This window comes from Gadus macrocephalus, chromosome 16, assembly GCF_031168955.1.
Source record: "Gadus macrocephalus chromosome 16, ASM3116895v1".
NCBI lineage: Eukaryota > Metazoa > Chordata > Actinopteri > Gadiformes > Gadidae > Gadus > Gadus macrocephalus.
The window spans coordinates 9914598-9983626 of record NC_082397.1 but is presented as its reverse complement, the minus strand read 5'-3'; the positions used below and the strand labels follow the sequence as shown (position 1 = coordinate 9983626).

The 69029-nt window shown below is 40.5% G+C and overlaps 11 protein-coding genes and 2 pseudogenes across 14 annotated transcripts; 4 read left to right on the top strand and 9 right to left on the bottom strand.

Moving 5' to 3' along the window:
• Positions 1-9940: 9940 nt before the first annotated feature.
• On the bottom strand, positions 9941-13473 carry LOC132475162 (extracellular calcium-sensing receptor-like). Its single transcript, XM_060076167.1, has 9 exons — positions 13463-13473; positions 13069-13363; positions 12853-12939; positions 12476-12745; positions 12092-12304; positions 11693-11965; positions 11341-11568; positions 11127-11250; positions 9941-11037 (listed from the first exon to the last, which is right to left on the bottom strand). Exons 1-9 carry the CDS (start codon positions 13471-13473, stop codon positions 10124-10126), a joined length of 2415 nt encoding a protein of 804 aa, XP_059932150.1. The 3' UTR covers positions 9941-10123.
• Positions 13474-18058: 4585 nt separating this feature from the next.
• LOC132475161 (extracellular calcium-sensing receptor-like) lies at positions 18059-19193 on the bottom strand. Its single transcript, XM_060076166.1, has one exon. The coding sequence runs from the start codon at positions 19191-19193 to the stop codon at positions 18093-18095; it is 1101 nt and encodes a 366-aa protein (XP_059932149.1). The 3' UTR covers positions 18059-18092.
• An 8225-nt stretch (positions 19194-27418) lies between these two features.
• Positions 27419-31174, bottom strand: LOC132474857 (extracellular calcium-sensing receptor-like). 4 transcript variants are annotated; one of them, XM_060075744.1, is made up of 9 exons: positions 30894-31174; positions 30493-30787; positions 30273-30359; positions 29872-30141; positions 29557-29757; positions 29077-29358; positions 28752-28979; positions 28539-28662; positions 27419-28461 (listed from the first exon to the last, which is right to left on the bottom strand). In XM_060075744.1, exons 1-9 carry the CDS (start codon positions 31127-31129, stop codon positions 27548-27550), a joined length of 2637 nt encoding a protein of 878 aa, XP_059931727.1. In that variant the 5' UTR covers positions 31130-31174; the 3' UTR covers positions 27419-27547. The 4 variants fall into 4 exon arrangements, with proteins under 4 accessions (XP_059931727.1, XP_059931728.1, XP_059931729.1 ...); XM_060075745.1 differs by having other exon boundaries at positions 30493-30948; XM_060075747.1 differs by having other exon boundaries at positions 28371-28662.
• A 2270-nt stretch (positions 31175-33444) lies between these two features.
• On the top strand, positions 33445-35460 carry LOC132475160 (extracellular calcium-sensing receptor-like; annotated as a pseudogene).
• A 73-nt stretch (positions 35461-35533) lies between these two features.
• On the top strand, positions 35534-36650 carry LOC132474691 (extracellular calcium-sensing receptor-like). The gene is made up of 2 exons (XM_060075523.1): positions 35534-35655; positions 35738-36650. The coding sequence occupies exon 2, from the start codon at positions 35827-35829 to the stop codon at positions 36634-36636; it is 810 nt and encodes a 269-aa protein (XP_059931506.1). The 5' UTR covers positions 35534-35655; positions 35738-35826; the 3' UTR covers positions 36637-36650.
• A 1303-nt stretch (positions 36651-37953) lies between these two features.
• On the bottom strand, positions 37954-39039 carry LOC132475159 (extracellular calcium-sensing receptor-like). Its single transcript, XM_060076164.1, has 2 exons — positions 38961-39039; positions 37954-38872 (listed from the first exon to the last, which is right to left on the bottom strand). Exons 1-2 carry the CDS (start codon positions 39037-39039, stop codon positions 37959-37961), a joined length of 993 nt encoding a protein of 330 aa, XP_059932147.1. The 3' UTR covers positions 37954-37958.
• Positions 39040-40286: 1247 nt separating this feature from the next.
• Positions 40287-41325, bottom strand: LOC132475157 (vomeronasal type-2 receptor 1-like). The gene is made up of 3 exons (XM_060076163.1): positions 40919-41325; positions 40675-40761; positions 40287-40565 (listed from the first exon to the last, which is right to left on the bottom strand). Exons 1-3 carry the CDS (start codon positions 41177-41179, stop codon positions 40287-40289), a joined length of 627 nt encoding a protein of 208 aa, XP_059932146.1. The 5' UTR covers positions 41180-41325.
• A 1687-nt stretch (positions 41326-43012) lies between these two features.
• On the top strand, positions 43013-44353 carry LOC132474765 (vomeronasal type-2 receptor 1-like). The gene is made up of 2 exons (XM_060075629.1): positions 43013-43916; positions 44011-44353. The coding sequence occupies exons 1-2, from the start codon at positions 43602-43604 to the stop codon at positions 44311-44313; spliced, it is 618 nt and encodes a 205-aa protein (XP_059931612.1). The 5' UTR covers positions 43013-43601; the 3' UTR covers positions 44314-44353.
• Positions 44354-45467: 1114 nt separating this feature from the next.
• On the top strand, positions 45468-46932 carry LOC132475156 (vomeronasal type-2 receptor 26-like; annotated as a pseudogene).
• Positions 46933-48196: 1264 nt separating this feature from the next.
• On the bottom strand, positions 48197-51740 carry LOC132474764 (extracellular calcium-sensing receptor-like). Its single transcript, XM_060075628.1, has 9 exons — positions 51596-51740; positions 51206-51500; positions 50955-51041; positions 50581-50850; positions 50265-50474; positions 49887-50164; positions 49517-49724; positions 49301-49424; positions 48197-49209 (listed from the first exon to the last, which is right to left on the bottom strand). Exons 1-9 carry the CDS (start codon positions 51700-51702, stop codon positions 48299-48301), a joined length of 2490 nt encoding a protein of 829 aa, XP_059931611.1. The 5' UTR covers positions 51703-51740; the 3' UTR covers positions 48197-48298.
• Positions 51741-54602: 2862 nt separating this feature from the next.
• LOC132475151 (extracellular calcium-sensing receptor-like) lies at positions 54603-58047 on the bottom strand. The gene is made up of 8 exons (XM_060076147.1): positions 57575-58047; positions 57324-57410; positions 56895-57164; positions 56565-56777; positions 56198-56464; positions 55823-56050; positions 55607-55730; positions 54603-55516 (listed from the first exon to the last, which is right to left on the bottom strand). The coding sequence occupies exons 1-8, from the start codon at positions 57833-57835 to the stop codon at positions 54603-54605; spliced, it is 2364 nt and encodes a 787-aa protein (XP_059932130.1). The 5' UTR covers positions 57836-58047.
• Positions 58048-60469: 2422 nt separating this feature from the next.
• On the bottom strand, positions 60470-62438 carry LOC132474984 (extracellular calcium-sensing receptor-like). Its single transcript, XM_060075929.1, is given in 3 exon segments — positions 60470-61245; positions 61247-62020; positions 62117-62438. Coding segments are annotated over 2 exon segments (834 nt in total). The 5' UTR covers positions 61720-62020; positions 62117-62438; the 3' UTR covers positions 60470-60884.
• Positions 62439-66607: 4169 nt separating this feature from the next.
• On the bottom strand, positions 66608-67932 carry LOC132475053 (extracellular calcium-sensing receptor-like). The gene has a single exon (XM_060076019.1). It carries the CDS (start codon positions 67648-67650, stop codon positions 66811-66813), a length of 840 nt encoding a protein of 279 aa, XP_059932002.1. The 5' UTR covers positions 67651-67932; the 3' UTR covers positions 66608-66810.
• Between the last annotated feature and the right edge of the window lie 1097 nt (positions 67933-69029).

The window sequence follows — 69029 nt, the reverse complement described above, 5'->3', positions numbered from 1 at the left end:
ATGAGCGCTAAAATAATTCAGGGGGTAAGGAAAGCGCTCTACCTGAAAGGCATCATTTGGAATAGTTCTAAAGAACAGCCTTCTGTTACTCGGACAGGAACATAGGGCAAAATAACTCACCTGTCCAACGTAAAGACAGAAATAATGCTTATGATCCATCTGCCTGAAATTAATTAAAATTGATTTGCTTGTCCATTGACATGATTACATATCATGAGTGTGACGCCCTGGCTTGAGCACTAGGCCTATTCCTCCCTCTACCTGTAGGGTATAGGGATATTGTTGTATATTGTTGTTTGTGTCTGGTACTGTTCCCTTTGGCCTGCAGGAGGAGCTAGAGTGTTCCTGTCCTAATGAGGGAATTGGAGCCAGCCGTGTTCATAGGCGGTGTCCTGTGGCCCCATTCTCTCTCTCTGATGGACGCGGTTTGAGGGCTGGATGCAGCGGATCGCAATGTCTTTTCTGCGTTGTGCATTGCACGTTACCTTCTATGTTGAGTTATGGAAATACCTGTAAATAAATACAGATTATTGTAATTTACGTTACCCGACGGTGTATCCATTATTTTCCTTGTTTAAGGCTCATGTTGGCTGTGATAGCGACGTGCGGTGTATTAGGCTAGACTACTTTGATTTCCACGGCCTGTTGTGACGTGAGGTGAGTAGGTCTAGTGCTAACTGGCGAGGGTTTTTGTGAGTGGAGCTGTAGTAGTGGGCGTGGTTTGAGTCTGCTGTATACTCGCCTGGTTGTTTGGGGAGATCTACGCTGTCTCAAGTGGTAACGTTAATTTAGGCACGTTGGGGAGTTTTAGTTCTCGACTCAACTGTCCAATCAGTTTTGTTTTGTGGGGTGAAATCGTGGTTTTCATAGTTGGGCGGCTAGTTACAAGAGCAAACGCTGTCCCCATTTAGAGCGCCTCCGCGCTGGGCAAACGCGCACCGGACCATCTGCCCGATTCGCGTCGGTAAATGAAGTCGGGCTATTTAATCTGGCCGACTCGAACACCGACATGGGCGGTACACACCTACGGGATTACAGCCGACGCCGTACGTTCCGTGCTTGCACGAGATGTAATGTCTCCAAAACAACAGATGGCGCTAATCACAAAACCATCCAGGTGGCGGGTAGTAGCTCTACATCTCTCCCTAACGACCTCAACTCCTTTTTCACCAGGTTTGAGACTGACAACTCCACCCAACTGGCAGATACATTAACAACACTGAAACCTGGTGACTGCACACTCACCTTTAAAACAGAGGAGGTGGTCAGAGCCCTCAGGAAGACCAGGGAGAACAGCTCTCCTGGCCCAGACAACATCAGTGGCCGCGTCCTGAGGTTCTGTGCTGAGCAGCTGGGGGGAGTGTTCCAAACCCTGTTTCAGAGATCCATGGACACTAGCACAGTCCCCCAGCTGTGGAAACACTCTATAGTCATCCCCATCCCGAAGAAAACCACCATCAACACTCTGAACGACCTCAGGCCTGTGGCCCTCACTTCCCTGGTGATGAAGGCCATGGAGAGGGTTGTTAAAAAACACATCCTCACTGTAACCGACACCCTGATGGACTCACTACAGTATGCTTACCGCGCAGGCAGAGGTGTGGACGACGTAAAAGCATTCATCATTGACACTGTACACAAACATCTGGAGCGGCCCAACACATCAGCCAGACTCTTGTTTATAGACTTCTCTGCATTCAATACACTACAGCCCCACATCCTGGCGAACAAACTCACCTCCTACTTCCATCTAGACGACCAGCTCATCCGGTGGATAATGGACTTTCTAACCGACAGGTCACAGAGAGTCCGGGTCAACAACACCTTCTCCGACCTCCGACACACCTCGACGGGCTCCCCTCAGGGCTGTGTGCTCTCACCTCTGCTCTTCATCCTCTATACAGATGACTGCAGATCCACACAGCCTCAGTGTCACCTGGTGAAGTACGCAGACGACACAGTTCTCCTGTCCCTGCTCTCAGGTCCTTCACAGCAGCATGGATCAGCTCTCCAGGAGTTTGTGGAGTGGTGCGACAGCTCATGCCTTGAGATGAACGTGAGTAAAACCAAAGAGATGGTGGTGACCTTTTCTAAGAGGCAGAGAGAGCTGGCCGCAGCATCCATCATCTCAATCCACGGGAGGCCGGTGGAGCTGGTGGAGGAATATAAATACCTGGGCACCATCTTCGACAGCCAGTTGAAATTCTCCTCCAACACTGAAGAGATCCTTAGGAAGTGTCATCAGCGGAAGTATCTCTTAAGGAAACTAAATTCCTTTGGAGTCAGCAAAAACATACTGCTTACTTTCTATTACTCCTTCATTGAAAGCATCTGTACATTTTCTATAACTTGCTGGTTCCACTCCATCACCCTCCAGAACAGAAACCGCCTCGAGAGTACGGCCAGAGTTTGCTCTAAAATAATTGGACTTTCAATAAGAACTCTCTCCTCCTTCCACGACCAGCAAACACTCCGGTTAGCCAAAAGAATTATGCAGGACCCCTCACACGCTCTACACCCCGCCTTTGAGTGGCTCCCCTCAGGGCGCCGACTACGCTGCCTCGGCTGTAGGACACAGAGGAGAAAAACAACCTTTGTTCCCAAGGCTGTTCACCTCCTCAACTCCTCCTAAACCCCCCACCCGGGCTTGTGCCCTCCCCACATGGACTGGTGAAGCTGTGTTTGTTTTTGTTTGGACATGGCCCTGTCCTTTGTAATGCTGTTGCTATGTGCCCTCAATTGCCCCCTGGGGACAAAAAAAGTTTTTTTGAATTTGAATTGAATCTGTATTGTGGGCCAAAAAACACGAAAACCGGAAGTAGCAGGTCCTCTCTAGACCAAAACACAGAGCAGCGACGGTCTATCCTCCACCATGGCGATGAATTGTTGCTCAAGCTCTTCGATCCACATTATTCAATCCAAGGTCAACAATCAAAACGATGCCAAACAATGTGTTGAGAGAGTGTGTCGACATCTTCTTCAATTACACTGTTTATCTGGTATGTTTACCATCCTCACTTCCGGGCTTCACTGATTCGCTAGTCAAGCAGCTAGCCCTCCACCAATCAGAATGGTAAAAGAATGACCGACTCGAATGGCCGATCACACATGTTAAGTCGGCTGAAATGAACGCCGAAGTGGCCGATTTGAGCGACCATACCAAATAGATTCATGTTGCAGATTTTCGGACCGGTGGTCACCGCTGCATCGACTTTGGTCGGGATGGCTGGCATCTGACGGTATTGTTCGGTGTGCATTTCTTTTGTTCACTAATCCCCGGTTCTTGAGCTCCGTCAGAAGATAGGTGAGTTTAGGCGGGGGGTAAATGGTTAGGGGGACACTTTGTAATTGGTTTTCCCTACTATGCTAGCCCGGAACCGCCGTCGATGTTCCTCCGGGTAGAGGCCCAGCCGGTCTCGGATGGCCCTGGTGATGGAGTCGTAGTCTTGCTGGGCCCGGCCGGCAGACTGTGGGCCGCGAGCTGCGCCTCTCCTGTTAGGAGTGGCAGGAGACGGTGCGCCCACTCCGGGCGAGGCCACCCTGAGACCTCGGCCACCCCCTGGAAAGTCTCGATAAAGGCTTCCGCGTCGTCTGCCTCGCCCATCTTCGGGACGTGTATGTGCGCTGCGGGTCCCGCCCCTCGGGGTCCTTCGCCGCGTCCGCCGGAGGCGAGGAGCTCCCGGAGCATGGCCCGATCGGCGGCCAAGGATTGGGCCAGGTCCGAGAGCACCTCGTTCTGCGCCTGGTGGAGCTGGCCTTGTCTCTCCGCCATCTGGGCCAGGTGCCCGAGTACGTTTCCCAATGGGGACTGGTCCATTTTTCCTGCTCTCTAGCCCCACGTTGGGCTCCACTGTAGCAGGTTCCAAATGAGTGCGCGCAGGCAGAGTTGTCAACCCTCAGAGGGAGATCGTTTTAATGTCTTTTAAAGCCGAACAAAATCGCTTAAACTATAAACAATGTTCTCTCAGAGGATCACTTGGGTCCGTTCTGGATCTCTCTGGTCCGTTTTCTCCCGGATTCCTTTCTCCTCACTACAACACAAAGCAGGCACATAATTACAAACACGATTGGCCTGAGTGCTCACACCTGCTCGCACTCAGGTCCAATCCCCCCAGCCAATCCGGTGCGCTCCCAACCTGCCCATACTCCCCCTGCAGGCCAGACGTCGCATGTCCCCTCACAATCTGATTTCTTTTTCGTTCACATTTGGTTATGGTAGGCCGGTTATGAGCGCATTGGATGCGTTTTGGGATGCTCCATCTGAGAGTTAATAGAAGTTACAGAACGTTTTTCTATTGAGATTACACTGCCTAAAACTGCCAGGAAGGACCGTTTGGAGTTTAAAGGCAAAAGAGGTGTTGCCCTTTTTTTGTTCTCCGATTGTTGATCCGGTTATGGAGCAGTCGCCCAGTCAAAAATCTGATGTTACAGCGTCCGCTATGGCTTACAGTGTGCTAACTTTTGAAGAGCAAAAAAATATTTTGCAAATGCAACTTCAGCAGAAGAGATTTGACGCGGTGGAAGGGGAACAGGAACGTTTGTTGGAGCAGGAAAGAATACGGTTGGAACGTCTTCGACTGGACCTGATGGCAGAGGGGAAGTACGGAAATTCCAAGCAGCCATCGGGCCTAGCAAGTATGGTTAAGTTTCTCCCGAAGTTCAATAAGCAACGTTTTTTTTCCCAATTTCAAAGTGTCACTAGTGATCTGGGGTGGACTGGTGAGGACCAAGTTTTATTGTTACAGACTGCCTTATACGGGAAATCCCAAGAAGCTTCTGTCGCTCTGTCCACTACCGATCGGAAAGATTATAGAACTGTTAAGGAAGCAGTGCTGAAAGCATACAAGCTTGTCCCTGAGGCTTACCGACAGCGTTTTCAGAATCATCGAAAGTCGGATAAACAAACATATGCTGAGGCAGCCAGGGAACAGTCCAGTTTGTTCCACCGTTGGCTCGCAGCTGAGGCTGTTGATTTCGATTCGTTGTGCAATTTAATGATTGTGGAGCAGATTACATCTTGCCCGAAAAGGTGGCTACCTATGTAAACGAACATAAGGTAAAAACTGTTAAGGAAGCCAGTTCTCTTGGCGATGGTTATATTTTAACACACAAGAGTAACCTGCATGAATTCTCGCCGCGCAAAGATTATTATCGGCGAGAACAGCAACCAACTTTCCAGCAGCGCTCTAGTCATGTTAACACAGGACCTCACGTGAGGTTTAAGTTCGGGTCTGGGGGAAAAAATAAGGAGGGTCATTTTGACATTTGCCGTGAGTGCCATAAGCCAGGGCACTTCAGACGTAATTGTCCTGATTTGGCCCGTAAACAGCCTACGGTCAGCACGAGAGAGGTTGGTTGTGTGTCCTCTGTGAGTTTTGCTCACGTGAAAAGTGCTAATGCAGATACGGGCGAACTGTTACATTCCGGGTGTTCTACTGTAGCAGGTGAAGGCGAAAGCTTGTGTGTGTGGTGCCTAGGACTATTCCTGACGCTGATTACGCGCCGTTTGTTAGTGACTCACGTAGAGTGCCAGTCAAAATATTGTGCGACACTGGAGCGTCAGAGAGTTTCATCCGTCAGGCTGTGCTCCCATTTTCATAAGCATCAGACACTGATAGTGCGGTCTTGATTCGAGGAATTGGGTTACATTCGTTTTCTGTACCTTTGCATAGGATCGAGCTGAATTCCGGTTTTGTAAACGGCGAAGTGACTATCGCTGTTCGTCCTTCGCTGCCTGTGGATTGCATTGAATTAGATTTTGGGCAATAATTTGGGACATGATTCTGTTTTTCCTTTTCAATCTCCGCCACCACCTGTGGTCAGTAGGCCCACAGGAGTGGAACTGTCAACTGAGTCTGACAAGTGTTTTGAGTTCCAAGTTCCAAGAGGTGTTCACTGCCTGCATGGTGACTCGTGCTAGGGCTCGTGCGCAGGTAGAGGGTTCATCAGGTGTTCCTGTGACGTTGTCCAAATTGTTTATTCCAGAGTTACCAGCGCCGTTATCTGTGGGTAAGGTTATTGAGGCTCAGAAAGATGAAACCTCTTTGAAAAAGTATTTTTCAATGGTTGTGGATAATCAGGGTGTGGAGCATGATTATTTTGTGGGATGCTGCTTCGCAGTTGGTTGCCTTTTGCAGGTACTGAGGTGACCGGTCAAGTGATGCAGGTGGTAATGCCTGAGAAATATCATGATCTGGTATTGAAGGCCACTCATGGGGAAAACATCCGGACATTTTTGTGTAAAGAAAACGTATAACCATGTGTTGCAGCATTTTTACTGGCGTTGCATCAAACGTGATGTTGCAGGATTTGTCAAATCATGTCATGTTTGCCAGGTCGCAGGGAAGCCCAATGAGACAATTAAACCTGCACCTTTGAAGCCAATCCAATCTGTTGGTACTCCTTTTGAGCACCTGATTATTGACTGCGTTGGACCCCTGCCAAAGTCAAAGTCTGGTATGGAGTATATGGTCACGGTAATGTGCCAGGCTACCCGGTATCCTGCAGCATATGCAGCGAGGTCGATTAACACAAAGGCTGCAGTGAAGTCGTTGACTCAGTTATTTTCCATTTTTGGCATGCCGGATGTGATCCAGAGCGACCGTGGTTAAAATTTACATCTAAGACCTTTGCTGAGGTGTTGAAACAATTACGCATTACGCACACTCAGCAGCGCGTACCATGCGCAAAGCCAGGGGGCGCTGGAACGTTTTCATGCCACCTTGAAGTCTTTGTTGCATGCCTATTCTATTGAGTTAAAGTGAGATTGGGAGGAGGGCTTACCATGGCTCTTGCTGGCGGCATGTGCAGTCGTGCAGGAAAGAACTGGGTTTAGTCCTAATGACCTCGTCTTTGGCCACAAGGTGCGGACACCTCTGTCTGTCTTGGGCAGTGAGTTGGGCAGTACAGAACCACCAGAGAGCTTGGCCGACCACGTTTAAGGTTTTCGTTGCAGAATGTTCCTTGCATGGAAGATGGCTAGCGAAAATCTGGGTCGTGCTCAAAAGAAAATGAAGACACTTTATGACCGTAAGACAGTCGTAAGGGCTTTTAGCCCAGGTGATGAAGTTCTTGCCTTGCTGCCAATACGAGGTTCACCTTTTGAGGCCAAGTACTTGGGCCCGTACACTGTCAACCGCCAGGTCTCAGATACAAATTATGTTGCGTCAACTCCGGAAAGAAGACGCAAAACACAGCTTTACCATGTCAACCTGCTCAAGCCTTATTTCTCTTCGTCTTTACAGGGGAAGGGGGCAGTGCTGAAACCAGTAGGGTTTGCAGCGGGGCTGGCCACACCCGAAATATCTCAGGTGGCAACTGAGGATGGCGTGTGTGGGTCGGATGATGCAGTGTTGCACGCTCGGCTAGATAAGAGTGTAATGCTAGCTGGTTTGGATAGTCTTCTCGGCCATTTGGACGTTGAACAACTGGGACAACTGAAAAGATAATTTTTGAGTTTTCATCTTTATTTTCTGACACGCCGACCTGTACCAGCGTGATCGACCACGATATAGTGGTGGGAGATGCGAAACCGATTCCGGCCGGGAAAATGTAGTGGCTGACGCCTTTTCTCGCGCCACGGATGGATTGGAATGAGGGTGAATGTCTGTCTGTCTCATGTCTTGTTCTGCTTAAGGTGTGCCGTGTATCCAAGTGCCGGGTATGCAAGAGAGTGGAGGCGGTAATAGGGTTGTGAGTAAGACTGTGTAGGCTGTTTGACTTTTGGCCTATATGTCTGTGTACAAAACTATGTTTTTTGGGGTTTATGTGTGCAAGTATAAAATAAGTTGTGGTGATTGGGATTTAGAAATGTTTTCCAAGAAGCCCAGGATATGGTCTCCTGTCTTATGGGGGGGAGTGATGTGACAATTCCTCCCTCTCCCTGTAGGGTATAGGGATATTGTTGTATATTGTTGTTTGGGTCTGGTACTGTTCCCTTTGGCCTGCAGGAGGAGCTAGAGTGTTACTGTCCTAATGAGGGAATTGGAGCCAGCCGTGTTCATGGCTGCCGGGGTGTGTGTCTCCCTATGTGCAACGCCTTCGAGCCAAGGCGTTTGTGACAATTGAAAGTAAAGGCAATTATCTACCAGAAGCCTTCTCTCATTGGAAAATGTGTGACAACTTACCATTGGTACTCTCTACAAGCTTACTATGCTAGAAATCGCGATAGTACGTGTTGAGAAAGTTTCTCCCACCATTCCTAGCACAGGAGGATTCCCGTAACTGCTCATTTATTTGAAACGGCTCTCCTCTGCCACTGGTCATAGTCAGAGCTGCACGTAATAAGATCTCTAGGTTGCCACAGATATTATAAAGATTGAATCTTAAAGATACATTAGGAAGCAGTTTGGAGTTTCTGTTAATTTCAATAACAGCAAAGGCCATAGTCTGGGCCCGTCTGAACGCTTCAGCAGCAAAGCTTAGAAAAATAAAAACTGTCTATAAACAACAATTGTATGTTACACATACAATTTTTAACAGTTAAAATGCCTTCAACACTCCTCAATATACTCACCCATAACAGTTTGGATCTTTTGTCTCTGAAGTAAAATATAGTTCAGAAGAATTTGTGTTAAAGTTCATATTAAAGATCCCTCCTAGAATAACATCCCCAAATTTATGCATTACATTCAGATTAAATTGTCTCTGGGATGTACATGAGAAGGGACCTGTTGAAGACGTATGGGAAGAGGAAGAGAACAGAAACAAACCAACACATACAAGCAAGTGTGATTCTTTATGAGATCTCATGACTGCCCTCTATTCAGAACCAACATTTCTCAAACACAACTTTATAAATGCTTTGCCAATTATTTATTTTTTCATTGTTCAGCCTATCAAAACTAGGCAGACAACTGGGGGAAGGAACTGGATTGCATTACGATAAGAACAGCATGAATGACAATAATATACATAATTATATTACAATTCTCAACATCAAAAGGACATATTAATTAACTATAATTAGCTGCAATGTCTGTGGTGATATGGAGCACTGAATCTAGACTTGCTTTGTACTGTTCTTTTAAATTGAACACAATTTTTCTTTTGCGTTTTTCACACAACATTAAAATAACATTTCATTGAAGTCTGTAACAATGCATTTCCGTTCTGCCCTATAGCGACATTCATTTGAGGTTGATTTTTTTATGCCGCTCGCCAGCGGATATATACGTTTAACTAATCATATTCAGCTTTCTTTGTCATAGTCACGACATTTCTTAACAGTGTTCTTGCTGCATCATATTGGTGAACTTCAATCATAGACCTATAATTATCACTATCTGTTATATGCATTGACTTCATCTCGATAGCAGTCAGTGCTATGAGCCAATATTTACTTGAGATGCGGCATGTGAATATAGTTGTTTTTGATAACATGAAGGTGTATCACAACAGTTTATTTTTGTTTATCAACTTTCTATGAAAAGGGTTATAGCCTATTTTAGTTATTGAACAGGGAAACTAACGCCACCAACACACCCACTTATCATAATCCCCTCATTCGCGAACAGTCATTAGTTCCACTTTTTAACACTTGAATTAAAAAGTAAAGCTCCAGTATAATTTAATCCTCATAATACATTGAATGGTTTGGTGCAAGGACAGATCACAAACTCGTCTTCACTAGACTATATAGGTTGAGTATTTCATTGGACTTTTCACTGGCGCGATTATTATTGGAATTTGCAGCATATTCACATTGCGGCCAGTTTATGTAATTTGTAATGTTCGTGTGGACTTTATTGTTCATGGAACATGATGCGAGAAAAGCATTTTGTTTTCACATGCAGGTAGGCCGAGGCGAAAAGGGTGATATTCGCTTAAGTTAGCGTGAGTTTGCAGAACATTATTGTGATATTCTATCTAACCTAATGAAACATCAAGTATTATTGCATTGTCTTATGAGAAAAAAAGCCATTAAAACCAAATAAAATGTCTATTTATTTATTCACGATATTAATATATATGTTGGACAAACTATCTGATTTACATTTAAAATTGCTACAATTTGATAGAGGATATTAAGTTATAAAATGCAGGCAATGTTGTCTAAATTCTATACATCTCACTGACTCAATGAATTTATTAAAATCAACCATGACAAATCAATGCACTGTTTCTATGATCTTGGTGAGCCTCGTCCCATTAAAGCCTTTTTTGTGTTTTTCTCAGGCTTAAGGAGAATAATGTAACACTTTGGTCCAAATAGGGCCAGTAACAGCACAAAACTAGAAGCTAGAATGGCAAATACTTCTACAGCATCGGCATATTTACCAGGGGAGTTAATATAAGCTGGGATAAAGGCTATCCAAACAGCACAGAAGACCAGCGTGCTGAAGGTGATAAACTTGGCCTCATTGAAGTTATCTGGTAGATTTCGTGCCAAGAATGCAAGCAGGAAACTGAGAATAGCCAGTAAGCCAATATAGCCCAGTAATACTCCAAATCCTACTCTGGACCCCACTAGACACTCAACTACTATCCTGTCGCTGTAGTACTCTGTGTTTTCATGAGGAGCTGGTGAGGAAAACACAAGCCATGTTATACAAACTGCTGCTTGTATTAAAGTCAGAAATACAACAGTCCCTCTCTGTTGTATTACTCCAAACCACTTCAGACTACCGTCACCACCTGGTTTGGAGGCCTTGAATACTGCCAGAACTACCATGGTCTTCACCAGGATACATGAGACACACAGAACAAAGCTGATCCCAAATGCTGCATGCCTCAACTGGCAAGTCCACAGCCTTGGTTTACCAATGAAAAACAAGGAGCACAAAAAGCATAATTTGAGTGACAGCAGAATGAGGAAGCTAAGCTCTGAGTTATTGGCCCTAACCACTGGCGTGGTCCGATGCCGGGTGAAGATTCCCAAAACAATGGTGCATAAGAGTGCTCCAAATAATGATGCTGTTGTAAAGGAGATTCCCAGGGGTTCCATATAGGAAAGAAATTCCTTGCTTTTGGGGCCACATTGATCCCGCTGGATGTTGGACCAAAAATCCTCTGGACAGCTTGTACATTCCGTTGAATCTAACAAACAATCAGAAGTTATTCATACTTTTTGTCAGGGCTTTTTCAAAAAGATGTACACTTTATAAATATATACATTGCAAACAAACCTGTCCCGTTGCTTATTTTTCCATCTGAACAGGGGATGCAGTCGAAGCAGCAGACAGGTTCACCTTTCTTTATGGCTATGCGAGTGCCTGGGGGACAGCTCTCACTACACACTGACCTGGGAGGCTAATGGGGAACAAGTTGATCACATGAAAACCTAATTCCTATTGTGATGTATGCATCATATCACTGACAATGAACAGTTTGAAAGCAGACCTTTTTCGATTCAAAATTCCAAAAGATTTTGTCTTCATCAAGGTTAAGATCAATGACTTTTGCAGCCATTTCTTTAACGTCGCCCACATTTGTAACCACTGTGCTTCCATCTGGGAGCCACCTCCAGTTCATCACATCATAGATTGGTAAAACATCCCCATTCTCATCAAATGACACTTGATCCCCAAAATCTGTAGTGAAATTGACTCTTTGCAAATAATAAACAAGCTAAAAGGCAGGAAAGAAGTATAAAGAGTGAAAAGATCAGTATTGCACTATTGAGCTCAGAAATCGACATTTTAATAAATCACAGGAAAATAAATAATATAATGGAATTCAATAGAAAACAGACCTGCCATGGCTCTAGTCCCTGCAAACGAGCACAGCTTTGCCCTTTGAAAGGCCCACTCCCTGGAACGCACTGCAGATGTTCATGTAGGGCATGTGCCAGGGCATATACAGCTTTGTACACATTATACTCTGGCCTGAGGTTAGACAGGTCCAAGAATTCAGTATCTTCATTCCTTAGAAGCTCATTCCCTGTACATAGTCGTTCTTGAGTCTGACCTTCCATCTCCATCCAACCAGATACAAATTTACACCGAAATATGTGCTCCCAAAACTGCTTCACCTAATGAATGGGAATTCATAAATAAGGGGGACTAATGAGTAAACATAAGCAGCCTTGAGATCACATTTAAATTGATTGTTTCTACAAGGCAGATAAAAGACTCAGTCTGTTAGGTGAAACCCGCACTAAGGTGTTGTCCTGGGTGCTGAGTGTGTCATTGTCAGGGCGTATGGTCAATAGGAAGTCCCTGAGTCCTGGTATCTCTCCACGACGGATGGCAATGCCCAGAGTGCCTGCAAGGAAAGGCATGTAGCTGGGAGTATGGAGCACTTTGGCTGTGCTCCAGGCTTCACTGGCAATCCACTGTAGGCCAGTCACATTTTGTTTTACAACCTGTTGATTACATTGTACAAAGTATATACATTAACAAGATATATATATATATATATATATATATAAATATATATATTTATATAGAAACATTCAATTTTTTTCCCTAATTTTATTCTAGCATTGAAAAATATGCACTAGATTCCTATAACTATCGATAACTAAATCAATAACCTCTTCCATGAGATCAAGCATGTTGCTTGTATGTGCAAAAACAGTAACCACACGGGATGTGGATTTCTTTATTCTGCCAACAATCTTCTTTATTTCAGCAACTTCGTGTCCCCAGGGCAGAACCTCTAGATAAGCCAGACAGCCTCCACCAGACTTGGCCAGGTCTGACTGGAATGATTGGGCCGTGTGGCGACCGTAGTCGTCATCACTGATCACAAGACCAACCCAAGTCCAGCCAAACCTCCTCAGAATCTGGAGCATAGCTCGCACCTGGTTCAACAATTTTTTGAAATATACATTTTGGAACATTTAGGAGGAACATTTATTTCATTAGCATTACATGTAGACGAATAATGTTCATGTGGTTATAAAAGTACCTGAAATGCGTCACTTGGAATAGTTCTAAAGAATGATGGGAACTGCTTCCTGTCACTCAGACAAGAACATGTGGCAAAATAACTGACCTTTGAAAGCAAAGATATAATTTATTGTCATGGCCGATACTTCTAACCTTTCATGTTGAATATTTCTGATTCATAATTGAAGAGGTTATGACATCATCAACCAGAAGCTTTTTCAAAAATTTGACTTACCATTGGTAGACTGTACAAGCTTAGGATACTAGAAATGGCAATAGTATGCGTTGAAGTAGATTCTCCCACAATACCCAACAGCGGAGGATACCCGTAACAGCTCTCATTTAATTGAAACGCCTCTCCTCTGCCACTGGTCATAGACAGAGCTGCACGGAATGAGATCCCTAGTTTGACACAGCTATCATATAGGCTGTATCCCAACGATATATTAGGAAGCAGTTTGGAGTTTCTGTTAATTTCATCCACAGCAAAGGCCATGGTCTGGGCCTGTCTGAAACCTTGAATATCAAAGCTGAAAAATAATAATAAAACAAAATCAGTGTATAAGCAAAGTATTACGTAACATCAGATAGTAAATAGCCTTGAGCAACACCATCCTAGACGGACTCACCCATGGCACATGGGATCATTAAAAAATAAACAGTATATAAACAACATTGTTAAACATACAATTTTCAACAGTTAAAATGCCTTAATCAACAATCCTCAATATACTCACCCATAACAGATTGGATCTTTTGGCTCTGAAGTAAAATACTGTTCAGAAGATGCAGTGTAATAGTTTATCGGAAAGATCCCTCCTAGAATAACATCCCCAAACTTGTGCATTCCATCTCGATTTAATTTTCTCTTGGATGTACAATTGAAGGGTCCTGTTGAAGACATATGGGAAGAGAAAGAGAACACAAACAAACATACACATATGATCAAATGTGATTCATTATGAGCTCTCATGACTGCCCTCCAATCTGAACCCACCTTTCTCAAACAAATGATTTTCTAGAACACAGCTTTATGAACACTCAAATGCCCTCCCCTTATTTTTATTTTATTTTTTTACTGACCCTATCACTACAAGGCAGACATTTTGGTGCGGGAATTATACAGCATCACGATACTATGACTAAATAATAAACATAATTACTATAACAATTCTAAACATCCGAAAATTAAAAAATGAATTAAAAATGAATTAATGAATTAAAAATCTGAAAGGCTTTTTTCGTTATCTTGTATAATTCCATTTTATGTTGTTTATCTGCACTAAAACAGGCTAATTGTTTTTTTTGGTGTGTATTGTTTTTTTAATGATATACATTTTTTAAAGAGTCTAGAGCTACTCAGTTAGAGCTACTCAGTTACCTACCACAGTGTAGGTAATGAGTAATTTATAACTAGAGACATCTAGAAATAAATGGGCCACCCAGTGTATATAGATCTGCAAATATCTTCACACATTTTAAAAGCATTCTTGTGAACACCCATGACAAATGTATTGTACACAGGAAGTAGATTATCTTTCATTGTTATTTTGTTTGGTCGGGGAGGGGATTCCAGACACATAAAATGTGCTGAAGCAGTAAATTACGCAGCCCTTAAGAGTCAGGATCTATCTGAGAGTGTGTATAAACAGTTATAAGTCTATATAGGAGCTGCCTCATCTCTATCACAGAGGCTTTTGTTGATAAGGATGAGGAGTTCTTGAATTGTTTTATTTGGTCCACATACCATTTTGGATATTGTATAAATTGACCCGGCTACCTACCTAGGTGGCTTTACACCTTTGCTTTTTTTTTTTTTTCTGTCACCAAGCCACAGCTAGATGCTGTCGAAAAACAGGTTTATTGCAAAGTTGGAAGGTTTGTTGCATGCATAGAAGGTGTTGAATACTTTGTCATATCTATCGTCCTGAGTGTGTGTGGAAATATGCCATTTATCCTGTGTGCCTTGATTGGCTCAAAAACTACTTGTGTTGAGCCCCACCCAGCCAGAGAGTCTAATCAGTCTGACTTGGCCCAGGTATAGCAGTTTAAACCAGCCATCAACGACACATACTTCGAATACCCCTCTCCAAAAAAAGTATAAAAATACTATAAACTGAACTCTGAAAAAAATACCATACCTAGCAAAAACAACCCCAAACTCCCACTGTCCCCACAACTCCACATCCTGACAAGCAAACCGCCCTCCCCCTCCATCTCTGAGACTGGAGGCCTGGTGCCTTGACTGACGTAGGTGTTGCTGGGTCTGGCCATTGCATGGCTTCTGGACGTTCTGGGAGGAGGCTTGACCCTGTTGAAAGCTCAACTGAGGTCCTGGAACAGCCCTATGTAGGGCCACCCTCCTCTCATTTATAACCGTTGCGTACGCACAAAACGGGGCTGAAATTTGCGTACGTGACTTTCCACGCCAAGGTTGTGATCTATAAAAAACCGACTTGACGGGAGAATGTGCGCAGCCCTAAGCAAACTCTGACCCATGCGTACGCATGGTTTGGAGGAAAAGGAGAAATGGCGACACAGATGGTGTGGTGGTGAACTGAAGTCAGACAGAAGAATTGTAGAGTGAGAAGAACGATAATGTTTTATCATCGCCCTTCATAAATTTAATTTTGACCCGTATCATGCGTAAAATCTACGTAATCAGAATAGTTTAAGTCAACTGCGTTATTTCTCAGTTATATCTCCAGAAACATCTCCTTAGAATAGAAATAAAAATAAATCTCTATATTTAATCCCGTCACTCCATACTGTCCACTGACGGCGCGACTGCATGGAATAAAGCATCTGTCCAACATGTGTCAATAACATAATATTTTTATGTGACACTGTAAACACATAATCAAATGTCAATTAAATCCCAAGTGTGGAAAACCAAGCCACACTCCTCATCACAATCGTTGTCCGTTACTCTTGATGCTTTTCATGACAAATCAGGCATTAAAAAGGGGTTATGTTCAAGAACATTTTACGTGGGTGATTACAAACTGATTATCCAAGGTGTTCTCGGTCAGTCTTATTACCGTAACCCTATAAATGCAGAGGTGAGCGCCGTGGAAATGCTGCACCATATGGCACTTCTGGCGGACCATGCAATTGCAGGATTCGGAAGGAGAGGATATTTAGGGACCATAACGATTTATTGGTAGGCTACATAAAAATATGTAACTCTATGTCTTTTTTAATTCTGGCACTATGCGCTCCTTTCACTGACAGAGTTCACTGCTGCAGCAACATGTTGCCACTCACTCTGCTTTTTGTTGTTGGCGATCCCAATCCCGTGACCGCCGAACAAAACTACCTTTCGGGCCTTCATCTCACCCACAAGTGTCTCCACTTCAACCTCGGGAAATTTCGCTTTTTTGCTTTTCTCAGTACTTCTGCCATTGTTTCCGACAAGACATAATACTTGCATCTGAGTCTTTTTTATAAGCAGATCGAATTCATGAGGTCATTTGCATTGACCATTTATGGTTAAAAAGGGGCGTTTACAGGGCGGCACGTGAAGCTGATTCAGCTGCGCACATTTGTAGGCGCTCTGTGATTTATAAAGCAAAGATTGCGTACGGTGTGCGTACGCAGGGTTTTATAAATCGGAATATTTTTGGGCGCACGCAAAACTTGGCTTCTGGGCGTACGCACATTTTTAGTAACGATCCCACGCACAGTTTTATAAATGAGACCCCAGCTCCTTCTCGGAGCATGGGGCCTTGGACTGCTGTGCTAGCCGCTAGCTGCAAGCTGCTGCTCTTGCACTATGCTGTGCTTCCTCCGCTGGGCACTACCAACGAATTTTACTGTCATCGGTTAAAGGGCTAGTGCTGGGAGGTGGCTGTCTGTTAACACTGCTGGGTTCAAGGGGTTTCCTCAGGAGCCCTTCTGAGTCCGTTCTTGGTCAAAGAGTGCCCAATTTGGTTGACAATACTACCAAACAAAGTGAAATCTGTATTTGGCTAATATATATCCGTTTGTATTTGATATTAATTTGATCAAATACAAACATTTTGATAAAAATTTGCCTTGGCAGCTCAGTCTAATTGATTTGTTTTCAGTGTTCTATTGATATGCAGAGTGAAGGATAGGCGGATGGAAAATGGGGGCTTGGATATTTGGGCTCATACCAATCTAAGGAAACATAGGAAAATTAGGCTCTCAAAATATGGAGAACAATAACAACTGTCATCAAGATGTTGAAAACAAGATTTATTTTTTCTGTCAGCAGATTTTGGTCAAACTTATCATTTCAGATCTTTAAAATAACAGTTGTTGTTATTATTGATCTGTAAAGAAAATGTGCGTGGTTGCATTAGCCAACTTGTCTTGTGCGCAATATTCTGTGGGCATGCTAAAAGGCTGGCAAGGCTAATGAACAGGCACGCAAAGTGGGCCATTTTGAATCAGACTTGTGACTGATTGAATTAATGGGCTGATATTTTTTGTATGATCCCGAGTTTGGGTGCATCCTGTCACCAAATAAAGACTTTACTTTTTGGAGACCTGCTTATGCACGGTTTCTATACATGTACCAACTTTGAGAATTCTGAGCTTTTTACCGTCAGAATGGTTGAAGTCAGTGTTTTTTCACCAAAGCCATCATTTTTTTATAACTATCGACTCAAAATGTCCACAATACTTAAGGGTGGTGTCCCTGATGGGCTCATCAAGTTATAAGTCCCCAGGGTAATCTGAAATGGACTTTCCATTAAATAATGGTTGCTAATTCAATTAAATAATACCAAGGTTGGGCAATAATAAGGAGTATGTGTTCCAGATTTTGGGTCATTTGGGTTTACAGGTCATTTTTAATGATACTTTCAAGGTTTCTAAAACTTTCAAGGTACAGCTCACTCTATCTTGCAGACCTAATATTCAGCATGTCAAATAATGCCCATCAAGTTTCAGAAATTGCGATAAAATGTTGCAATATTATAAATACATTTTAAAAAGGTTTGCATTGTTCTAAGTCTAAAAGGAGAAGTGCACTACACTGATATCTGCACATTTTTTGAAATTGGTTTTGTTTTTATGCCTCAAACTCTAGGGGCAGATAATTACAGATAATTAGGCAAAAGAGAAATAATAATAAATCTATAATATTAAGACACATGATAACAATAGTCTGGCTTGCTTAGCAACCACAATCATTAATTTAGAGATAACAGATTATGGAGTAGGTATTGTGTAAATTCTACTTACTGACTAAATATATTCCTTTAAAAAGATAACCAGGTAACCACATTTTCATGATCTTGGTGTGCCTCGTCCCATTAAAGCTTGTTTTGTGTTTTTCTCAGGCTTAAGGATAATTATGTAACACTTTGGTCCAAATAGTGCCAGTAACAGCCCAAAACTGGAAGCTAGAATGGCAAATACCTCTACAGCATCTGCATATTTTCCAGGAGAGTTGATATAAGCTGGGATGAAGGCTATCCAAACAGCACAGAAGACCAACATGCTGAAGGTGATAAACTTGGCCTCGTTGAAGTTATCTGGTAGATTCCGTGCCAAAAAAGCAAGCAAGAAACTGAGAATAGCCAGTAAACCAATATAGCTTAATAATAATCCAAATCCAATTTTCGACCCCACTTCACACTCAACTATTATCTTGTCATTGTGGTACTGTGTGTTTTTACGAGGAGTTGGTGAGGAAGACACAAGCCAGGTTGTGCAAATTGCTGCTTGTATTAAAGTAAGAAATAAAACAGTCCCTCTCTGTTGCATTACCCCAAACCACTTAAGAATGCCACCACCACCTGGTTTGGAAGCCTTGAAAACCGCCAGAACTACCATGGTCTTTACCAGGATACACGAGACACAAAGCACAAAGCTGATCCCAAACGCTGCATGCCTCAACTGACAGGTCGACAGCCTTGGGTGACCAATGAAAAGTAATGAGCACAAGAAGCATAATTTGAGTGACAGCAGAATGAGGAAGCTAAGCTCTGAGTTGTTGGCCCTAACCACTGGCGTTGTACGATGATAGGTGAAGATTCCCAAAACAATAGTGCATAAAAGTGCTCCAAATAATGAGGCAGTGGTCAGGGAGATTCCCAGAGGTTCCGTATAAGAAAGAAATTCCATGCTTTTTGGTTCACAATGATCATGTTTGGAGTTGGACCAAAAATCCTCAAGACAGCTGGTACATTCCGTTGAATCTAACAAACAAGAATAATTATTAAATGTATTCAAATGGTTGGTGGTTGCATTCGTCAATATATGCAAAATAGATGCGAATTGCATAAAAATGTGTATTGCAAACAAACCTGTCTCATTGCTAACCATTCCTTCTGAACAAGGAATGCAGTCAAAGCAGCAGACCGGTTCGCCCTTCTTCCTGGCCATGCGGGTACCTGGGGGACAGCTCTCACTACACACTGACTTTGGAGGCTAAGGGGGTAACAAGTTGATTGCATTTAAAAATAATTTACATTTAAAAGTATGATATCATGGACAATAGGTAGCGTTTAAGAAGACCTTTTTAGATTCAAAATTCCAAAATATTTTGTCTTCCTCAAGAATGAGATTATCGATTTTGGAGGTAATTTCTTTAACCTCTCCCACATTTGTAACCTCTGTACCTCCATCTGGGAGCCACCTCCAGTTCATCACATCATAGATTGGTAAAGCATCACCATTCTCATCAAATGACACTTGATCACCAAAATCAGTTGTGAAATTGACTCTTTGCAAATGATGTAAAAGCTGTATGGTAGGTGGAAAAAAGGTTAATGTTAAAAACAGGAATGTTTATTTTATTTTATACTTGAATGAGCCTGAAAACAGACCTGCCATGACTCTAGTCCCTGTAGACTGGCTGAGCTTTGACCTTTGAATAGCCCACTTCCTGGAACATACTGCAGAAGGTCATGTAGGGCATGTGCCAGGGCATATACCGCCTTGTACACATTGTACTCTGGCCTGAGGTTAGAAAGATCCAGGAATTCATTCTCTATATTCCTTAAAACCTCATTCCCTGTACACAGTCTTTCTCGAGTCTGCCCTTCAAATTCCAAGCCAGGGGATACAAATTTGCACTGAAATATGTGCTCCCAAAACTGCTTGACCTAATGAAGGGAAATTCATAAATAAGGTGATTAGCAAACATATGTATTCCTTCAAGACATTTTCTTGTGATTCTGAATCAGTGTGTCATGTGAAATCCGCACTAAATTGTTGTCCTGGTTGCTGAGTGCGTCCTTGTCAGGGCGTATTCTCAGTAGGAAGTCCCTGAGGCCTGGTATCTCTCCCCGGCGGATTGCAATGCCCAGAGTGCCTGCAAGAAAAGGCATGTAGCTGGGGGTCTGAAGAACAATGGCTGTAGACCAGGCTTCACTGGCCATCCATTGAAGGCCTGTAACATTCTGCCTTACCACCTGTGGATTGGAATGCTTAAAATATGATATAGTGCTCAATCCATAATAAGTGCTGAAACCATTAATGTTATCTACTGAAACATAATTTAGAATTTTCATCCAAAAACATTCTAGACCCCTATTTAAAAAACAAAACAAACCTCTTCCATGAGATTAAGCATGTTGCTTTGATGTGCAAAAATAGTAACCACACGGGATGTGGATTTCTTCATTATGCCGACAATCCTCTGTATTTCAGCAACATCGTTTCCCCAGGGCAGAACCTCAAGATAAGCCAGACAGCCTCCACCAGAGTGGGCAAGGTCTGACTGGAATGAATGGGCGGTGTGGCGACCGTAGTCGTCATCACTGATCAGTAGGCCAACCCAAGTCCAGCCAAACCTCCTCAGAATCTGGAGCATAGCTCGCACCTGATACAACAAGAAAAATATTTTGTTTTAACATTTAGGAGGATATTTGTTTCAATAATGTATTAAAAATTCATCCATGCTTAATTCATGCAGGCAAATAATGTTCCTGTTGTAATTAAACTACCTGAAATGCGTCACTTGGAATAGTTCTAAAAAATGATGGGAACTGCCTCCTGTCACTCAGACAGGAACAAGTGGCAAAATAACTGACCTAAAAGGCAAAGATATACTTATTGTCAAGGCCGACACTTGTAATTTGACCCTAATGTTGAATATTTTCCATTAATAATTGATAAGTTAATGACGATTCTCAACCATATGGTTTTCTGAAATATGACTTACCATTGGTAGACTGTACAAGCTTAGGATACTAGAAATGGCAATAGTACGCGTTGAGGAAGAATCTCCAACAATACCCAATACGGGAGGATAACCGTAACAGCTCTCATTTAATTGAAACGGCTCTCCTCTGCCACTGGTCATAGACAGAGCTGCACGGAATGAGATCCCTAGATCGCTGCAGCTATCATAAAGACTGTATCCCAACGATATGTTAGGAAGCAGTTTGGAGTTTCTGTTAATTTCATCAACAGCAAAGGCCATGGTCTGGGCCTGTCTGAAACCTAGAACATCAAAGCTGAAAAACAATAATAATAATAGTAATAATACAAAATCTGTGTGTTAGCAAAAGTATTCCATGTCAGTGGATGGTTATTACCCTTGATCAACACCATCCTAGACGGACTCACCCATGGCAGATGGGATCATTCGGCTCTGAAGTAAAATGCAGTTTAGAAAATGCAGTGAAAAAGTGAATCTCAAAGATTCCTCCCAAAATTACATCCCCAAACTTGTGCATTCCATTCAGATTAAAATTTCTCTGTAATGTACAATAGAAGGGAACTATTGAAGACATGAGGGAAGAGAAAGAGAACACAACCAAACATACACATATGAGCAGGTGTGATACTTTATGAGCTTTCATGACTGCCCTCCAATCTGACCCTACCCTCCTCAAACTACGTTATTTCTCAGACACTGAACTTTATAAACAATCAAATGCCATCCCCTTTGCCTATTTAAATATTTTTAAATAATATTTTTTAAGGAGTGGCAGACATTTATGGGGCGTACCTTGACTGTATTGAGATAATAACAGCAAAGTATATCTATTATTGCCCTGTCGTAATGATACCGCGTTCAAACGAACAATATCATGTTTACAGACAAACCTCATTCATTAAACATCATTATCCATCATTGTAACTTTGCATTAGCAATTCTTAGCTACATTCCCTAAGTGATTCATACTAAAGCAATAACTCAAATCGATTTTTTGAGCAGTAAATGTCACAAACATTTGTTATTTGTGATATGTCCACCAGATTTTCTCAGACCACCTCATAGCAACTGGTGAAACAATAGATAAATAGACATGCAGTGGCTGAGGAAAGAGTGCAAGCACTTCCTCCATGGCCAGTGGGAAAAAGTGAAAAGGCAATGTCAGCAACGCTATGTGTTTATCACAAATGAACACAAAACGTAAATGGAAACATTACTATGAAATAACAGAAGGGAATCAAAGCAAAAAGTTAATATAACTACTGATTCATATTTTATTACATTCATTTTAATTTATAAATATAAATTGTTCTATTATTTTATTCAGATGGTTGCAATTTGCATGCTCTCCACTAGTAGCCACTAAATCCTACACACTGCACCATAACGAGCATGTTAAACACATGGACATATATACATCAAAGAAGTTATCTTGTTTCATGAGAAATGTATTTCTAGGAACACCTAGGACATAAACTGGCAACCCGGTGTATTTAAACCAGCCTAAATGTACACACAGGTCAAAAACATGGTGTTTAAAGCTGTTTACTCCTGCACAGACAGGAGTTACTTGTTTGGTTGTGTGTAGCAGCTGTCTCTGTTCCTATGCAGTGAAAAGATTCCACCAGGAATTCAAGTTTTTTCTATGTTTTGTTACTATGACTGTGTACCATGTCCCAATGGACAAATAAGCAATACTTCAGGTGCGTTGAACCATTTTTGTGACACACATTGATCAAGCGTCAGGTTAGGCGCGTAACGCGTGTAATCTTACGTGCGTAATGAGCTCAATGTGGCCGTACCTTAACACATTTTATTCATGATGATCTTTGCCTTGTCCCTGTGAGTTCTGGGCCAATAAAGAGAATATCTAATGTCTTCCTAGCCTGTTGAGTTTCTCTCCATGCAGGAGATACAGGGACAATTGTTTTGGCTGTATTCTCAGTTGGAGGAGTCTGTTTGAATATTGTAACAGACATAGGGCCCTATTTTAACGGTCTGAAACGCAAGTGGGAAGCGCAAAGCGCAAGTAGCTTTGTGGGCGGTTCTACGGCGCTATCGCTATTTTACAGGCGGATAAATGACACTTGCGTCGCGGCGCAAGTGTCAAAAGGGTTGGTCTGAAGCAGCCTAGTTACCCGTAGGTGTGGTTTGGGCGTAACGTCCAACAAACCAATGAGAGTGCCAGCTCCCATCCCCATCTTTAAGAGCCATGAGCGCATTTGAATCGGACGAGTTGATATTTTGACAGCGCGTCTGCAGTCTCCGATGAGACAGATGCACATGAATTTCAAACTGCAAATGGCTCAGTTTATTGCCAAATAATATGGCCTAATTCACACATGGAATAAGGGTTTTTCTTCCACAACTTCAGAAATACTGAGCCCTCAAATAAATTTCGGCAAAGAAAACGTATATGATATAACATGATATGCGGTAACTGTGGTTCTATTTAATGATATACGCAATGCATTATAAACATTGTTTCTTATCAGTATTGTATGCTATCCTAATATGCATGTGTCCCCTCGGTAATAGACATTGCCATTGATTGTATTATGCGTTACGTGTTTAGTTTGCGTGTGTTTAAACAAAGCACACACGCGCGCCCGCATTCATTCATTATTTTTAACACTCACTGGCGGTAAAACAATGTTTTTCACGATCAAATACTCATCAATCCTAAAAGTTATGGGCATGTAGGCCTACACGGTGTCTCTGTCAAGAAAATATGTGTTTGCTGTACGGTGTTGGCAGATGCATTGATTTAAAAGTACAACTTATTACCGCTGAATCAGCTGTTCTTTCCCAAATAATTTACCAAGAATGTGCGGCTAGGTAGATGGGAGAAGCAAAGTGTATGCGCGAGGTGCACAAGCAATCCGTATGCATCGCATGCGCATGTATGCATGCACCCTTAAAATAGCATCTGAACAACGCGCCACTGACTTTAAACCAGGTATTTCCTGGTCAGTAGCGCAATGGTATTCAGAAACGGCAAAATACCGTTTGCGCCAGAACACGCCTCCTCCTTCCGCCGAACCGCCCCTTGGGGCGCATGATCAATCCCTAATTTACCGGCGAGTGGCGGTGGTGGGAAAAGAACGCTCTGCGCCAGTAGTAAACTAGCAACGACACATGCGCCAGTGACTAAGTCACTTGCGCCGGATGCAAGATAGGGCCCATAGTGTTCTTCAAGCACAGAGCATCTGCTATTGTTAGGGTCACCAATTCGGAACTTAACTTGCCAGGTAATAATGTCATGAAATGGTTTGGGCCTGACCTACAGAATGACTAGTGAAAGGGGTAAATCATTCTAGAATGTGCATTAGGCTCAACAATATGTTTCTGGGCTGTGCTTGGGTAAATCAGGCTCCTTGAGTTTTTTTACTTTATATCAGCTGCTCTAACTGTAAAATATAATGGATGCATAATCGCATTTCTTTGCAGCATGAACACGTATGAATTGTGTCTCTCCCACGCTATGGTCTTCGCCGTCAAAGAAATCCACATCTTTGACCTTTTGCCTAGCATTAAGGTTGGTTTCTAAATCCATGATTTTTCTGCATTGGTATCCGTAGCTGTCCAGGTGGCGTTTTATGTGGCAAATGGCCTATAGCAGTTATATGACTCAAAATAAGTTCATGATCTGGTAGGGTAACTGCTGTAGTTTGTGAGTCTTGATCTACAACATCTATCTGCATGTCGCTTTTATCGGGCCCTTTGACATTCCACAAGTACTTTTTTGACAATACCATCCTTTGTTTTATAACCAGTGTCTGGGATTTATTTCTGTAAATGAATCGTCATATTCTTTTTTTCCTTAAAGCTAGGGTGGGTAATTTCTTTACTGTAATATTTGGCAAAACTGTCCTAATAGCCAGTCAGCTATATGTAGGTGAAGTTCTCTGAGAATATCTGCTCATAACTTTGCTCTCCCCTGCCTCTGTGGGCCGCACCCAAAAATTGCCACCGCTCATGTACACTTTGACCAATCAGAGCGAGGCTCCGATTCTCCGTTCTTATTGGCTGTGGGACTGTCCGGTCACCTTGGCAACGACGTTGGTGCGTCCCTGCGTGAGCGTTCACGAGCCTAGCGGTCTGACAGTTTTGTACTACTACGGCGGACAACAAATGAATAGCCGTGTCTTCATCAACGGCCCATAAATTTCCCATTCCCCGGATACCATCAACTAACACCACTAAGACAGAGAAAAAAAGAGGAAAGACACTTGTTGAAAGGACAGCTACTAAAAGGGAGGCGGAGAGAGCTCGAAATAAAACCAGAGTAAACATCGGCGTGGCTTATGAGCGATGGAGAGAGTTACGTGACCGGAGAAACTTAAAATCGGACGCTGAGATGGCTATATTTCTTATAGACAGGTAAGGAATTGTGCTATCCCTCCATGGTATATTGCGATGAATATGTAAAGTGTCGGCTGGTATGGTTTTTTACTAAGCAAAGCCACGATAACCGTTACATTACGGTTCTGTAATGTAACCATTTCAATACGGTTCTGTAGGATGTCTTGCATCAGCCGATGGTTCTTTTCCCGGTCCGTTTTATAGGTTAGTTATGGTCACACCAACCGTGGCTGTCGGAATAACACAGAGATTGTGCTAACACGTGGCCTAGGCTTCAACTCAACTGTGGATAATGTCCGAGTCACGTTTGTATAAAAGCTACGTTGACACAACTGCCAAGATAAGCACTGCGAGGGAAGTCTAGCATATGATATTCCATGTATTGTTATAACGTTGTTGCAAGCTAGCAGCAGCCTAGCTCAGTTTCGCGATCGCTTTGAAGTGACGGTTTCCTTGTGTGTAATCTGGCTTTCTGTGTTATTTTATCAAATATATATATTTTTTCAGCACAGTACTGTACATACACAATGATGGACAACGACAGTAAATAGATCATATCGATTGTCAATATTGATAAGAGGGAGACCTAGAAGAATTCTGTTATCATGGAGAAGGAGGTTTTGTTTTGTTTTTTTGTTTTTTTTGCTTTTGTTCTTATGCTAACGAACTACAGTTGCAATTAGTTTGCTATCTTGCTTGGCTGATACAGCTACCTTTCTTAGGCCTACCAGCGCAATGGCAATGATTTTAAGATAACATACATGGTATGTCTGTGAGTAAGATGTTGATGCTATATATGTACTTATGTAGCAATCAGCACTAATGTTTAATTACCTCGGAATCGGACATGGTGTTTCGTCTTCCTATCAATGTAACTGAATTCACATGAACGCGCATAACTGACGTTCGGTGGGAGGAGCTACAGCAGGTAGCGTGGCAGGGACGGGCCAGAGAGCACGCGACGGAATCTCAACGGCTGTTTTCTCCAAAATCGCCCACCCTAGCTTTAAGTTGCTACAATACCTAAGATTTCATACGATGACATAGCGTTGTTTCTATGAACAGCAGACAAATAGGGTTTTACACAATGCCATTATGCATTTGATTCGCTTGGTTAGGAACTCAGTGACTTTTTAATTTTTACATTATGAATTTCCAAGGGCATTGTTGAAAATCCTAGTTCATTCAAAAGTTTTTAACGATTTAATATGAAATAGTTTTGGGAATACAAGTCAATTCCCGGCCTCAATGTGCCAAATATGGATCATCCTGGACTATCCTGATCTTGCGAGTTCACACTCCGTTTCTCTTTTTGGCTTTTGGCTGTCCTTGAGCCCGTAGGACAGCCTCTGCCAATATTATCTAAGTTATAGGGGGAGAGATTTTTTGAGTTGATGAAGAAGAAGTTTCACAGTATGCAGAATTTCAAAACAATGTCATCACCAGAGGAAAGTTGCAATCAATAGAGCAATTAAAACTGTTTAATGTGAAAAAGATTGAATATTGATGTAAGAAAATGAATACAAATGTGTATGGAAAGCCTCCGTAGGGAAGAATATGTTTTTTCTTTACGCCCAGCCGGCTGAAGCAAAGAGAGTAAATAACAACAATAATAGAAACTAACCAACTTACGCTTTTTATGAATCTGATTTTGAGACTAACTCGGGCTGACAAGCTTGAACAGCCAATAAGAACATAGAAACATGTTTCATTAATGTTCATCCGATCCTGGCCTGTACTGTGTTGCTGTTTCCGTCCAAACCATTTGAATCACAACAGATTATTCCCTGCAGGTAATGTGATAAATACCAGAATTTGATGACGTTAAGAATTCTTCAACAAAGAAACACATTAAACTCTTAAAACCCCCCTTTTAAGTATTTATCTCTCAGTGAGCCACTCTATCCCACAAATGCCCACCGGGAGGCAGTACCCCACCATTTGAGAAACCCTAGGTTAACCAGATATGAAGTAGGTAGAACATGGGATAGGGTATTGGGGGTTTAGCCTTTAACCCATCCCTGCACAAACAACAAGAGCTCTGCATAACTTCACAAAAAATAGGATCATGACAAAGTTGAATCAACGTTTTTTATTCGCATTACGTTGGTCAATCTATCATGAATAGATCTGTAAAGCATTAACATTTAATCTAGGTAATGCAGTTAACATTTGACCTAAATTTACTAAATCTGTAAACACTTTTCTATGATCTCGGTTTGCCTCGTCCCATTAAAGCTTTCTTAGTGTTTTTCTCAGGCTTAAGAAGAATTATAAAACACTTTGGTCCAAAAAGGGCCAGCAACAGCCCAAAACTGGAAGCTAGAATTGCAAATACCTCTACAGCATCTGCATATTTACCAGGGGAGTTAATATAAGCTGGGATGAAGGCTATCCAAACAGCACAGAAAACAAGCATGCTGAAGGTGATAAACTTGGCCTCATTGAAGTTATCTGGTAGATTGCGTGCCAAGAATGCAAGCATAAAGCTGATTACAGCCAGTAAGCCTATATAGCCCAGTAATATTCCAAATCCTACTGTGGATCCTACAAGACACTCAACAATGATCTTGTCATTGTGATACTGTGTGTTTTTATGAGGTGTTGGTGAGGAAGACACAAGCCAGGTTGTACAAATTGCTGCTTGGATTAAAGTGAGAAATACAACAGTCCCTCTCTGTTGCATTGCCCCAAACCACTTCAGACTACCGCTACCACCTGGTTTGGAGGTCTTGAATACCGCCAGAACTACCATGGTCTTCACCAGGATACACGAGACACACAGCACAAAGCTGATCCCGAATGCTGCATGCCTCAACTTACAAGTCCACAGCCTTGGTTGACCAATGAAAAGTAATGAGCACAAGAAGCATAGTTTGAGTGACAGCAGAATGAGGAAGCTGAGCTCTGAGTTGTTGGCCCTAACCACTGGCGTGGTACGGTGATAGGTGAAGACTCCAATAACAACAGTGCATAAAAGTGCACCAGATAATGAAGCCGTGGTCAGGGAGATGCCCAGGGGTTCCAGGTAGGAGAGAAATTCCATGCTTTTAGGAACGCAGTGATCATGTTGGGGGCTGGACCAAAAATCATCTGGACAGCTGATACATTCTGTTGAATCTAACGATCAATAGAAAGTTATTGTTTAGTTCGTTATTTCAATATTTGTCCAATAGATGTGTACTGTTTGTGGTTACCTGTCCCATTGCTAACTTTTCCTTCTGAACAAGGGATGCAGTCGAAGCAGCAGACAGGTTCACCTTTCTTCCTGGCCATGCGGGTGCCTGGGGGACACCTCTCACTACACACTGACTTGGGTGGCTAAGGAAAGAATCATTTAATTGCAGTAAGAATATTTGACAACAATATAATGAATGAAGAATGTCACAGAAAACAGCCAGATATCAGACCTTTTTTGATTCAAAATTCCAAAAGATTTTATCTTCATCAAGGATAAGATGATCGACTTTAGACGCCAATTCTTTGACCTCTCCCATATTTTTAACCTCGGTGCTTCCATCTGGGTGCCACATCCAGTTCATCACATCATAGATTGGTAAAGCATCCCCATTCTCATCAAATGACACTTGATCACCAAAATTTGTAGTGAAATTGACCCTTCCCAGGTAATATAAAAGCTGTATTGTCGGGGACAAAAAGAGTATGTGAATGTCAAGTCTCACGATTTAAAAAAATCACAGCAAAATAAAGAAATACATTGAGAGGAAATCATACCTGCCATGGGGCTATTCTTTGTAAATTGGCACAGCTTTGACCTTTGAAAGGCCCGCTCCCTGGAACACATTGTAGCATGTCCTGAAGGGCATGTGCCAGGGCATATACGGCCTTGTACACATTATATTCTGACCTGAGGTTAGACAGGTCCAGAAATTCAGTCTCTATGTTCCCAAGAACCTCATTCCCTGTACATAGACTTTCCGAAGCGGACCCATCCAATAACTCTCCTTGAGGGGATGTAAACTTACATTGAAATACGTTCTCCCAGAACCTCTTGACCTAAAGGAGGGGGATTGAAATCAAGCACAAATAGTGTTGCACCAATAGCAAAAATGAAAATACATTGGAAAATATTTACACAAAATATTTAAAACATGAATAATTAAATAAAATGTGTTAAAACATTTATTAAAAATCATAAGACAATATATCAGATGTGTAAAAAGATTCTGAATCATTCTAAGGTGTAAACCGTACTAATGGACTGTCCTGGCTGCCAATTGTTTCAGGGCGTATTGTCAGTAGAAAGTTCCTGAGGCCTGGTATTTCTCCCCGGCGGATGGCAATGCCCAGAGTGCCTGCTAGAAAAGGCATGTAGCTGGGAGTATGGAGCACTTTGGCTGCAGTCCAGGCTTCACTTGCCATCCACTGTAGTCCTGTTAAATTCTGCTTCACCACCTGTGAATTTGATTATCTGTTTTAATTCCAATAATGCATCACTGTATCATATTTATTCCTTTCACTATGAATTCACTTGTCTAAGAGCATTGTCATTCATGGAGAATAATCAACCTCTTCCATGAGATTAAGCATGTTGCTCTCAGGTGCGAAAACGATAACCACACGGGATGTTGATTTCTTCATTATTCCAACGATCCTCTGCAGTGCAGCTACATTCTTTTCCCATGGCAGAACCTCTAGATAAGCCAGGCAGCCTCCACCAGACTGGGCAAGGTCTGACTGGAATGAATGGGCGGCGTGGCGTCCGTAGTCATCATCACTGATCAGCAGGCCTATCCAGGTCCAGCCAAACCTCCTCAGAATCTGGAGCATAGCTCGCACCTGGTTCAACAATTTTTAAAGAAATACATTTTAGAAGATTTAAGTGGAACATTTGTTTGTAGGGTTAGGGTTCAAATTTCAACAAGGCAATTCATGCAGACAAATAGTGTTCCTGTGGTAATTAAAAATACCTGAAATGCGTCACTTGGAATAGTTCTAAAGAATGACGGGAACTGCATCCTGTCACTCAGACACGAACAAGTGGAAAAATAACTGACCTTTTAAAGAAAATATATAAATTATTATCATGGCCTGTATTTATAGTTTGACCTTTATGTTGATTATTTCAGATTCATAATTTAAAAGGCAACGACATTAATCAACCACAAGCTTTCCTGAAATTTGACTTACCATTGGTAGCCTGTACAAGCTTACTATACTAGAAATGGCAATAGAACGCGTTGAGGAAGAATCTCCCACAATAGCTAACACAGGAGGATAACCATAACAGCTCTCATTTAATTGAAACGGCTCCCCTCTGCCACTGGTCATAGACAGAGCTGCACGGAATGAGATTCCTAGATCGCTGCAGCTATCATAAAGACTGTATCCCAATGATATGTTAGGAAGAAGTTTGGAGTTCCTGTTAATTTCATCGACAGCAAAGGCCATGGTCTGGGCTTGTCTGAAACCTAGAATATCAAAGCTGAAAAAGAATAATAATAATAGTCCAATATCTTTGTATAAGCAAAAGTATTACGTGTGATTGGATGGTAAATAGGCTTGATCAACACAATCTTAGACAGACTCACCCATGGCAGATGGGATCATTCGGCTCTGAAGTAAAATACAGTTCAGAAAATGCAGTGAAAAAGTTCATCTCAAAGATTGCACCAAGAATAACATCCCCAAACTTGTGCATTCCATCCAGATTAAAATTTCTCTGTAATGTACAATAGAAGGGACCTGTTGAAGACATAAGTGAAGAGATATAGAACACAAACAAACATACACATATGAGCAATTGTGATTCTTTATGCGCTTTCATGACTGCCCTCCAAACTGACACCTCCTTTCTCAAGCAACGTTAATTCTCAGATGCTTAACTTTATAAACAGTCAAATGCCATCCCCTTTGCCTATTTAAATATTTGTAGGACTGTTGTTCCTTCTAAGGACTGGCAGACATTTCTGGGGGAGGACCTGGACTGCCTTAAGACAATAACAGCAAAGTATACTTTTTTATTGCCCTGATTTATGTTGCCCAATAAGAATGAACAATGTCATGTTCAGAAATGTCATACCTCAGTTATTAAACATTTTTGTGCCTTTGCATTGACAATTCTTGGATGAATTCGCTAAGTGATACAAACTCAACAACAGCTTTGTTTTAGAGCCGTTAACGTCACAACACTTGATATTTGTGATATATCCACTAGATGGTCACGGACCACCTTATATGTAAACTGTAAAACAATGGATAAATACACATGCAGTGGCTGAGCGAAGAGTGCAAGCAACTCCTGTTTACAGAAGTATTAATGAAAGAAGGCAATGGCCAGTGGGCAAAAGTGAAAAGAAAAAGTCAGCAACCCTGCCATGTCTTTATTCAGCAAACACAAATAAACACAAAACATTGCAATGGTAAACATGAGCAAATCAAGGCACAAAGTGAGACTATTTTTCTCTTATAAGAAGCAGTTATGCTTTTTTTCACTGATTCATATTTATATTATATTCATTCTCAATTATTTATATTTTTATTCAGTGGGTTGAAATCTGCAACCTCCCTGCTAGAAGTCACTAAATCCTACACACTGCCGCTTATATGGACATGTTAAACACATGGAGATGTTCTTAACATATTATTATAACAATTATATTTAGTATAGACCAGCCAAAATGTACACACATTTTAAAATCAGCACTTTCAATACAGATTTTCTTTAAATGGATTGAATACAGGAAGTTGTTCATCTCATCAATGGATCTTCAGCTCTTCGCTTGCAGACTGAAAACAAATCTGGTCAGACCCTGGGACATGTTTTATTATATTGAAATATTAGCACTTGAATCAGTTAGCTTATTTGATCATATTATAAACAGATGAAACAAAAGAACAATGATAATTATAATTATGATTCTTACATTTTTTTGTTGTAAACTTTAACCTTTGGTAATAGCAAGAATCAAGTATCTCACGTTGGCTTGCCCACAAAACAATCTGCATTTTATTTATTTTTTATTACAGTGCATGCAGAAACAATCACATCTAGCAGCGTAATTGTATTGTGGACAATTTTTTATTTTTTTTCAAATGGACTTCTAACTTGACCATTGGGTCTTCATTTCGTAGACCAAAACCCAAAAATATGTTATGCTCTGCTGTGTCATACTGCTGTTGCATTTGCTCTAAACAAATCAAGTAAATAGTGGAGAGAAACATTTAAAATATCTTTCCTCAAAATTGGGGTCCAAGCAAGCACTGCATTATATTGGAGGTTGCGTTATGTTAATGCACGTTATAGTGAAGGTAAAGTGTAGCTTCATGGTTGAATGCACTTATTGCTAATCCCTTTGGACAAAAGCTTCAGCTTAATAAATTGTACATGATTATTGATTAAAATTGTTATTATCATTGTTCTTTTGTTGCATCTGCTTGTTGATTGGTTCCAGAAACAAAATGTACTGAAGCAGTAAATGACGTATACTGTTAAAAAGAGTCAGCGGCTATTTGAGAGTCTATAAAAACTGTTGTAATATGTAGGAGTCGCCTCATCCGTATCATAGCCCTAAGTCCATAAGGATGAGTTCTGTAATTGTTATGTTTAGGCAAACCCTCTCTCTGGGATTGGTTGTGCTCTGTCTTGCTCTTGCTTTGCAAGAGTCTCCAGATGGCCTTCTACAAAGACCTGGTCCTACGGGGCCAGAGAATGGTGGTAAGATTGGGGATGTATCCGATGCAGGGAATGCTACTAATTCTCTTAAATGCATGCTTCGAGGCAATCCTCGGCCCACTGCATTCACACTGGAAGGGGACTTCCTTATTGGAGGTGTTTTTTCGATACATTACTACATGAAAACAGTGAAGCATAACTACACCAGCCTACCAGAGCCTCTAGAATGTACAGGGAGGTGAGTTAGAGGGGAATAATTAGTGCACAGGTAAAAATGGATTTGTTGTGGAACACACATTTTGATCGACATATTTGTAATGTGTTATATCAGATCAATAAATAAAAATAATAATATTCAGAAAAAACAGCTGCATCAACTTTAATTTAAACTATCTTCTAAATGTCATGAATGTATGTGCCCTTCTCTTTGCAGCATGGACACGCGTGAATTGCGCTTTTCGCGTGCTATGGTCTTCGCCATCGAAGAAATTAACAACAGCTCGGAGCTTCTGCCGGGCATTACACTCGGTTACCAAATCCATGACTCCTGTGCCTCGGTACCCGTAGCTGTCCAGGTGGCATTTCAGTTCGCAAACGGCCTGCAGCAGTTGTATGACTCAAACACAGGGTGTTCACGATCTGGTAAGGTAACCGCTATAGTTGGTGAGTCTGGATCCACGCCAAGTATGAGCATGTCGCAAATCATCGGGCCCTTTGACATTCCACAAGTAATATTTCTAACAATGCAAAATTTATATATAACCAGTTACTTGTTCGGCGCTTTTTTCTTTAAAAAGCATTGTCATGTTTTTTTTCTCCTTCAGGTTAGTCACTTTGCTACCTGCGCATGTTTGTCTGACAAGACGCAATACCCAACATTTTTTAGAACCATCCCAAGTGATCAGTTTCAGGCTGATGCTCTTGCCAAACTCGTGAAACATTTTGGTTGGACTTGGATTGGCACTGTTCAGTCTAACTCAGACTATGGCAACAATGGGATGGCGTCCTTTTTACGAGCAGCGCACAAAGAGGGTATATGTGTTGAATACTCTGAATCTTTCTATCGTACTGATCCACAGAGCAAGATTCAACAAGTTGCTGATGTTATCCGCAGGTTTATGAGCTAATTATTCAAATTGTAGTCATAATAACATTAATGTTAATGAAATAGACAAAACTGATTTAAAATTTTGAATGAAATGTAAAATAATATGTAGATTTATTAATATTTTGAGAATGAGTAATTAATATTTGTTCTCTATAAACATCCCATGTTTAGGCAGATGATTATGTCAATGTTTCTCTTTTTTGCTATGACCGTAAAGTAAATTCATGCCATATTTTCTAAGGTCTACAGCCATTATTGTCGTGGCATTCACAGCATCAGGCGATATGAAGATTCTGCTGGAGGAGTTGGCCCGCAAGCCCTTTCCTCCCAGACAATGGATAGGCAGTGAATCATGGGGAACTGCTCCTGAATTTCTGAAGTTTGACTTTTGTGCTGGGGCAATTGGATTTGGTATTCCACAATCTGTGGTACCTGGATTTAGAGATTACCTTTTAGATCTTTCCCCTGCCAAAGCAGCTGCGTCTCAGTTGCTTACTGAATTGTGGGAGGGTGCATTCAACTGTCAGCTAGAAAAAAGTGAGATTTTAGATATTCGTCCAATGACTCACTCTTTTGACTTGGCTGACCGAGATCGAGAAATTGTGTCATACCATTAAACAATTAGAGTTGTAAAAAATACACAAGCACATAAGATTTTAGAAAAATGTTATGTACTTTATAAAAAATAATTATAAAAAATAGTAAAAAAAAAAGAAGCTTGTATAGGTTTTTTTTATGTTGCATGATTATTTTGAGACTGAGTCACAGTTGCTGCATAACATGAAAACCCTGAAATATATTCTGTCAAATCAAACCTGTGTCTCGGTTTTTAGAGGCTGGCTCAGCGGACAGTGTGTGCGATGGAACTGAAGATATACAGAAGCTCAAAAGCCCATACACTGACACCTCTCAGCTTAGAGTCACAAACATGGTTTACAAAGCTGTTTACTCAATAGCACACGCTATACACAATATTGTGTGTAAGAAGATAAACTCCACTATACAATGTGATCAATTCATGAAGATAGAGCCATTGCAGGTTGTTACATGTATATACATATTATAAAAAAAATATGTGTGCTGTATTGATATAGATATTGACCATTCTTTTCAATACTATACTTCCCAGGTTTTAGATCAGTTGAAAAGGGTGAATTTCTCTCGTAATGGTTACCATGTCTCATTTAATGCCAATGGTGACCCTGTGGCCTTCTATGAGCTGATTAACTGGCAGAAAAATGAGAACGGTGGCCTGGAGTTTGTAACAGTGGGACATTACGATGACTCACTTCCTATTGGACAGAAGTTCAATATGATAAAGAACATCAGCTGGTTAGATGGTGGTGGACAGGCAGGAATAACTATTTATACTTAAATTAATTGAAGAAAATGTCTTGACTTCTTGCTAGGTGTAAAGCTGTATCTGTATGTATATTTGTGAAACAGGTGCCTGTGTCTGTATGCAGTGACAGCTGTCCACCAGGAACGCGTAAGGTTCTCCAGAAGGGGAAACCGGTTTGCTGCTATGACTGTATACCATGTGCTGAAGGAGAGATTAGCAATACTACAGGTATCAAACAATTTATTCACGATGATGCTGAAAAAGTGCCAAAAGCCTCTTCTGATGCAATATTTTGTGTTATTCTTTCCAGATTCATCAGATTGTTTCCCTTGTCCCAATGAGTTCTGGCCAAATGAAGAGAAAAATGTATGTCTTCCTAAGCCTGTTGAGTTTCTCTCCATGCATGAGGTCCTTGGAATTATTTTGGCAGCATTCTCAGTTGTAGGAGCCTGTTTAACCATTATTACAGCCATTGTGTTCTTCCAGCACAGAGCATCTGCTATTGTTAGGGCCAACAACTCTGAGCTTAGCTTCCTACTGCTCTTCTCCTTGACTTTATGTTTCCTGTGTTCTCTGACTTTCATTGGTCCACCTTCAGACTGGTCGTGTATGCTTCGCCACACAGCTTTTGGAATCACCTTTGTCCTCTGTATCTCTTGTGTTCTGGGGAAAACCCTGGTTGTGTTAATGGCCTTCCGAGCTACACTGCCAGGTGATAATGTTATGAAATGGTTTGGGCCTGCACAGCAGAGAATGACTGTAGTATGTTTTACATTTGTTCAAGTTCTGATATGTATTTTGTGGTTAATTTTAAATCCCCCTTTCTCTATTAGAAACCTGACCACCTACAAGGATAAAATCATTCTAGAATGTGCATTAGGCTCAGCAATCGGTTTCTGGGCTGTGCTAGGGTACATCGGGCTCCTTGCTGTATTTTGCTTTGTGTTAGCTGTTTTAGCCCGAAAACTACCTGACAATTTTAATGAAGCTAAGCTAATCACATTTAGTATGTTAATATTCTGCGCTGTTTGGATCACTTTCATCCCAGCTTACATCAGTTCCCCTGGAAAGTTCACTGTAGCTGTGGAGATTTTTGCCATATTGGCCTCTAGTTTCGGATTAATGTTCTGTATTTTTGTTCCTAAATGTTTTATAATTTTGTTTAGGCCAGAGAAAAACACCAAGAAAAATGTAATGGGTAAAAAATAATTTTGTTGATTCGATTCGTGAACTTTTGACTTAAACTGTAGTGAAGTCAAAATAAAGATAAATAAATAATGCTGTGTTTAGAACTTTGTTGCATTGCAAAGACAGACTTATGTACTCAGTTGTGTAGTATATTCAGATTCAAATAAATTGTATGCTTTATTTCATTCATGTTTCAAGTTATCTGCTGGTTTGAAATGCATTTGATCACACAAATAAATGAATAAGAAGACATTTGTCTTTTGCTTTTTCATCCAAATATGGTTAAAGATCTGGGTAACACGTTCATTGCCTTGCATGCATTGTTTTATATTTACACACATGGGACTGAAGGGGACCCTGGGGCTAAGATATCGGGATTCTGATGAGCCTCTAAAGAAACGTTGATCTGGCTGACTGGTTTCACTCCAAAAATATATGTATCTCTCCAGGCGGCGTTTCATCTCGCAAAAGGCTTACAGCATTTGTATGACTCAAACAAACGATCATAGTAGCTTAACTGCAGTTGGTGAGTCTGGAGTTTCACAGCAACTATCTGCATTTGCTTTGATCGAGCTCTTTGACATACCACAAGTAATGTTTCTACGATGTAGACTTTTTTTTAAACCATCCCGATTGACCAGTTTCGTGCTGATGTTCTTTTTCGATTTAAATGTAGGCCTATGGCCTTAAGCAGACGCTTTTATCCAAAGCGACTTACAGCGGTTCATATACACATGATTTACACATTTCAACCAAAACAGAAGATATCCCCTGCAGGTAATGTGATAAATAACATAATTTTATTTGTGTTATTTATTTGTCTCAGTGCGCCAAAAATGCCCACTGGGGGGCAGTACCACCCCATTTGAGAAACCTTAGTTTAACCAGATATGAAGTAGTCATCCAGTCCGTCCTGTTCTTCCGCTACATCATGTACAAAGGTCAACAGGAAGCGGCAGCAAAGAAGTTATTTTGATGAGACGGCAGGGAAAATTAGAAGATGTCCATATTGTCCATGATTTTTTTAGTTAATATAATTTGTGTTTGAAATTATAAATTAATATACTTAAAGAAAATACTTTTGTTTTGAGAATTGTTTTGGGTAGGATATTGGGGGTTTAGCCTTCAACCCGTCCCTGCACAAACAACATCAAGTATGCATGACTGCACAAAAAGGGGACATAGCAATGTTGAATAAACAATTTATTTGTTTTATTTATATCCTTAATGGATAAAGCTATATCCTTAATGGATAAAGCTTTTCATTTAATCTAGGTAATTTAGTTAACATTTTTCAATCAACAGACTAATTCTAAAAACATTTAACATTTAATTGCACTTTTCTATGATCTTGGTGTGCCTCGGCCCATTAAAGCTTTCTTGGTGTTTTTCTCAGGCTTTAGAAGAATTATAAAACACTTTGGTCCAAAAAGGGCCAGCAACAGCCCAAAACTGGAAGCTAGAATGGCAAATACCTCTACAGCATCTGCATATTTACCAGGGGAGTTGATATAAGATGGAATAAAGGCTATCCAAACAGCACAGAATACAAGCATGCTGAAGGTGATAAACTTGGCCTCATTGAAGTTATCTGGTAGATTGCGTGCCAGGAATGCAAGCATGAAGCTGAGTATAGCCAGTAAGCCTATATAGCTCAGTAATATTCCAAATCCTACTGTAGACCCTACTAGACATTCAACAATGATCTTGTCATTGTGATACTGTGTGTTTTTATGAGGAGTCGGTGAGGAAGTCACAAGCCAGGTTGTACAAATTGCTGCTTGGATTAAAGTCAGAAATACAACAGTCCCTCTCTGTTGCATTGCCCCAAACCACTTCAGACTACCACCACCACCTGGTTTGGAGGCCTTGAATACTGCCAGAACTACCATGGTCTTCACCAGGATACACGAGACACACAGAACAAAAATGATCCCAAACGCTGCATGCCTCAACTTACAAGTCCAGAGCCTCGGTTGACCAATGAAAAGCAAGGAGCAGAGGAAGCATAGTTTGAGTGACAGCAGAATGAGGAAGCTAAGCTCTGAGTTGTTGGCCCTAACCACTGGCGTGGTACGATGATAGGTGAAGACTCCAATAACAACAGTGCATAAAAGTGCACCAGATAATGAAGCTGTGGTCAGAGAGATGCCCAGGGGTTCAACGTAGGAGAGAAATTCCATGCTTTTGGGAATGCAGTGATCATGTTTGGGGTTGGACCAATAATCCTCTGGACAGTTGAAACATTCTGTTGAATCTAGGGGAATTAACCATATTGTTGGTTATTGCAATATGTGTCCAATAGATACTGTACTGTATATACTGTATATGGTTTGAAAACAAACCTGTCTCATTGCTAACTTTTCCTTCTGAACAAGGGATGCAGTCGAAGCAGCAGACAGGTTCACCTTTCTTCCTGGCCATGCGGGTGCCTGGGGGACAGCTCTCGCTACATACTGACCAGGGCGGCTAAGGAAAGATTAATTTAAGTGCAGTAAGAATATTTTACAACAATATAATGATGAAGCATGTCACAGAAAATAGCCAGATAACAGACCTTTTTTGATTCAAAATTCCAAAAGATTTTCTCTGCATCAAGGATAAGATGATCGACTTTAGACGCCAATTCTTTGACCTCTCCCATATTTTTAACCTCTGTGCTTCCATCTGGGTGCCACATCCAGTTCATCACATCATAGATGGCTAAAGCATCCCCATTCTCATCAAATGACACTTGATCACCAAAAGTTGTTGTGAAATTTACCCTTTCCAAATAATATAACAGCTGTATGGTAAGTGATAAAAAGAGTAAGAGAAAATCATGGAATACTATTGATTTCATAACATCAAAGCAACAAAAAGTAAAGAAGTTCAAAGGAAATCATACCTGCCATGGAGCTATTCTTTTTAAATTGGCACAGCCTTGACCTTTGAAAGGCCCTCTCCCTGGAACACACTTCAGCATGTCCTGAAGGGCATGTGCCAGGGCATATACAGCCTTGTACACATTATACTCTGGCCTGAGGTTAGACAGATCCAGGAATTCAGTCTCTATATTCCTTAGCACCTCATTCCCTGTACATATTCTTTCCGAAGTAGACCCATCCAATAATCCTCCGTGAGAGGATGTAAACTTACACTGAAATACGTTCTCCCAGAACTGCTTCACCTGAAGGAGGAGGATTCAAATGGTGTTGAATTCACATATATATATATTGGAAAATATATCAAAAAAATATACAAACATACATACATTTATAAATGCATTAAAAATCAAAAGAATTAAATCCATTAGAAAATATATATGATTTTTTAAAGATTCGGAATATTTGTAAGGTTGAAACCGCACTAAGGTGCTGTCCTGGCTGCCAAGTGTCTCATTGTCAGGGCGTATGGTCAGTAGGAAGTCCCTGAGTCCTGGTACCTCTCCCCGGCGGATGGCAATGCCCAGAGTGCCTGCTAGGAAAGGCATGTAGCTGGGAGTATGGAGTACTTTGGCTGCGCTCCAGGCTTCACTGGCCATCCACTGTAGTCCTGTTACATTCTGTTTTACCACCTGTAAATTTCATTGTATGTGTTAATTCAATTAATTCATCTACTGAATAATATTTGTTCCTTTCACTATGAATTTCACCAATCCCCAAGCATAATCATTCATGGAAAAAATTGTATTAATGAACCTCTTCCATGAGATTAAGCATGTTGCTCTCATGTGCGAAAACAATAACCACACGGGATGTGGATTTCATCATTATGCCAACGATTCTTTGCAGCTCCTCTTCATCGTTTCCCTGTGGCAGAACCTCGAGATAAGCCAGACAGCCTCCACCAGACTGGGCCAGGTCTGACTGGAAGGATCGGGCGGCGTGGTGTCCGTAGTCGTCATCACTGATCAGCAGGCCAACCCAAGTCCAGCCAAACCTCCTCAGAATCTGGAGCATAGCTCGCACCTGGTTCAACCATTATAGGAAACATTTTAATTTATTAAATTTCCAACAAGGCATGTACACTACAACAATTCATGCAGACAAATAATGTTCCTGTGGTAAATAAATCTACCTGAAATGCATCACTTGGAATTGTTCTAAAGAATGATGGGAACTGCCTCCTATCACTCAGACAGGAACATGTGGCAAAATAACTGACCTATGAAAGCAAAAATATCATCTATTATCATGGCCCATATTTATAATTTGACCTTCATGTTGATTATTTCAACCTAATAATGTTGATTATTTCCAACTAATCAGTTTGTAGGTAATGACAATGATCAACCAGAAGTTTTTTCGGAAATTTGACTTACCATTGGTAGCCTGTATAAGCTTACTATACTAGAAATGGCAATAGTACGCGTTGAGGAAGAATCTCCCACAATTGCTAACACAGGAGGATAACCGTAACAGCTCTCATTTAATTGAAACGGCTCTCCTCTGCCACTGGTCATAGACAGAGCTGCACGGGAAGAGATCCCTAGTTTGCTGCAGCTATCATAAAGACTGTATCCCAACGATATGTTAGGAAGCAGTTTGGAGTTCCTGTTAATTTCGTCAACCGCAAAGGCCATGGTCTGGGCCTGTCTGAAACCTAGAATATCAAAGCTGAAAAACAATAATAATAATGGTACAATATCTGTGTATAAGAAAAAGTATTACGTGTAATTGGATGGTGAATAGCCTTGATCAACACCATTCTAGATAGACTCACCCATGGCAGATGGGATCATTCGGCTCTGAAGTAAAATAAAGTTCAGAAAATGCAGTGAAAAAGTTCATCTCAAAGATTCCTCCCAGAATAACATCCCCAAACTTGTGCATTCCATTCAGATTGAAATTTCTCTGTATTGTACAATAGAAGGGACCTGTTGAAGACATATGGGAAGACAATGAGAGCACAAACAAACATACACATATGAGCAAGTGGGATTCTTTATGAGCTCTCATGATTGCCCTCCAGTCTGAGGCCACCTTTCTCAAACACATCTTTATAAACAGTCAAAATCCATCCCCTTTACCTCATTAAATAATATTTTAAGAATTGTGCCTGTCAGGACTGGGCAGACATTTTTGGGGGCAGACCTGGTTTGCATTACGATAATAACGGCAAAGTATCTTTATTATTGCACTGAATTCAAGTTGCCACATAAGAATGAACAATGTCATGTTTACAGAAACATTTGTCATTAAACATACAATTCTTGCCTGCATTCTCTAAGTGAACACATGCACTGGCTGAGCACCTCCTTTACTGAATTATTACTGCAAGAAGCCAATTGCCAGTCGGAAAAAGTGGAATGAAGAAGGTAGCAACACTGTAACATGTATTTTAGCAAACACAAATAAACATAAAACATCAATGGAAAACATTACAATGGAATAAAATAGGGAATAAATGCACAGTGACACAATATTTGTTTGCAATCTGCCACCATATCATGTTTATCGCATGCAGGACATATATATATGTATATATATATATATATATATATATATATATATATATATATATATATATATATATATAAAATCCTATTTCTTGAGAAATTATTTTGAGGAACACCTAGATGGCAACCCGTTGTATATAGACCAGCCAAATGGTGCACACATTTTAAAATCAGCACTGTGATTACCCACTAAAATAGATTGAACACAGGAAGTGCTCCATCGCATCAATAGTTCCTACACTTCTAATCTGTACAGATCCTGGGCCATGAACATTTTTAGATTCCTCTACCTCTTTTTTTTAGATTGTAGCACTTGAAGTAGTTTGCGTATTTGATCAATTTGATGTACTATTTTGAGTTGTACACTTAATATTCGCTATAACGTGGTTATTGGGGTCCCTCTTTCCGTGATTGCGTTATAGCAAGAATCAAATTATTTCACATTTTTTTACCTTAGAAAAATAACCTGCATATTAATTTCGTTTTAATTACAGTGTATGCAGAAACAACCATATCAAGCGTCATAATTTCATTTCAGGAACTACACAACTAAATGAAAGAATTGTGCAACCAACTTGACCATTATGTCTTCATATAGTAGACCTTACAAAAAATATTCTTTGTTGTCTTATGATGCATTTGAGTTTACTCTAAGTAAAATCAACTAAATTGCACAGGGAAACATTTCAAATTATATCTTGCCTCAAAAAATGGGTTCCATCAAGTACTGCGTTATATTGGAGGTTGCGTTATATTGATGCGCGCTATAGGATAATGTGTTGCTTCATTGTTGAATATGCATATTTTGCATATTGTAAGTCTTTGTAAAAGCGTCAGCTATGTAATTTATATTCATAGTTATTATAATCGTTATTTTGTTTCATCTGCTTTTTGATTGGTTCCAGAAACAAAATGTACTGAAGCAGTAAATGACGTATACTGTAACAAAGAGTCAGCAGCTATTGTTGAGTCTATATAAACTGTTGTAATGAAGGAGCCGACTCATTCGTATCACGTAGCCCTACGTTGATAAGGATGAAGAGTTCTGTAATTGTCATGTTTGGGCAAACCCTTTCTCTGGGATTGATTGTGCTCTGTCTTTCTATTGCTTTGCAAGAGTCTGCAGATGGCCTTCTACAGAGACCTGGTCCTACGGGGCCAGAGAACGGTGGTAAGGTTGGGATTGGGGATTTATCTGATGCAGGCAATGCTACTAATTCTGTTAAATGTATGCTTCGAGGCAATCCTCGGCCCACTGCATTCACACTGGAAGGTGACTACCTTATTGGAGGTGTTTTTTCGATACATAACTACATCAAAACAGTGAATCATAACTACACCAGCCTACCAGAGCCTCTAGAATGTACAGGGAGGTGAGTTAGAGGGGAAAAATTGTGCACTGGTAAAAATGGATTTGTTGTGGAACACATATTTTTATTATATAAATATTATCAAAAAAAAAATAATGTGTTATCAGATCAGTAAAGAAAATCTGCAGCTGCATTAACATTGATTTAAACGTTTAACAGCTAAATGTCATGAATGTATGTGCCCATCTCTTTGCAGCATGGACACGCGTGAATTGCGCTTTGCGCGTGCTATGGTCTTCGCCATCGAAGAAATTAACAACAGCTCGGAGCTTCTGCCGGGCATTACACTCGGTTACCAAATCCATGACTCCTGTGCCTCGGTACCCGTAGCTGTCCAGGTGGCATTTCAGCTCGCAAATGGCTTGCAGCAGTTGTATGACTCAAACAAAGTGTGTTCACGATCTGGTAGGGTAACGGCTGTAGTTGGTGAGTCTGGATCCACGCCAACTATGAGCATTTCGCGAATCATCGGGCCCTTTGACATTCCACAAGTAATTTTTTTAACAATGCAGAATTGTTATATAACTAGTAACTTGTGTGGCGTGTTTTTCTTAAAAAGCATTGTTATGTTTTTTACTCCTTCAGGTGAGTCACTTTGCTACATGCGCATGTTTGTCTGACAAGAGGCAATTCCCAACATTCTTTCGAACCATCCCCAGTGACCAGTTCCAGGCAGAGGCTCTTGCCAAACTCGTGAAACATTTTGGTTGGACTTGGATTGGCGCTGTCCGGTCTAGATCAGACTATGGTAACAATGGGATGGCGTCCTTTCTACGAGCAGCGTACGAAGAGGGTATATGTGTTGAATACTCTGAATCTTTCTATCGTACTGATCCACAGAACAAGATTCAACAAGTTGCTGACGTTATCCGCAGGTTTATGGGTTGATTATTCATATTGTAATCATAACAACATCAACGTTAATGAAATAGACAAAAATATAAATTGAAATGTAGACATTTTGAATGAAATTATAATTATTATATTTTATATATTTTTTTTGAGATTTATGAATTGTTGATATTTGTTTTCTGTAAACATTCCATATTTCTCTTTTTTGCTATGACCTTAAAGTAATTTCATGCCATATTTTCTAAGGTCTACAGCCATGATTATCGTGGCATTCACAGCATCAGGAGATATGAAGATTCTGCTGGAGGAGTTGGCCCGCAAGCCCTTTCCTCCCAGACAATGGATAGGCACTGAATCATGGGGAACTGCTCCTGAATTTCTGAAGTTTGACTTTTGTGCTGGGGCAATTGGATTTGGTATTCCACAATCTGTTATACCTGGATTTCGAGAATACTTATTAGATCTTTCCAATGCCAAAGTAGCTGCGTCTAAACTGCTTACTGAATTGTGGGAGGGTGCATTCAACTGCCAGCTAGAAAAAAGTGAGATTATATTCATTCTTCATACCATTAAACAACTAGACCTGATATATTTTTTTCTTGAAACCAAATATAAAGACAAAAGCTTTTAGGAAATTGTATATATTAAAAAAAAAAAAAAAAAACTGTAAACCCTAACATATATTTTGTCACCTCAAACCTATGTCTCGGTTTGTAGAGGCTGGCTCAGCGGATAGAGTGTGTGATGGAACTGAAGATATACAGAAGCTCCAAAGCCCATACACTGACACCTCTCAGCTCAGAATCACAAACATGGTGTACAAAGCTGTTTACTCAATAGCACACGCTGTACACAATATTCTGTGTAACAAGATAAACTCCACAGTGCAATGTGATCCATTCTTGAAGATCGAGCCACTGCAGGTCATTGAATATATATAGATAAAAAATAAAACAATGTTGTCTGCTATAGTGATACAGATATTTACCATTTTTTTCACAGTACAGGTTTTAGATCAGTTGAAAAGGGTGAATTTCTCTCGTCATGGTTACCATGTCTCATTTGATGCCAATGGTGACCCTGTGGCCTTCTATGAGCTGATTAACTGGAAGAGAAATGAGAATGGGGGTCTGGAGTTTGTAAAAGTGGGACACTATGATGACTCGCTTCCTGTTGGACAGAAGTTCAATATGATAAAGAACATCAGCTGGTCAGATGGTGGTGGACAGGCAGGAATAACTACATATACTTCCTTTAATTATATTTATTGTCTTCTTGCTGTATAAAAAACGATATGTTTATGTTATCAGGTGCCTGTGTCTGTATGCAGTGACAGCTGTCCACCAGGAACGCGTAAGGTTCTCCAGAAGGGAAAGCCGGATTGCTGCTATGATTGTGTACCATGTGCTGAAGGAGAGATTAGTAATACTTCAGGTATCAAAGATTTTATTCACGATGATGCTGAAAAAGTGCCAAAAACCTCGCCTGATTCAATGTTTTGTGTTATTCTTTCCAGATTCTTCAGATTGTTTCCCTTGTCCCAATGAGTTCTGGCCAAATGAAGGGAAAAAATTATGTCTTCCTAAGCCTGTTGAGTTTCTCTCTATGCATGAGGTTCTGGGAATTATTTTGGCAGTATGCTCAGTTGTAGGAGCCTGTTTAACCATTCTTACAGCCATAGTGTTCTTCCAGCACAGAGCATCTGCTATTGTTAGGGCCAACAACTCTGAGCTGAGCTTCCTGCTGCTCTTCTCCTTGACTTTATGTTTCCTGTGTTCTCTGACTTTCATTGGTCCACCTTCAGACTGGTCGTGTATGCTTCGCCACACAGCTTTTGGGATCACATTTGTCCTCTGTATCTCTTGTGTTCTGGGCAAGACCATAGTGGTGTTAATGGCATTTAAAGCTACACAACCAGGAAGCAATGTAGCAAAATGGTTTGGCCCTACACAGCAGAGAATGACTGTAGTGTCTTTTACATTTGTTCAAGTTTTGATCTGCACTATTTGGTTGGTTTTGAAGCCTCCCTTCTCTATGAGAAACCTGACTATCTACAAGGAGAAAATCATTCTAGAATGTGCATTAGGCTCATCATTAGGTTTCTGGGCTGTGCTTGGGTACATCGGGCTCCTTGCTGTATTTTGTTTTGTATTAGCTGTTTTAGCCCGAAAACTACCTGACAATTTTAATGAAGCTAAGCTAATCACATTTAGTATGCTAATATTCTGTGCTGTTTGGACTACTTTTATCCCAGCTTACATCAGTTCCCCTGGGAAGTTCACTGTAGCTGTTGAGATTTTTGCCATATTGGCCTCTAGTTTTGGATTGATTATCTGTATATTTGTTCCTAAATGTTTCATAATTTTGTTTCGGCCAGAGAAAAACACCAAGAAAAATTTAATGGGTAAAAAATAACTCAAGATGCTTTTTTGTCATTTCATTTATGAGCTTTTTAATTAAAATGTAGTGAGGATACTTAATAAGGATATAATATAATAAAATAATTTTTTTTATTGCGTTACATATGCAGACTTATGTCCTTAGTTGTTTAGTTTGTCACATTAAAATGCCTTATTTATGCGACACAACTATTTGCAGTTTTATTAAAAAATATACAGCTTTTCAAAGAAAGGTTCCATTTGTTTCATTCTTGCACCACCCCTTAAACCTCATTGCAAGTTATTTGTTGGCATTTTTTTGGTCATTTTACCTTAACTGGCCAAATAACAAGACATTTCTTTGGCTATTTCATCTTACTGAGTAATGGTCCATTTGTGTGTTACACGTTCATTGCATTGCATGTATTGAGTTCTATTTACATCCATGCGATTGAAGGCAAGAAGTGAATGTAACCCTGGGGCTAGGATATTGGGGCTCTGATGAGTCTCTAAAGAATTATCAGTTAAAACTGTGGTTAATACATAGGTGATTAGAACGGCGGTCTCTGAATTAAAACCTAAGTGCTCACTTGACCCCAAACTCATTTTTATATATAACAAGTTTCTTGCTGCCTTTCCGAGGAATGCTTAATTATTGTAAACAAATGTGTGTTCACAGCTCTTAACTAACGACTTAAAAACGGCAATGATCAGACACTTGTTACTGACCCTTCTAACGTAATTTTCATCTGTTATTATCGTCTCTAGTTCCCTAGGTAAGATTTTAATTTTAGAAAATACGATTTATTGAATTTTTGACCCCATTAATTGGTAAGTGCAATGTTTATATTACATTAATGTATACATTTCAAACAACATCCTACAGCTGAACGAAGACAAGACCAAGACGAGATCATAATGTTTTGAGCAAAAGCCCAGAGAGTCTGTGCACAGACCGTGCACCTTCAGTCGTTAGCCCTTTACAGAGATAACCACCTCTATGGACTTTTTAAGGTCCTTTAACTTTAAAGGTCCCATGACATGCCACCATCCAGCACACATCTAGGTGGACACGCCCACCTGTGATGTCATAAGAGACAGATTTTCAAAACAGATTGTAACGGCTAATCACACCACACCTGATTGCATGTCATGGGACCTTTAAGAATTTTTTTAGCCTTTCTTTTACCTCTTATTCATTGGTTTAATAGTTTTTTATCATCTGTGCTTTTTTCATTTTATTGAATTTTTATTTTGTTTTAAGAGTATTGTTGCAATCGTTTACCTCTGTTTTGTAGTTTTGTTATAGACTCTCTCTGTGAAGCACTTTGGGCTGCATTGTGGTTTGAAAGGTGCTACATAACCAACATTTAGTTTGAGTGTTTTAAGGCTTGCATAGTTTGGTCAAATAAAAAAGGTGGCATCACAATGTTGAATACAAGATTTATTTCTCATTTGACCAATATGAAAATTAAAACAATGATTACATGTATATAACTTTATTCAATTTACAATGGCTATATATTTATAGTTACCATAGACTGCAGGTAAAAAATGAGCATGACAAATGCATACAAAATGGAATTAGCATTTTCAATAAGCTGACTAAATCCATAAACATTTTACTCAATCATTTCACTTTTTTATGATTTTGGTGTGCCTCGTCCCAGTAAAGCCTTTTTTGTGTTTTTCTCAGGCTTAAATAAAATGATATAACATTTTGGTCCAAATAGTGCCAGTAACAGCCCGAAACTAGAAGCTAAAATGGCAAATACCTCTACAGCATCTGCATATTTACCAGGGGAGTTGATATATGCTGGGATAAAGGCTGTCCAAACAGCACAAAAGACTAGCATGCTGAAGGTGACATATTTGGCCTCATTGAAGTTATCTGGTAGATTCCGTGCCAAGAATGCAAGTAGGAAGCTGAGAATAGCCAGTAATCCAATATAGCCCAGTAATACTCCAAATCCTACTGTGGACCCCACTACACACTCAACTACTATCCTGTCATTGTAGTACTCTGTGTTGTCGTGAGGAGTTGGTGAGGAAGATACAAGCCATGTTGTACAAATTGCTGCTTGTATTAAAGTCAGAAATACAACAGTCACTCTCTGTTGCATTGCCCCAAACCATTTCAAGCTACCGCCACCTGGTTTGGAGGCCTTGAATACCGCCAGAACAACCATGGTCTTGACAAGGATACATGAGACACACAGCACAAAGCTGATGCCAAATGCTGCATGCCTCAACTGACAAGTCCACAGCCTTGGTTGACCAATGAAAAGTAATGAGCACAAGAAGCACAGTTTGAGTGACAGCAGAATGAGGAAGCTAAGCTCTGAGTTGTTGGCCCTAACCACTGGCGTGGTCCGATGATGAGTGAAGATTCCCAAAACAATGGTGCATAAAAGTGCTCCAAATAATGAGGCAGTGGTCAGGGAGATTCCAAGGGGTTCCACGTAGGAAATAAATTCCATGCGTTTGGGTACACAGTGATCCTTCCGGAGGTTGGACCAGAAATCTTTTGGACAGTTGGTACATTCGGTTGAATCTAATGAACAACAGGAAGTAATAATAAGTTGGGGTTTATTGCTTTTGACAGTAGATGGGCAAGGTATAAATATATATTTTTGCAAACAAACCAGTTTCATTGCTAACTTTTCCTTCTGAACAAGGGATGCAGTCGAAGCAGCATACTGGTTCACCCTTCTTTCTGGCCATGCGGGTGCCTGGAGGACAGATCTCACTACACAGTGACCTGGGAGGCTAAGGGGAGAACAAGTTTATTGAATTAAAAAATATTTCCTTTGACGATAAATGAAACATTGTCACTGACATTAAGTAGCTTGTAAGATGACCTTTTTGGATTCAAAATTCCAAAAGATTTTATCTTCATCAAGGATGAGATCAACTATTTTTGAAGCCAATTCTTTGACCTCTCCCACATTTTTAACCTCTGTTCTTCCATCTGGGAGCCACCTCCAGTTCATCACATCATAGATTGGCAAAGCATCTCCATTCTCATCAAATGACACTTGGTCACCAAACTCTGTGCTGAAATTGACCCTTTGCAAGTAATATATGATCTGTATTGTAGGAGAGCAAGAAACAGTGTCAAAGTGAAAAAATGTAAAGAGAAAAGGTTAAACTATTGACTTTTGAGATCTACATTCAATTGACAAATAAATCAAAGCAGAATAAAGTAATACAATTAAATTGAACTAGAACTTGACCTGCCATGGCTCTAGTCCCTGTAAACTGGCACAGCTTTGACCTTTGAAAGGCCCACTCCCTGGAACACACTGCATCATGTCCTGTAGAGCATGTGCCAGGGCATATACTGCCTTGTACACATTATACTCTGGCCTGAGGTTAGACAGATCCAGGAATTCAGTCTCTATATTCCTTAGAACCTCATTCCCTGTGCATAGTCTTTCATTCTCTCCCACCTCTATTCCAGGGGAATCAAATTTACACTGGAATATGTGCTCCCAAAATAGCTTCACCTAATGAACAGGGATTCATAAAAAAGGATGATACATAAGAAATATAGGTAGCATTGAAATGACACATATATTGAAAAGTGTTTCTAACTTAAACCCGCACTAAGTTGTTGTTGTCCTGGCTGCTGAGAGTGTCATTGTCAGGGCGTATCCTCAGTAGGAATTCCCTGAGTCCTGTTATTTCCCCTCGGCGAATGGCAATGCCCAGAGTGCCTGCAAGAAAAGGCATGTAGCTGGGAGTATGGAGTACTTTGGCTGCAGTCCAGGCCTCACTGGCCATCCACTGTAGGCCTGTTACATTCTGCTTTACTACCTGTAGTTTGAATTGTACACAATGTCAATTGAATTCCAGTAATGCATTTACTTAAATTGTTTTTCACTCAATATGAATGTAAAGAATTGTGAACAAAATAACTAACCTCTTCCATGAGATTAAGCATGTTGCTTTGATGTGCAAAAACAATAACCACACGGGATGTGGATTTCTTCATAATGCTAACAATCCTCCGCAGTTCAGCCACATCATTCACCCATGGCAGAACCTCTAGATAAGCCAGACAGCCTCCACCAGACTCGGCCAGGTCAGCCTGGAAGGATCGGGCGGCGTGGCGACCGTAGTCTTCATCACTGATCAACAGGCCAAACCAAGTCCAGTTAAACCGCCTGAGAATTTGGAGCATTGCTCGCACCTGGTTGATTGACAAATTACAAAGCATTGAGTTGCATGCAGATAACATTTTTTTGCTAGACTTCATTGTTTAAAATATTGTATTTGTAGTAATGAAAGCTCTACCTGAAAGGCATCACTTGGAATAGTTCTAAAGAAAGATGGGAACCGGCTCCTGTCACTCAGACAGGAACATGTGGCAAAATAACTCACCTGTCAGATAAAAAGATTAATCATTGTTAGGATCCATCTGCGTCAATTATTTAGAAATGATTTAGCCTTGTCCTTTAATTTTTTTCCAATTAGTAATTTTAATATGAATGGCAACTAATAAACCAGAGCCCTTACTTGATTGAACAAATGAGGTGAAAACTTACCATTGGTACCCTGTACAAGCTTACCATGCTAGAAACAGCAATAGTACGTGTTGAGGAAGAATCTCCCACAATTCCTAGCACAGGAGGATTCCTATAACAGCTCTGATTTAATTGAAACGGCTCTCCTCTGCCACTGGTCATAGACAGAGCTGCACGGAATGAGATCGATAGTTTGCCGCAGCTATCATAAAGACTGTATCCCAACGATATATTAGGTAGCAGTTTTGAGTTTCTGTTTATTTCATCAACAGCAAAGGCCATGGTCTGGGCCTGTCTGAAACCTACAAGATCAAAGCTAATAATACAATAATAATCCAAAAACTGTTGTATGTAAAGAACATTCATGAAAAGTTAAATACCCTTGATCAGCACATTTCTAGACATGCTTACCCATAGCAGATGGGATCGTTTGGCTCTGAAGTAAAATGTTCAGAAAATGCAGAGAAAAAGTTGATCTCAAATATCCCTCCCAGAATAACATCCCCAAATTTGTGCATTCCATTCAGATTAAATTGTCTCTGTAATCGACAAAATAGTGAACTGGTTGAAGACGTATGGGAAGAGAAAGAAAACAAAAATAAACATATACATATGAGCAAGTGTGATTCTTTATGAGCTCTCATGGCTGCCCTCCAATCTCACCGAAACCTTTTGCAAAGTAAATTATATCGCAAACACTTAACTTTATAAACAGTCTAATGCCATCCCCTTTGACATTTACGTCACTGTTCAAGATTATAAATGCCTATCGAGACTGGACAAAACATTCGGTGGTGGAGCTGGACTGCATTAATGTTGTAATAAAGGATTTTTAATATAGACAATTTGTTTAACCTCCATTGTTACTTTGCAATTGACATTCTTATTGACATCCATTTGTTATTCAAAATATATCCCAACAGTTTTTTGATCTCTATAGAATTAATGGCCACAAACATATTTAATTTGACACTAGGCAACTTTATTTATATAGCACTACACTACCACTAGATGGTAGCAACACATTATTTATGTAAAATGCTGTGCTGTTATTCAGTTGGCTATGCTCTTTTATGTTAGCAATTGGCAATGTCCTAGCCCCCCCCCCCCCTTCCCCACTCTGTGTTGTCGTGTCCTGTTGTATCCCATCATAATCCTATAGCACACCATCAGAAAAAACATTAAACAAATGAAACAAGGTTTCATGATTAAAACCAAGCTTACACAACAGGATTTTTTTTTTAATACAATTCAGGCAGAGGCGAACAGCTCATATCTCACAACTGTCAAATCACAATCTTCATAAAGTTAAGATGCAGCAAGCATTAGCCGTTTAGGTAGGATGGAGTTTCACACAGGGGGCTCTCATCACACGATTTGTGAACAGCGGTACCCGAGTGTCGCTTCCCTCTCCTATCATGCTAGATTAGCATACTTTACGCCCTGCCAGAGCCTCTCCTGCTATACAGACTAGCCTACACAACCCTGCCCTAGTCTAACCTACCCTGTCATACTATACCCCAGCCTTTCTTATCTGAACGTAAGAGATACAGGAGAAACCATAAGTATCCACTATTTCCGCTATTAGGGTCTGATTCACTTTGCAAGTAATTAAATCGGACATTCTCCAAGTATTCACGCGTGTCTTCACCGTAGAGGAGATTATGAATCACTTCAATGCTTTAGTTTTGATTGAGTATAATTCTTCATTTTCTTTAAGCTGCAGTGTGTAGAATTTTGTGGCATCTATCAGAAGAGACTTGGCTGTAATGGAATATAATATGTATGATTTAATTAGTGTTTAATCCCATTGAAATAAGAATTGTTGTGTTTTCATTACCTTAGAACGATCCCTTTATATCACACAGTGAGCTCTTCCAAGGAGCCTATCATGTTTCCACAAAAGCCAAACCCTTTTTATTGTTTAATCCTAAACCCTATTTAACTTGAATGCTATAACTTAAAGTCTTAAAGAATAAATAATTGTTCATTGGTAAGACTCTATAATAATGTACAATCATAAGTCAGTTATACGCCTTTAGTGATGATCTAATCATTAACAAAACATTAATACGGTATACATTTGCAGATATTTAACTAATTGTGATGTTGATTAGCAATAACCAGCCATGTCCCAATTTATGATGAATAGATCAGTTTTCTAGTTAGTACAATCAACTGGATGGGCTTTTAGGTGCTTCTATCCAACACTCGCACCTGAGATGCCCTTAGAGTCGTTTTTTCGACCAGGCTTGTAATGGCAAATCCACATCAGACCTGGCGGTTTAATAGGGGCCCTATAACATAGCAGTTATAGTCATCTACAAAGTTATATTAATGTTTTGTTAATGCTTCAGCACTACACTGCCATGATATAATTGTATGTAATGGTTTGGGTATGCACTGCAGAAAAGGACTGTATTGTCTTTCATACTTGTTCATGTTCTGATATGTATTTTATCTTTGTTCTTCTGAATCCCGCTTTCTCTATACATTAAAAGGGTGGTATAATGCCACCAGGTGCCAACTGGGTGGGCTGGTAGACTGATTTATCCAGCATCTATCTGGGTGGACACTCCCACATGTGATGTCACTAAAGCACAAGAAAACTCAGATTTTCAAATGGCTTGTAATGTTATCAGTTAGTTGCCCTTCGGAAGTTTGTAGCTGTTGAGATCTTTTCCATATTGGCCTCTTGTTTTTAAATCATTAACTGTATTTGTTTGTACATATTTTATCATTTTGATGAGGCCAGAAAAAAACAACACTTACAATGAGAGGCTATTTTGTTGATGCATTAATTAGCTTTAGACTTTTTTTAAATACATATATGTATTTTATCTTTGTATAGAATAAAATATTTTCAGTTTATTTTAGAAAACGCATCCATTCAGAAGTTAAGGTTCCTTGTGTCTTTTCATTCATGCAAACCATTCACCGTTTTCATTTTCATTTTTGAAATTCTTGATAATTTAACCTAAACTGGAAAGAGAACATCAAAAGATATCTCTTTGGCAGTTTAAAATATGATATGAGTCCAGGTCTGGGTTTCATTTTCATTGAATGCTTTGTGTTCTAAATGTATATGCATGGGAGTGGAAGCAAGAAGTGGATGGAACTCGGGGGGGGTTGTATATTGGAGCTCAAACCCGTCTCTAAAGAAAAATAAGTAAAACTAGGCTTGCAGTTTGGTAAAAAAAAAAGTGTCGTCATAATGTTGAACACAAGACTTTTTCGCTTTTCAAATATATGTTGGTCAAACTAAGCATTACAGATGTATAACTGAATTACACTTTAAATGGCAAAGGTCTTAAATTCAGTAATCATAGAATGCAGTTCATGACTAAATGATAGACAAACTCACTGACTAAATCAATTAATTAAATAAAAACAATGACAACTATTAATTGCACTGTTTCTATGATCTTGGTGTGCCTCGTCCCATTAATGCTTTTTTTGTGTTTTTCTCAGGCTTAAGGAGAATTATATAACACTTTGGTCCAAATAAGGCAAGTAACAGGCCAAAACTAGAAGATAGAATGGCAAATACCTCCACAGCATCGGCATATTTTCCAGGGGAGTTAATATAAGCTGGGATAAAGGCTATCCAAACAGCACAAAAGACCAGTGTGCTGAAGGTGATAAACTTGGCCTCATTGAAGTTATCTGGTAGATTTCGTGCCAAGAATGCAAGCAGGAAACTGAGAACAGCCAGTAATCCAATGTAGCCCAGTAATACTCCAAATCCTACTCTGGACCCCACTACACACTCAACTACTATCCTGTCGCTGTAGTACTCTGTGTTTTCATGAGGAGCTGGTGAGGAAGACACAAGCCATGTTGTACATACTGCTGCTTGTATTAAAGTCAGAAATACAACAGTCCCTCTCTGTTGAACTGCCCCAAACCACTTCAGACCACCACCACCACCTGGTTTGGAGGCCTTGAATACCGCCAGAACAACCATGGTTTTCACCAGGATACATGAGACACACAGAACAAAGCTGATCCCAAAGGCTGCATGCCTCAATTGACAAGTCCACAGCCTTGGTTGACCAATGAAAAATAAGGAGCACAAGAAGCATAGTTTCAGTGACAGCAGAAGGATGAAGCTAAGCTCTGAGTTGTTGGCCCTAACCACTGGCGTGGTCCGATGATGAGTGAAGATTCCCAAAACAATAGTGCATAAAAGTGCTCCAAATAATGAAGCAGTGGTCAAGGAGATTCCAAGGGGTTCCACGTAGGACAGAAATTCCATGCGTTTCGGTACACAATGATCATTCTGGAGGTTGGACCAGAAATCTTTTGGACAGATGGTACATTCTGTTGAATCTAACGAACAACAGGAAGTAATAATTAGTTTGTGTTTATTGCCAATGACAGTAGTTTTCCAATGTATAAATATCTTTATTGCAAACTTACCAGTTTCATTGCTAAATTTTCCTTCTGAACAAGGGATGCAGTCGAAGCAGCATACAGGTTCACCCTTCTTTCTGGCCATGCGAGTGCCTGGAGGACAGCTCTCACTACACAGTGACCTGGGAGGCTAAGGGGAGAACAAGTTTATTCAATTAAAAAATATTTCCTATTAAATTAAATGAAACATTGTCACTGAAATTAAGTAGCTTGTAAGATGACCTTTTTGTATTCAAAATTCCAAAAGATTTTGTCTTCATCAAGGATGAGGTCAACTATTTTTGAAGCCAATTCTTTGACCTCTCCAACATGTTTAACCTCTGTGCTTCCATCCGGGAACAAACTCCAGTTCATCACATCATATATTGGCAAAGCATCTCCATTCTCATCAAATGACACTTGGTCACCAAACTCTGTTGTGAAATTGACCCTTTGCAAGTAATATATGATCTGTATTGCAGGAGACCAAAAAACGGTATCAAATTGAAAAGATTAAAAGAGAAAATATTGAAATATTGACTTTTGAGATCTACATTGAGTTTACAAATAAATCAAAGCGAAATAAAGTAACAAAATTGAATTGAACTAAAACCAGACCTGCCATGGCTCTAGTCCCTGTAAACTGGCACAGCTTTGACCTTTGAAAGGTCCACTCCCTGGAACACACTGCAGAATGTCATGTAGGGCATGTGCCAGGGCATATACTGCCTTGTACACATTATACTCTGGCCTGAGGTTAGACAGATCCAGGAATTCAGTGTCTATGTTCCTTAGGACCTCATTCCCTGTGCATAGTCTTTCTTTCTCTTTCACCTCTATTCCAGGGGAATAAAATTGACACTGGAATATGTGCTCCCAAAATAGCTTCACCTAATAAACAGGGATTTATAAATAAGGATGATTCATAAGAAATATAGGTAGCATTGCGATCACATCTATATTGAAAAGTATTTCTAACTGAAACCCGCACTAAGTTGTTGTCCTGGCTGCTGCGTGTGTCATTGTCAGGGCGTATTCTCAGTAGGAAGTCCCTCAGTCCTGGTATCTCCCCTCGGCGGATGGCAATGCCCAGAGTGCCTGCAAGAAAAGGCATGTTGCTGGGAGTATGGAGCACTTTGGCTGCAGTCCAGGCCTCACTGGCCATCCACTGTAGGCCTGTTACATTCTGCTTTACTACCTGTAGTTGGAATTGTACACAATATCAATTTAATTAGAGCAATGCATCTACTTGAAGCGTTTTTCACTTTGATCTTCACAATATCAATTTACAAGAATTATGAACAAAATAACTAACCTCTTCCATGAGATTAATCATGTTGCTTTGATGTGCAAAAACAATAACCACACGGGATGTGGATTTCTTCATAATGCTAGCAATCCTCTGCAGTTCAGCCACGTCTTTCACCCATGGCACAACCTCTAAATAAGCCAGACAGCCTCCACCAGACTGGGCCAGGTCAGCCTGGAAGGATCGGGCGGCGTGGCGTCCGTAGTCGTCATCACTGATCAACAGGCCAAACCAAGTCCAGTTGAACCGCCTGAGAATTTGGAGCATAGCTCGCACCTGGTTGAAAGACAGTTTTTTTGTTTAACTTGTGGAATATTGTCCTCTATGTTTTAATATCTAATTAAACTTTCAAAGCATTGAGTTGCGCGCAGATAATTTTTGCTGCCTACCTTCATTGTTTAAAATATTGTTTATATAGTAATGAAAGCTCTCTACCTGAAAGGCATCACTTGGAATAGTTCTAAAGAAAGATGGGAACCGGCTCCTGTCACTCAGACAGGAACATGTGGCAAAATAACTCACCTGTCAGATGAAAAGATTAATCATTGTTAGGATCCATCTGCGTCAATTATTTAGAAATGATTTAGCCTTGTCCTTTAATTTTTTTCCAATTAGTAATTTTAATATGAATGGCAACTAATAAACCAGAGCCCTTACTTGATTGAACAAATGAGGTGAAAACTTACCATTGGTACCCTGTACAAGCTTACCATGCTAGAAACAGCAATAGTACGTGTTGAGGAAGAATCTCCCACAATTCCTAGCACAGGAGGATTCCTATAACAGCTCTGATTTAATTGAAATGGCTCTCCTCTGCCACTGGTCATAGACAGAGCTGCACGGAATGAGATCCCTAGTTTGCCGCAGCTATCATAAAGACTGTATCCCAACGATATATTAGGTAGCAGTTGGGAGTTTCTGTTTATTTCATCCACAGCAAAGGCCATGGTCTGGGCCTGTCTGAAACCTACAAGATCAAAGCTAAAATACAATAATAATCCAAAAACTGTTGTATATCAAGAACATTTATGAACAGTTAAATTCCCTTGATCAGGACGATTATAGACATGCTTACCCATAGCAGATGGGATCGTTTGGCTCTGAAGTAAAATGTTCAGAAAATGCAGAAAAAAAATTTATCTCAAATATCCCTCCCAGAATAACATCCCCAAATTTGTGCATTCCATTCAGATTAAATTGTCTCTGTAATCTACAAAATAGTGAACTGGTTGAAGACGTATGGGAAGAGAAAGAGAACAAAAATGAACATACACATATGAGCAACTGTGATTCTTTATGAGCTCTCATGACTGCCCTCAAATCTCACCCAAACCTTTTGCAAAGTAAATTATTTCTTAACTTTATAAACAGTCTAATGCCATCCCCTTTGACATTTACGTCACTGTTCAAGATTATAAATGCCTATCGAGACTGGACACAACTTTTGGGGAGGAGCTGGACTGAATTAATGCTATAATAAAGGATATTTAATATAGGCAATTTGTTTAACCTCCAATGTTACGTTAGAAATGGACATTAATGGTGGAATCCCTTTTGTTATTCAAAATAATAGCAGCTGTTTTTTGATTTGCATGGAATTAATGGCCACAAACATTATTTACCTTGTCACTATAACTAGATGGCAGAGACACATATTTTATGTAAAAAGCTGTGCTGTAATTAATTTGACTATGCTCTTTTATGTTAGCTCTGTGTTGTTTTGTCCTGTTGTACCCCATCCTAATCCTACAGCATACCATCCGAAATAACATTAAGCAAATGAAACAAGGTTTTGTTATTAAGGCCAAGCTTACACAACAGGACTTTCATTTTATATATACAATTCAGTCCGAGGCGAACAACTCCTGTCTCAAAACCGTCAAATCACGATCTTCATAAAGTTAAGGCGCAGCACACATTAGCCGATTGAGGTAGGATTGAGAATCACACAGGTGTCTCTCATCCCAAGATTTGGACAAAGGGTACCTGAGGGTTGCTTGCCTCTCCTATGCTAGATTAGCATACTTTACGCCCTGCCATAGCCTCTCCTGCTATACATTTAGAGTAGCCTACACAACCCTGCCCTAGTCTAACCTACCCTGTCATACTATATCCCAGCCTTCCTTATCTGAACGTAAGGGATACAGGAGGAACCATAAGTATCCACTATTTCAACTATTAGGGTATGATTTGCTTTGCAAGTAAGGAAATCAGATACTCCATGTACGCCCACGTGTCTTCACAGCAAAGGAGATTATGAATTAGTTCAAAGCTTTAGTTTTGCTTGATTATGATTATTTATTTTCTTTAAAGTGCAATGTGTAGAATTTAGTGGCATCTAGCAGAACGGACTTGGCTGAAACGGAATATAATATGCAGGATTTAATTAGTGTTTGATCCCATTTTAATAAGAATTGTTGTCTTTTCATTACCAGAACGTTCCCTTTATATCACACAGTGAGCTCTTCCAAGGAGCCCACCATGTTTCTACAAAAGCCAAACCCTTTATAATCTTTAATCCTACACCCTATTTAACTTGAATGCTATAATTTACCATCTTAATGTATAAATCACTGTTCATTGAAAAGACTATAATAATGTGAAATCATAAGTCAGTTATACGCCTTTAGTGATGAACTAATCATTAACAAAACATTATATTAATACGGTATACATTTGCAGATATTTAACTAATTGGGATGTTGATTAGCAATAACCAGCCATGTCCCAATTTATGATGAATAGATCAGTTTACCAGTTGGTACCTTCCCCTCAATAGGCTTGTAGGCACTTCTATCCAACACTCGCACATGAGTTGCCCTCAGAGAGTCGTTCTTTTCACCAGGCTTGTAATGGCAAATCCACATCAGACCTGGTGGTTAAATAGGGGCCCTATAATATAGCAGTTATTGTTATCTTCAAAGTTATATCAATGGTTTGTTAATGCTTCAGCGCTATCCCTGCCATGTTATAATTGTATGTATTGGTTTGGGCCTGCACAGCAGAAAATGACTGTAGTATCTTTTACATTTGTTCATCTTCTGATATGTATTTAATCTTTGATTCTGAATCTCGCTTTCTCTATACATTAAAGGGGTGATATTATGCCACCAGCTGTCAACTGGGTGCTCGTAGACGGATTTATCCAGCATCCATCTCGGTGGACACTCCCACATGTGATGTCACTAAAGCACAGGAAAACTCTGATTTTCAAACGGCTTGTAATGCCGTTAATCAGTAAATTGCCCTTCAGAAGTTCCCGGTAGCTGTGGAGATCTTTTTTCCATATTGGCCTCTTGTTTTCAAATCAGTTTTTAAATATTTTAGCCATTTGAAAGGGCCAGAAAAAAACACCACTTGAAATGAGAGGCTATTTTGTTTATGAATTAATTAGCTTTTGACTTTTAAATGTACAAAAGTATTTTATATTATTATAGATTAAAATATTTTCTGTTTATTTTAGAAAAACACATCCATTCAGAAATAAAGGTTCCTTGTGTCTATTCATTCATCCACACCATTCACCAATTTCATTTTTGAAATATTTGCTATTTAACCTTAACTGGACAAATAACATCAATACATATATCTTTGGCTGTTTAAGATATGATATGAGCCCAGGAATGGGTTACATTTTCATTGAATGCATTGTGTTCTAAGTGTATATGCATTGGACTGGAAGCGAGAAGTGGATGGAACTTGGGGGTTGTATACTGGAGCTCAAACCTGTCTCTAAAGAAAAATGAGTCAAATTAGGCTTGCACAGTTTGGTAAAAAATAAAGTGTTGTCATAATATTGAATGCAAGATTTATTCTGTTTTAATATATGTTATTCAAACTAAGCATTATAGATGTATAACTGAATTACACTTTAAATGGCAAAGCTCTTTAATTAACTAATCATAGAATGCAGTTCATGGATAAATGATTGACAAACTCACTGACTAAATCAATTAATCAAAAAACAACAAAGGACAACAATTAATTGCACTTTTTCTATGATCTTGGTGTGACTCGTCCCATTAAAGCCTTTTTTGTGTTTTTCTCAGGCTTAAGGAGAATTATATAACACTTTGGTCCAAATAAGGCAAGTAACAGGCCAAAACTAGAAGATAGAATGGCAAATACCTCCACAGCATCGGCATATTTTCCAGGGGAGTTGATATAAGCGGGGATAAAGGCTATCCAAACAGCACAGAAGACCAGCGTGCTGAAGGTGATAAACTTGGCTTCATTGAAGTTATCTGGTAGATTTCGTGCCAAGAATGCAAGCAAGAAACTGAGAACAGCCAGTAAGCCAATATAGCCCAGTAATACTCCAAATCCTACTGTGGACCCCACTACACACTCAACCACTATCATTGTAGTAACCTTTGTTTTCATGAGGGGCTGGTGAGGAAGACACAAGCCATGTTGTACAAACTGCTGCTTGTATTAAAGTCAGAAATACAACAGTCCCTCTCTGTTGCATTACCCCAAACCACTTCAGACTACCGCCACCACCTGGTTTGGAGGCCTTAAATACTGCCAGAACGACCATGGTCTTCACCAGGATACATGAGACACACAGAACAAAGCTGATCCCAAAGGCTGCATGCCTCAATTGACAAGTCCAGAGCCTTGGTTGACCAATGAAAAACAAGGAGCACAAGAAGCATAGTTTGAGTGACAGCAGAATGAGGAAGCTAAGCTCTGAGTTGTTGGCCCTAACCACTGGCGTGGTACGATGATGGGTGAAGATTCCCAAAACAATGGTGCATAAAAGTGCACCAAATAATGAGGCAGTGGTCAAGGAGATTCCCAGGGGTTCCACATAGGAAAGGAATTCCATACTTTTCGGGACGCAGTGATTACGTTGGAGGTTGGACCAAAAATTCCCTGGACAGCTGGTACATTCGGTTGAATCTAACAAACAGGAATGTATTCAGAACAACAAGTAATTATTGGCTTTGGTCATTTATTTTGACTAGAGACGTGCATTGTATGAATATATTTATTTAAAACAAACCAGTTTCATTGCTAATTTCTCCTTCTGAACAAGGGATGCAGTCGAAGCAGCAGACAGGTTCACCTTTCTTTCGGGCCATGCGGGTGCCAGGGGGACAGCTTTCACTGCACACTGACTTGGGTGGCTAAGGAGGAAACAAGTTGATCACATTTAAAGATATTTCTTATTGTCATCATATAAATTAAACAGGTCACCAGCAATATGTAGTGTTGAAGCACACCTTTTTTGGTTCGAAATTCCAAAAGATTTTGTCTTCATCAAGGATAAGATGAACGATTTTTGAGGCCATTTCTTTGACATCTCCCACATTTTTAACCTCTGCTCTTCCATCTGGGGGCCACCTCCAGTTCAACACATCATAGATTGGTAAAGCATCCCCATTCTCATCAAATGATACTTGGTCACCAAAGTCTGTAGTGAAATTGACCTTTTGCAAGTAATATAAAATCTGTATGGTAGGACACAAAAACGGTACAACCAGTAAAAACGAATCAATAAAAACCGGTTGAATTATGGATTTATCAAATCGACATTAAGTCTAATAATCAATCACAGCAAATTGAACTGAAAACTGACCTGCCATGGCTCTAGTCCCTGTAAACTGGCACAACTTTGACCTTGGAAAGGCCCACTCCCTGGAACACACTGCATAATGTCATGTAGGGCATGTGCCAGGGCATATACTGCCTTGTACACATTATACTCTGGCCTGAGGTTAGACAGATCCAGGAATTCAGTCTCTATATTCCTTAGACTTTCATTCCCTGTACATAGTCTTTCTAGAGTCTGCCCTTCAAACTCCATACCAGGGATTACAAACTTGCACTGAAATACGTGCTCCCAAAACTGCTTCACCTAATGAAGGGGAATTGATAAATAGGAAGGGGTCATAAGAAAACATTAGTAGCATTGAGATAACATATATATTGAAAATTTTTCCTTCAAGACATAAAAGGTTAGGTGAAATCCGCACTAAATTATGGTCCTTGCTGCTGAGAGTGTCATTGTCAGGGCGTATGGTCAGTAGGAAGTCCCTGAGTCCTGGTATTTCCCCCCGGCGGATGGCAATGCCCAGAGTGCCTGCAAGGAAAGGCATGTAGCTGGGAGTATGGAGCACTTTGTCTTCAATCCAGGCTTCACTTGCCATCCACTGTAGGCCTGTTACATTCTGCCTTACAACCTGTGGTTTTGATTAACAAATTATATTCATCAGTGTTCATTTGAATAATGCATTTACCAAAGCATTTGTTTTTAACACTTTGAATATCAGTAATTATATTCCTGCCTTTGTTAAACATACAAAAAGAAACATCACATATTCCTATTATACCAAAATAACTAACCTCTTCCATTAGATCAAGCATGTTGCTTGGATGTGCAAAAACAATAACCACACGGGATGTGGATTTCTTCATTATTTCAACGATCCTCTGAATCTCAGCCATATCGTTTCCCTGGGGCAGAACCTCTAGATAAGCCAGGCAGCTTCCACCAGACTGGGCCAGGTCTGACTGGAATAAACGGGCAGCATGGCGTCCATAGTCTTCATCAATGACCAATAGTCCAAACCAAGTCCAGTTAAACCGTCTGAGAATTTGGAGCATAGCTCGCACCTGGTTGAATAAATAAATATGTCATAGATTGCGGAGCATCAAGGGGGAATATTTTACTTCATGTTTCAATATCTAATTGAACTTTGAAAGCCTTGAGATGCGTGCACATAATTTATGATGCTAAAGCTTCATTGTTACAAATATTGTGTATGTGGTAATGAAAGCTTTCTACCTGAAATGCATCACTCGGAATAGTTCTAAAGAAAGATGGGAACCGTTTCCTGTCACTCAGACAGGAACATGTGGCATAATAACTCACCTGTGAAACATTTTTTCTGACATAAATTATGATGCATCTGAATCAATTTATCTAGCAGTTATTTTACTATGTCCTTTGTTGGAAAATAGGTGATAACTTACCATTGGTAGACTGTACAAGCTTACTATGCTAGAAACAGCTATGGTACGTGTTGAGGAAGTATCTCCCACGATTCCCAGCACAGGAGGATTCCCGTAACAGCTCTCATTTAATTGAAACGGCTCTCCTCTGCCACTGGTCATAGACAGAGCTGCACGGAACGAGATCCCTAGTTTGACACAGCTATCATATAGACTGTATCCCAACAAAATATTAGGAAGCAGTTTGGAGTTTCTGTTGATTTCATCAACAGCAAAGGCCATGGTCTGGGCCTGTCTGAACCCTATAAGATCAAAGCTAAAAAACAATAATAATACAAAGTCTGTTGTGTATAAAAAGCATTTTCAGATAAGTTAAAAAGCCTTGATTATCACAATCCTAGACATGCTCACCCATAGCAGATAGGATCTTTGGGCTCTGAAGTAAAATGTTCAGAAGATGTAGTGAAAAAGTTGATCTCAAAGATTCCTCCAAGAATAACGTCACCAGACTTGTGCATTCCATTCAGATTAAATTGTTTCCGTAATCTACAAGAAAAAGGACCTGTTGAAGACATATGGGAAGAGAAAGACAATAAAAATAAACATACAGATACAAGCAAGTGTGATTCTTTATGGGCTCTCATGACAGCCCTTCAATGTGACCTATGCTTTTGCAATATAAATTATTTCTCGACTTTATAATAGTCTAATGCCAGCCCCCTTGCCAGTTACCAACATTTTTAAGATTGTAAATGCCTATCAGTGCTTGGCAAACGTTTCGGGGGAGGTCCTGGACTATGTTACGAATACATGGCGAGCAGCAAGGGAATAACCAGATGCAAGCCCAGGGTTATTATTGTACTAGGACTCCCATGCCTCATACACCATACGACTACGGGAGTTGCCTTTATTTTCACAGAACAATGGAAAAAAGCACAATATACCCCACAGACATAAGTTCCTCGGTGCAGGTGTTGATAAAACCAACCCCACCTTTTGCAGAGGTGACATCCTTCCATTAAACAGACAGTGTTTTATTTCAACAGTTTATTTTAACAGTTGAATACCCTGAACCGTCCCATTTGTCCTTGCGGCACCCCGAAACACTGGCAATAGCGTGATCGCCAAAAGCCCCAACCTGAGTGGTGAGTCGTCCCCGACAGCCCCTTCACCCAACACATAGTCCCTCACGTGTTCAGGTTTCCGGCAATGGCAGACAGGCCGTCGGGGCCCTCCTGGAAGGTCAACGGCAGGAAAGCCAACCGTTGCAGCGCGTGGGGTACTGCCCCACGCCGCCCCATTCCCCATTAACACCTGGGGTAACGGGGCGGTACGGAGAGAGTCTGTCGTGGTGCAGAAGCACCACCAGCCCCCGCCCAGGAATCTGCGCCAAGGACCACAACCCAGACACCCACCATCTCACAGACCTTGTTCCCCACGGCCTGACCTTTGGCAAGGGCCAATTGATGGGCGGGCGCAGACGGGGTTGATGGCTTGAAAAACAGAATGAACTCATCACTACCACTAGATTTTCGTAAAGCAAATATATATTGGTGTGCAGTTATTCAGTTGGCTCTGCTCTATGTAATACTATATATGATAAAAATACAAGATATCTCTAAAATTCTTTCCGCTGCTGCAGCAAGGTCAATCTAAACTTGACGTAAAATGTAATGCATGCATATATTAATCTCTTTACAGCATGGACTCATGTGAAATGTGCTGTTTCTGTGATAAATCTACAACTGATGGACCTTCTGCCTGGCATTACAACCGGTAACCAAACCTCTTAATCCTGTGCCTCGGTACCTGTAGTTTTCCAGGTGACGTTACAGCTCGCACACAGCTTGCAGCAGTTTTAAGAAACAGTGTTCACACTCTTGTATGATAAGGGCTGTAGTAATGAGTTTGGATCCACGCCAAGTATGAGCATGTTGTGCATCATCTGGCTCTTAGATGTTACATATTCTAATAATGCATATTATTTTTTTTACCGGCTGTCGAGTATGGCTCTGCTAGTCAATTGGTTGGTCGAAATGCGCTTGTTTGACCAAATTCTCATTGGTCGGTGCTACGTCCCCCTGGTAACTCTTACCATGGTGGAGGCGCTGTTTTCCCACATGGGCCTTTTTTGCAGCAGGTGCACCTGATTGGCCTGATTGGCCTATAAAAGGAGGAAGACATCCAGCCTTTCTGTCTCTCGCTGCCTGGGTGACAGCAGAAGCTGCTGCCAAACCCTTGTCTTCTTTATTTTGGTTTTGTTGCACATTCTCACTACACCAGTCCATAACACACTACACATAGTTAAGCTGCCATCCACACTGATACTTAATTTCCTTGTTAGGGCCTTTATTTTGAATAAATATATAGAAACTTGTTCACTGTGTGTCTCCCAATTTGTTATGTCGTGCTTGAGCCATGCGGTCATAACATCGGGTAATAGCTGGTGTTACTTTCAGAAAGAAAAAAACACTTCTTGGTCGTATGGTAGTACTCACTACCTGACTACTAATTGATATCAAAGAAGTCGTTGGTCAAGCAGCATTTGGTTAAAAAAAATACAAAAAGTATGTAGTCCAGGTCTGGGTTGTATTGGATACATTATTCACTATATTCATGCCTGAGAGTGAGGGCCAGAAGTGGATGGAAGCCTGGGGTTGGATATTGAGGGTCTAACCTCTCTTAAGAACCGAACAAGTAAAACAGGATTGTGTTTTATGGTAAAAAATGAAAGAATCATGAAAAATGTTGAATAAAATGTGAATTTATTTCTTACCTATTTTGACAAATATGTTGGTCAAACTAGTCATTACAGATTTATGTCTGATTGACATTTAAAATGGCTACAATTGAGCTAATCAAGGAATCGTCATAGAATGCTGGTAATGTTGTCTAAATTCAACAGAACTTCAGTGGTTAAATGTATTTATTAAAACAACAATGACAAATCATTGAAATGTTTTTATGATCTGGGTGAGCCTCGTCTCAATAAAGCTTTCTTAGTGTTTTTCTCAGGCTGAAGGAGAATTATATAACATTTTGGTCCAAATAGGGCCAGTAACAGCCCAAAACTAGAAGATAGAATGGCAAATACCTCCACAGCATCGGCATATTTTCCAGGGGAGTTGATATAAGCGGGGATAAAGGCTATCCAAACAGCACAAAAGACCAGTGTGCTGAAGGTGATGAACTTGGCCTCATTGAAGTTATCTGGTAGATTTCGTGCCAAGAATGCTAGTAAGAAGCTGAGAATAGCCAGTAATCCAATATAGCCCAGTAATACTCCAAATCCTACTGTGGACCCCACTACACACTCAACTACTATCCTGTCGCTGTAGTACTCTGTGTTTTCATGAGGAGCTGGTGAGGAAGACACAAGCCATGTTGTACAAACTGCTGCTTGTATTAAAGTCAGAAATATGACAGTCCCCCTCTGTTGAACTGCCCCAAACCACTTCAGACTACCACCACCACCTGGTTTGGAGGACTTGAATACCGCCAGAACCACCATGGTCTTCACAAGGATACACGAGATACACAGCACAAAGCTGATTCCAAAGGCTACATGCCTAAACTGACAAGTCCACAGCCTTGGTTGACCAATGAAAAGCAAAGAGCACAAGAAGCATAGTTTGAGTGACAGGAGAATGAGAAAGCTAAGCTCTGAGTTGTTGGCCCTAACCACTGGCGTGGTCCGATGGCGGGTGAAGATTCCCAAAACAATAGTGCATAAAAGTGTGCCAGATAATGAGGCAGTCGTCAAGGAGATTCCCAGGGGTTCCACATAGGAAAGAAATTCCATGCTTTTGGGAATACAGTGATCACGCTGGATGTTGGACCAAAAAGACTCTTGACAGCTGGTACATTTGGTTGAATCTAACGGATTACAGGAAGGAAGTTATTATACATTTTGGTAATTAATTTTGACATAATATGTGCATTGTATAAATATATGTGTTTCAAACAAACCTGTCCCATTGCTAACTTTTCCTTCTGAACAAGGGATGCAATCGAAGCAGCAGAGAGGTTCACCCTTCTTTCTGGCCATGCGGGTGCCTGGGTTGCAGCTCTTACTACACACAGATTCAGGAGGCTAAGGGAGAAAAAGTTAATTACATTAAAATAAATAAATTATTAATTGAATTATTCTATTTAATTATTGAAACATGTCCCTGACAAAAGGTAAGCAGACCTTTTGTGATTCAAAATTCCAAAAGATTTTGTCTTCATCAAGGATAAGGTCAATGATTTTTGAAGCCAATTCTTTGACCTCTCCCACATTGTTAACCTCTGTGCTTCCATCTGGGAGCCACCTCCAGTTCATCACATCATAGATTGGTAAAGCATCCCCATTCTCATCAAATGAGACTTGATCACCAAAGTCTGTAGTGAAATTGACCCTTTGCAAGTAATATAAAATCTGTATACAAAAAACGTAAACGAAATTGAAACAAACATTTAATCAATGCAAACATTTTGAACTATTGATTTTCTCAAATGAAGATTTAATCAGAAAATAAATCACAGCGAAATAAGGCCATACAATTATATTGAACTGAAATCACACCTGCCATGGCTCTAGTCCCTGTAAACTGGCACAGCTTTGACCTTTAAAAGGCCCACTCCCTGGAACACACTGCAGAAGGTCATGTAGGGCATGTGCCAGGGCATATACTGCCTTGTACACATTGTACTCTGGCCTGAGGTTAGACAGATCAAGAAATTCCGTCTCAATATTCCTTAGAACCTCATTCCCTGTACATCGTCTTTCTTGAGTCTGACCTTCCACCTCCATTCCAGCAGAAACAAATTTACACCGAAATATGTGCTCCCAAAACTTCTTCACCTGATGAAGGGGGATTAATAAGCAAGCATAAGCAGTATTGAGATCACATGTCTATTGAAGGTGTTCAAACAAGGCATATCAAAATCTGAGTCTATTAGGAGAAACCCGCACTAAATTGTTGTCCTGGCTGCTGAGAGTGTCATTGTCAGGGCGTATGGTCAGTAGGAAGTCCCTGAGTCCTGGTATTTCCCCCCGGCGGATGGCAATGCCCAGAGTGCCTGCAAGAAAAGGCATGTAGCTGGGAGTATGGAGCACTTTGGCTGCGCTCCAGGCTTCGCTAGCAATCCATTGTAGGCCTGTTACATTCTGCTTCACTACCTGGGAATATACAATAT

Coding starts and splice junctions, on each gene's coding strand:
- LOC132475053 (XM_060076019.1), bottom strand. CDS start 67,650: ATGGAATTTCTTTCCTATGTGGAACCCCTGGGAATCTCCTTGACGACT.
- LOC132475157 (XM_060076163.1), bottom strand. CDS start 41,179: ATGGCCTTTGCGGTTGACGAAATTAACAGGAACTCCAAACTGCTTCCT. Junction 40,762..40,918: donor GCTTATACAGGCTACCAATG/GTAAGTCAAATT, acceptor TTGCTTTCATAG/GTCAGTTATTTTGCCACATG. Junction 40,566..40,674: donor TTCCAAGTGATGCATTTCAG/GTAGATTTATTT, acceptor TGGTTGAACCAG/GTGCGAGCTATGCTCCAGAT.
- LOC132475161 (XM_060076166.1), bottom strand. CDS start 19,193: ATGGCCAGGAAGAAGGGCGAACCGGTCTGCTGCTTTGACTGCATTCCT.
- LOC132474765 (XM_060075629.1), top strand. CDS start 43,602: ATGTGCCCATCTCTTTGCAGCATGGACACGCGTGAATTGCGCTTTGCG. Junction 43,917..44,010: donor GGCCCTTTGACATTCCACAA/GTAATTTTTTTA, acceptor TTACTCCTTCAG/GTGAGTCACTTTGCTACATG.
- LOC132474857 (XM_060075744.1), bottom strand. CDS start 31,129: ATGAAAGCGCATAAAGAATCACAATTGCTCATATGTGTATGTTTGTTT. Junction 30,360..30,492: donor GCTTGTACAGGCTACCAATG/GTAAGTCAAATT, acceptor TTTCTTTAAAAG/GTCAGTTATTTTTCCACTTG. Junction 29,758..29,871: donor TGCTTAATCTCATGGAAGAG/GTTGATTATTCT, acceptor TCAAATTCACAG/GTGGTGAAGCAGAATTTAAC.
- LOC132474691 (XM_060075523.1), top strand. CDS start 35,827: ATGCATGAGGTCCTTGGAATTATTTTGGCAGCATTCTCAGTTGTAGGA.
- LOC132475159 (XM_060076164.1), bottom strand. CDS start 39,039: ATGGCCAGGAAGAAAGGTGAACCTGTCTGCTGCTTCGACTGCATCCCT. Junction 38,873..38,960: donor AAAAGTTAGCAATGAGACAG/GTTTGTTTTCAA, acceptor TAATTCCCCTAG/ATTCAACAGAATGTTTCAAC.
- LOC132474764 (XM_060075628.1), bottom strand. CDS start 51,702: ATGCACAAATTTGGGGATGTTATTCTGGGAGGGATATTTGAGATCAAC. Junction 49,725..49,886: donor CTAGAGCCATGGCAGGTCAA/GTTCTAGTTCAA, acceptor TTACTTGCAAAG/GGTCAATTTCAGCACAGAGT. Junction 49,210..49,300: donor AAAAGTTAGCAATGAAACTG/GTTTGTTTGCAA, acceptor GTTGTTCATTAG/ATTCAACCGAATGTACCAAC.
- LOC132475162 (XM_060076167.1), bottom strand. Junction 12,940..13,068: donor GCTTGTACAGTCTACCAATG/GTAAGTCAAATT, acceptor TTGCTTTCAAAG/GTCAGTTATTTTGCCACATG. Junction 12,305..12,475: donor TGCTTGATCTCATGGAAGAG/GTTATTGATTTA, acceptor TGTAATCAACAG/GTTGTAAAACAAAATGTGAC.
- LOC132475151 (XM_060076147.1), bottom strand. CDS start 57,835: ATGGCCTTTGCTGTGGATGAAATAAACAGAAACTCCCAACTGCTACCT. Junction 56,051..56,197: donor AGGGACTAGAGCCATGGCAG/GTCTGGTTTTAG, acceptor CCTGCAATACAG/ATCATATATTACTTGCAAAG. Junction 55,731..55,822: donor GGAATTTTGAATACAAAAAG/GTCATCTTACAA, acceptor TTCTCCCCTTAG/CCTCCCAGGTCACTGTGTAG.